This window comes from Paroedura picta, chromosome 7 (genome assembly GCF_049243985.1).
Source record: "Paroedura picta isolate Pp20150507F chromosome 7, Ppicta_v3.0, whole genome shotgun sequence".
Taxonomy (NCBI): Eukaryota; Metazoa; Chordata; class Lepidosauria; order Squamata; family Gekkonidae; genus Paroedura; species Paroedura picta.
In genome coordinates, this window is record NC_135375.1 from 59233741 (window position 1) to 59304347 (window position 70607).

Below are 70607 nucleotides of genomic sequence, written 5' to 3' on the forward strand. Positions count from 1 at the left end.
TGTGAGAATGCTAAGAACGAATGTAATTCAGTGTTTAAGCTAGGATCTAGGAGACCCAGGTTCAAATCTCTACTTTGACATTGAAACTTGCTAGGTAACCTTGGACCAGACACATGTTTGCAACCTACATGTATCTCACCGGTGATGTTATGAGGATACAATGAAGGAAAGAAGAATGATATAATCTGTTCCTGGATAGAGGGTAACTGAAGTAAAAGCAGAAGTCAGGGAGGGGACATATAAAGCACAGACTGGCTGATGAGCTGGTAGGATAGAAGAAAGCAGAGAAAGCAGAGAGGATATGGAAATTACCAGGAGAGGAATAGTGTGGAGAAAGGCTTACAGGGGGAAACAAAGGTCCTTGTGGGTTCCCTACTTGTTATCTCTTAAACATAAACCTAAATTCTTTGAACCTACAAGTGATCATTTTTGACAACTGCCTTTAGAACTATCTTTGGTATAAACTGCATGGAGCTTTTATTCCAACCCCAGATCGATTCAGTCCCTGCCCTCTACACAGAATGCGATTTCCGTTTGGATTTGGGGCGATTTAAATTTTCCTTCTGCAGCAAGAAGGATTGATCAAATTATAAACCTCTGTCCAGTGGCTAATACTCTTATGGCCAATTGGACATTTTTCGCCTCAGTTCATACAGAGCCAAGGATTCCTTCAGTCTAGTCCTGGGTCATTTAAGGCAGGGCCGGATTTACATGAAAAGAGGCCCTAGGCTATTCCAGTTATGTGGCCCTTTCACCTCCCATCTTTAAGTTTGTAAATTACATGAGAGATAATAAAATACATAATACTGTGATATATATCAATATGTTAAATGAAACATGCTGTGATTGGTACTAACCTTTATAAAAAATGTGGAATATAGGCTCCTCTTGATCTTGAGGCCCTAGGCTGAAGCCTAGTTAGCCTATAGGAAAATCCGGCCCTGATTTAAGGCTTCAAAGGTAAAAGCAGGTTCTTGAAATTACCCATCGCAGGTTTTTTCCATGGAAGAATGAATACATAGAGAAAAGAACAGACACACAATGTGCTTGGGCACCCCAGTCCAATAGGGTTTCTTCAGCTATTACTGTGCAAGCAGTAGATCCGTCTCAGGTAGCTAGGATTACAGCTCTACCCATCTTGTAATATCAGCTACCAGCAATAAAAGGAAATGAAGGCAGCTACCCTGGGTAATATTGACAGCTAAATCAGTGCTGGGTGCAGAATTAACTCTTACCACCAAAATAATGAACCCATACAGACACGTAACCTGGTCAGCCTTGGGTTAACAACATAGCAACCGCTAAGGAAAAGCCATATATCTTCTAGACTCATGTCAACCTCATGCAACTGCTCAAGGGAGCAGAAAACCAAAGAATGACAACAGAACCCCTAAAACAATCTCTGTAAACGATTAAATACAGTGAAAGAAAGCTTTGCAAGTTAAGGGGCCACTGTTTATACCATATAAGGGATCATATCCATTAAAACAGTAAAACTATTTCCTTTGGGCATGTTTGCAACAGTCAGTTTTGCAGATCACTGCAAAATGTCATTTCAGGCTGAAGCAAGTTATGATGCAGACCTACCCAAGTAGTGAGGCCAAGTTCCATTAAAGTGAAATGAATGTGGAGAAACTGAAAATGCAGTGTGGGCAGCAGAGAGCTGAAGCTTAAGCTTTCTGTCTCCCCAAACCCTTGAATTATTTGAAAGACCCTGCCAGTACATTTAGTAATAATAGAACATTGGGAAGATAAAAAGCAGTAGCTTTGGAAGGGGAAAAGAAATGTGGGAGAAAGGTTAAGTTCTACTCTCAAGTCCTTCAATGCTGCATTTTAAAGCCCCCACCCCCACTCACACATTAGGGATTTAGTGATGTCCCATTTCTGACACTGGGCTCTGGTACTCAGACTGTAATTTTCCCATTGTCATATGGTAGAGTTCTTTCCAATGGATGTGGTTCTGGATGTCATATCATATTTATGAGTTGTTTGCAGTCAGCATCTGACATTCATGCCATTTTGTTACGATGTCAGTAGGATCCAGCCACTGCTTATTGCTGACTGTCACTTGAATGCTGGTGTTTACTGCACTGCACAGCAATATGAGACAGGGCTGTTTGGTTCCCAGTGGAGAAGAAAGTGCCAGACATTTCAGTTATATGTTGGGGGGCTTATGCCAATGAGACAGAAATTGTTGCCATCTTGGAAAGTAGTCGGGTATTTATATTTCCTTATCCAGGCAATATTCCCCTGGTTTAGTCTGAATTATTGGCTTGCCAGAAGGGGGGAAAAACAGCATAATTTGGTCAGTACTTGGATAGGTATGGTAACATGGAACAGAAGAGGGGTTATGATCAGTTTCCTCTGTTATACCACAAGCAAAATTCAGCTTGCCTCAGGAATTTATGTTTCTAGCCATTTTATACATATTGGTGTATGCACTAAATGACAGGCCTTTGCCAAAACCTGGGGGAAAGGCCCAAAGAAGAAGAGTTGTAAAAATGTGCTCTATGTTTTTTCATTATTATTTTTTTTACTGGTGATAGTGTCCAGTAGGGTAGCGTTTACAAGACATTTTACTCTACATTTTTATTCCTATGGCTTGTCAAACATGATATTTTGGCCATGATAGATGGACCTGAGAGCAGTCACTGACCTATAATTTCAGAAATACGTTGGCAAGTAAAGATCCTTTACCAACAATTATTACCAACAAATATTACCAGTGCCAACAAATAGTTTGGCTGATTTGCATAACAGATGGATCTTTTCTTGAACTATATATTTTCATAGAGTATAAGTGGGGGCATTCCCAGATGTTACTAAGACCCAATCTATTTTGAAGAATAATCATATTATTTTCATGAATGAAGCTGCCATATTTGTTATACATCTTAACTAATGCAATTAATTCAGATGACAAATTAGACAAATCCTTGCCTTAAAGGTCTTACTATAAATTTTACTGGCAAAATGTCTTTGTTTGCTAATTTTATAGTCTGGTTGCTTCATACGGAGCCAAGGATTCCTTCAGTCTGGGCCACTTAGGGCTTCAAATGTAAAATCAGGTTCTTGAAATTATGCCTGAAAACAAACCAAAGATAGATCTTTAAAACTACTATTATTCCTCAAGGCCTTCCCCCCTACCTCCCCTCATAAAGCCTGGTGATGTATTCTGAATTAATTAACATTTCTCATAACTGTCAATAAAGGCAACAAGAACATACAATAACCAAGATGAATATGACCAGAAGAAGGACCATAGTAATCTCAGTAATGGATCATTCCATCCTTGATATAATTTTGCTTAGAGGTGGGATATGAATAATCCAGGCCATTTTAAACCCATTTCTGGCTACAGTTGTTTGCGTATGGTTGTGTTCACAATTATGAGTTGACTAGAAAGAAAGCCCATTTTACCCATGGATAAAATGGGCGCTAGGACGGCATTGGCATGGAGGCGTCTCCCGGCCGGTGGAGCGGCCTGGCTGCATGCGGGACGTGGCGAGGCCACTCCAGTGGCCAGGAGAAGGCGGCACGGGCCCCCTCCATACAGCGGGCGATAGCTTACCAGCTCTGCGGGCCCCTCCATGGGGACATCTCGGCGGGCCCCTCCACAGTGACGGCGATGGCAGTGCTGCTGGCGGTGGTGGGTGGCAGCGCGGGCTGCTTGCAGGGGCATGGGGCAGTGGCGGCGAGGTCCAAGGTGAGTGGCCGTGGACCGATGGTGGCAGAAGCGCGGGCGCGGGGCCGGGAAGCGAGATTGCGCATCAGTGGCCGGGTGTAGTGGCGGTGAGGGCGAAGGGCGCGTTCCTGGTGGCAGTGGCTGGCGGGGCGGGCCGCTCCTGGCCGCGTGGGCCAGCAGCGAGGCTAGAGGTGGTTGAGCATCGGTGGAGTCGGCAGCAGGGGCGCGGCCTCTGGGGCGGCGAGCCGTTGCAGCGGCAGCGAGCTGTTGCAGCTGCAGCTATTGCTGCAGCGGCTGTGTGGTGCGGAGGTGAGGGCGAAGACCGGGTTGGTAGCAGCGGTGGCGAGTGGTGGCAGCAGCAGCGGCAGGGCGCGCGGGCCGGCAGTAGGGGCGCGGGGACCTCTTGGGCATGCGGGGGGAGGCGGCAACGGGCGGCGAGGGGGATTGCGAGGATGTAGGCTCCCCAGGGTGGGAAAGGAGCAGGGACATCACGTCTCCAACGCAGCGTCCCTGCTCCTTACCGAAGATGGAGGAGTGTCGGCCTGGAGGCCGGCAGGCAAGGCCGGGCCAAGCGGTCAATGGGGACCTGCACTTTGTGCGGCTCCCCATTGGCCACTTGGCCCAGGATGGACACTCAGAGGGGCCAATCAGGAGCCGCTTCGCAGCTCCTGATTGGCCCCTCCGAGTTTTTATCCCGGACAGGGCCAGCCCTAACTCCTCCCAGACAGCCCTTACTGCATTATTAAGTCCGTGGCGCACTGCGCCGCGGGCAGGTTTAGAGATAAGCAGGACCAGCAAGAACTTGTGACAGCAATATATGTCACTTTGTTCTATGCTCCTCTCTTTGCACTATTCCCTTTTTTCCCCTGGCAGCCCTCCTCCTCAGTCGCCCCTCTTCTTTCCATCCCATCACACCAACCTTTATGTGCCTCATCCCCCACTCAACTTTCCCCTTTCCCCTTTCCCCATCCCCTTGCAGCCTCTTCCCAGGAAATTGCCAAGGATATGTGGGAGCAATTCAACACAGGTGAGTTGTGGGGTTGCTATCTCCAAGCCTACTCATCTTGTGCAAACAGCACAGTGGCAAATCGGCAAGGCAAAATGTGTGGTGGCTGCTTCTGTTCTCAGCCAAGTTGCAAGTCTTTCAGGCGAGTCCTGTGCTGGTAGTATCTGATGAAGAGAGCTTTGACACTTGAAAGTTCATACCCCAAAAATTTTATCGGTCTCTAAGGTGCTAATCCAACTGTTGCATGGTAGAAAGTCACTCAGTGGCTGCCACCAGGCCAAACTGACTTGCACCAGTTTTGCAGTGGTAGTTAGTCAGGTTGGCAGAATTTAAATAAGCAAAGAGATGGTCAAAATAAGAGTTTTATTTCATGAAGAGAAACAACTTTGTATAGAAGGAAAGAACAGAGAGTTGTGACTAATTGTTATGCTAGCTTTATTAATTCTGTTTGTTATGGAGGTAAGCGAGGAGGAAGTGTGCTCAAAGGAGCTGGAAGTCTCCAAATGAGCCATTCAGGACACTGTAGGAGACTATTTCTTTGTATTAAAGGTAAAGGTATCCCCTGTGCAAGCACCGAGTCATATCTGACCCTTGGGTCCACAACACAGTCCACAACTGTGTTAACCTACGGCAGTCATACATTTTATTTTATTTGTGGTGGTTCACCTTTGTCATGAACCTAGAAAGTACAGGGGGGGAAGCTAGAGCTGGGTTGGCATTTGTGTGAAAGAGGAGGGAGAAGCCAGCACAAATACACTGAAAAAAAAGGGGACTTGAAAGAGATGGCTGCATTACACAAACATGAAAAAGGAAAGGGAGGTCAGCATGGGAATGAGTCAGGTTGACCAGAGCAGGAGACAAACTGAGTTTTCTCCTGAAGAGACAACAATTACAGTGCTGTGGATGAGTAGAATGGCAAGAGACACTCACCCAGCCGCCTTGACAAAAATGGTTGTATATCACTTGCTGCCAGAAAGCTTGACAGAGACAGATGATGGTGACAACACATGGCACTAGAAGGTGCACTTAAGGACAGGGAGACAGCAGGTTGGAAAGAATTCCCTTATGGCTTGCAGTATATCAGCATTATGAGCCCAAGGGAGCTGGAGAAGCAAAGCGGGAATGATTGCCACTGCCAGTACCCCGGAGACTGCAGGCAGGCCCCCATCCTTCCTTTTGCACAAAAACAGGGAAAGAAGAGGCAGCTCAAAAAGAGAGAGAAAGATTGATGAGAAATGCGAAAGAAAGTCTACATAGTGGGAAAATAATGAAAGAGAAATCCTAGAGAGATAGGAGTAAGAGACAAAGAAAGATATTCTTCCCTGTGTCTCAGGGATAGATGTGGATATTGTCAGACATCAGGCTATAGTCAGCGAGTAAAGTCCATGATAAAGGAGCTTCCAAGATCCCAGGCAGAGTAAGGATTCAAAAGAAAGGCTTTATTGAACAGAACAATTACAACAGCTAACGTAGGCCATTAGAGCCTCTTGTGGCGCAGAGTGGTAAGGCAGCCGTCTGAAAGCTTTGCCCATGAGGCTGGGAGTTCAATCCCAGCAGCCGGCTCAAGGTTGACTCAGCCTTCCATCCTTCCGAGGTTGGTAAAATGAGTACCCAGCTTGCTGGGGGGTAAACGGTAATGACTGGGGAAGGCACTGGCAAACCACCCCATATTGAGTCTGCCATGAAAACGCTAGAGGGCGTCACCCCAAGGGTCAGACATGACTCGGTGCTTGCACAGGGGATACCTTTACCTTTACCTTTACCTTTACCTTTACCTTTAATGTAGGCCAAGATTCACTGAGCAATCGCCTTGTCAGAGACAAAGATACAATGCACATTGGGGTGTACTTATAGGGGGGACCAAGTATGGGAGAGGGTGTGAGGGATCAGTTACAAAAGTTCCCAGCCGAGCCAGATGGCCCAGCTTTGACCTAAACGAACACGTCTGTTGAGACTCCAGTGATACTACCAAGGTCACTAAAAGCGAGAAAGATAAGAATGCCCCACTGAGGGCAGCTTTGGTATGCAGAGGCAGTCAGGAACCAACACAAACATTTATAGTTTTATGACACCTGGCCTGGAGGAGACCGGGAGAATGCAATATGAGGAGGGGGCATGAACCAGAGTTCATGACAGATATTTAAACAGCCTTGGAGCAACCAGAGTCAAATGTGTTACACTGGAAGTTCTGCAGGGACTGCTGGCCCAGGCCAGGCTCTCACGGCAGTGAGAATGAGTGGTAGGCTTTCATGGGTGAGATTTGTCATCACCATTGCTGTCAGGATGGTTGCAGCCCAGAGGCCCCTGAGGCTTGTATTGCTGCCAGCACAGGTGGGTTTTACTGGCTCCTGGCCAACAGGGCCCTCCAGCCCACCAACAACTTTCTGCTAAGTTCAAGGCCCGGGATGACAGTACATACTAGGATGCGGCGCTGGCTGCATCGGGAGCAACCGGCCACTTTGGGCGCTGAAGCGTCCAACCCAGCTTGCCTCGGCCACCTCAATCACCAAAGCCTGAGGCAGCACATAGGAGGCCTGCACCACAGCGTGGAAAGGGAACCTCTGAGGTCTGGCACGACATTGCACTGCCTTCTGGATTTTGGTGTGATTGAAGTTTTGGGATATAATTTAATTACAGTGGCTGACCTCTTTTCTCCAAGGTCAGGGACAGAGGGTGCTATCAGGGAACAGAAATTGCCCTAGTGTCCACTCCTTTGTGGGGTGCCCCAGGCTGTGAGTCACTCCCTGATAATAACATTTCCATGTCCCCTCTTGTGCAGCTGGTTTGGGGGGTGGACTGGAGTATGCTAATGACACCCAGCTCTACGTGTTGATGGGCAGCTAGTCAAATACACCCCCAGATTTGTTGGCCAGATACCTGGCAGCTATGACAGAATAAGTCCAGCAGAACCACCTGAAATTAATCCCTTGAAGATGGGGGTTCCGTGGCTGGGGAAGAAAGGACTAAAAGAGGAAGCATGCCTCCCCTGCCTTGATGGAGTGCAATTAACACACACTATCGAGAGTTTGGGGGCGACCCTTGACACCTCCTTATCAATAAAGGAGCAGTTCATAAATGTAGTTCACCAAGTGTCTGCCCCAGGTAAATCTACTGGTGCCTTATCTGACCTAGCCATAGTGTTCCACGCAGCGTTTACCTTCAGACTGGATTACTGTAACTCAGTCTATGCAGGGGTATCCTTGGTTCTGATCCAGGGATTGCAGCTGAAAACAGCAGCATGGGTCCTTATGAGGAACCCATGTAGGGAGCATGTTTGATGTGCCCTCCAACAGCTGCATTGGTTATCAGTGGAGTTCCAGATCAGATTGAAAGTTTTGGTGCTGATCTTTAAGGCCTTATGTGGTCTGGGCCCTGTGTATCTGAGGGACCACCTCTTCCATTATGTTCCCCGAAGAGCAATACACTCTGCAAATACCAAGTTGCTGGTCATCCTTGGCCCCAAAGACATTTGCCTGGTCTCGACCAGAGCCAGAGGAAAGGCCCTGGCTCCAGCATGGTGGGGTGACTTGCCGCTGATATCTGATAGAGCTGACAGACTTTCACAAGGCTGCAATTCTGATTATAGAATCATAGAGTTGGAAGGGGCCATACAGGCCATCTAGTCCAACCCCCTGCTCAACGCAGGATCAGCACAAAGCATCCTAAAGCATCCAAGGTAAGTGTGTATCCAACCTTTGCTTGAAGACTGCCAGTGAGGGGGAGCTCACCACCTCCTTAGGCAGCCTATTCCACCGCTGAACTACTCTGACTGTGAAATTTTTTTTCCTGATATCTAGCCTATATCGTTGTACTTGAAGTTTAAACCCATTACTGCGCGTCCTTTCCTCTGCAGCCAACAGAACCAGGCATTTTGAGCTGTTTCTATTCTAAAAAAGAATTTTAGCAGTGACTGGGTTAGAAAAAGTGTATTAATATAAAGTCTGCATTTCTAAAATATTGTTTGTGGGCCACATACACATCCCTGTTTTGGTTTTGGGGTTTTTTTTTGCAATAATCTCAAATATAAATATTATTGTTCCAACCAGAGGACTGCATTCTATACCACTTACTACAGTCTTTTCCCTACTGTTTATGTGCCTTCCAAAGAAAGCTTTCCCTGCTTAATTTTTATATATCAAACAAAAAAGCAGAGACGTCAATCCTACACCCTAATTCTAAAGAGATGTACTTGAAAGTGAGTCTCATTTATTTCAGTGGAAATTGCTTCCAAGTTTATGTTCAGACCATTACACACAGACAACAGAACAGCAACCAACCTGTTGGCTGATAAAGTCCAACACGTATTTTTTATATGTGCTAGATTGTGGAAATTTGGTTGATGTCGTTTACTTGGATTTTAGTACAGCTTTTGATAAGGTTTCCCATGATGTTCTGATGGATAAATTGAAGGACTGCAATCTGGATTTTCAGATAGTTAGGTAGATAGGGAATTGATTAGAGAACCGCACTCAAAGAGTTGTTGTCAATGGTGTTTCATCAGACTGGAGGGAGGTGAGTAGCGGGGTACCTCAGGGCTCGGGGCTCGGTCCGGTACTTTTTAACATATTTATTAATGATCTAGATGAAGGGGTGGAGGGACTACTCATCAAGTTTGCAGATGACACCAAATTGGGAGGACTGGCAAATACTCCAGAAGATAGAGACAGAGTTCAACGAGATCTGAACACAATGGAAAAATGGGCAAATGAGAACAAGATGCAATTTAATAAAGATAAGTGTAAAGTTCTGCATCTGGGTCAGAAAAATGAAAAGCATACCTACTGAATGGGGGATACGCTTCTAGGTAATACTGTATGTGACTGAGATGTTGGATACACACTTTTCTTGGATGCTTTAGGATGCTTTGTGCTGATCCTGCATTGAGCAGGGGGTTGGACTAGATGGCCTGAGTGGCCCCTTCCAACTCTATGATTCTGTGATTCTGTGATTTATATGCACTGAGGACGTAGAATAATATTGCTGAACATGCACATATCCCACAGCATGAACATCCAGAAACTTAGGAGCACCCAGTTCTTGTGTGTGTGTGTGTGTGTGTGTGTGTGTGTATCCCACCCCCAACAACGGCAGCAGTGGCAGAACACTAGAAGATCAGTCTAGAATGGCATTTCCTAGTTGCCTGGCAACTATTTCTGGCCCCAGATAGTTCTTAAAAGCTGACCTGTCATTGACTTTTTGGACCCAAAGCAGCCGGATTGTCAGTTTATGGTTCATTTGATGCTAATGTTGTATTTGTTTATTTTTTCTTTATGTATAAGCTGCCTCGGGTTCTAGGAGATCAGTTAAATATATTTATGAGAAATAAAAATCAGTTATTCTTAACTGCAAATACTTGGCTTCTTCCAGACTTAAAGCAGGAAATATTTTATATGGGGTTTCACCCCCCCCCCCCGGTACCTTGAAGATTGAAGAAGAAGAATTTGTACCCTTTTTGGCATAGAGGTTGATGTTGCCATGTTATAGTCACTGTTGCTATGGAGCATAAGGAGGAAAGTGAAGGAGGAGGACAAAATGCAGTTATCACTCATACAACTTCCTCACACTGTTTAATAGAAAAAATCTCAGCCATTTTCTTTGATAGGTAGCTTGTTGTCCACTCCGTTTCAAGTATGTGGCTCCACTTCTCATTCATCCATATATACATTCATGTGGTCAAAAGATGTGCAATTTCTATGACAGGATAATAAAAGATAATTAAAGCAGAAAGTGGAATTTTATCAAAGCTAAATATTCTGTGGCTATGACTACTAAAAATATTATTCTTCAAGACAGGACTAGTGTGCCATGTGATCAGGACAAGAGATGAACTGGATTTCACTTTTTCTTGCTACTTAGAATTATAGAATCATAGAATAATAGAGTTGGAAGGGACCACATGGGTCATCTAGTCCAATCCCCTGCACTATGCAGGACACTCGCATCCCTATTGCTCATCTACTGTAACCTGCCACCCATTTGCCTTCACAGAATCAGCCTCTCCATCTAGCCTCTGTTTGAAAATTTCCACAGATGGAGAACCCACCACCTCCCGAGGAAGCCTGTTCCACTGAGAAACCATTCTAACTGTCAGGAACTTCTTCCGGATGTTTAGATGGAATTTCTTTTGAATTAATTTTGTCCCATTCGTCCTGGTCTGTCCCTCTGGGGCAAGAGAGAACAATTCTGCTCCATCCTCCATATGGAACCCTTTTAAATACTTGAAGGTGGTTATCAGATCCCCTCTCAGTCGTCTCCTCTGTAGGCTAAACAGACCAAGCTCCCCCAACTATAGACTATAACATACACACCTATACATATATATACACTAATATCAGAGTCCATCATAACAGAGAAGCAATCTGGGCCACCAGGGCTGGCATCACACCCATGGTGCTGTGGAGTATGGGACCTTCTCTTCAACCCCAGAGGGCAGGATGCCTCAGAGTGCATGATGACCCAGCTAGGGGAGGCTGCTCCCCAGTGGCTAGAGACCTTGGAATGCAGAGGCCCAGCGGAGCAAGCTGAGCCATGAGGAGCAGCATTGCACCCATGGTGTCACAGGCCATGGCTGGCCAGCCTCTTCCTGCTCCCTGGTGTGCAGGAGCCTCAAAGCACATCAGTTCAGCTAGATGAATTGATAAACACCCATGATATCACAATTGTAGGGAAGAAATGAGAAATAAGGTTTGGATCATAGAAGAAGAAGAAGAAGAAGAAGAAGAAGAAGAAGAAGAAGAAGAAGAAGAAGAAGAAGAAGAAGAAGAACAAGAACAAGAAGAAGAACAAGAAGAAGAACAAGAACAAGAACAAGAAGAAGAACAAGAACAAGAAGAAGAACAAGAACAAGAACAAGAACAAGAACAAGAACAAGAACAAGAACAAGAACAAGAACAAGAACAAGAACAAGAACAAGAACAAAAAGAGTTGGTTCTTATATGCCACTTTTCCCTACCTGAAGGGGGCTCAAAGCAGCTTTCAGTCGCCTTCCCATTCCTCTCCCCACAACAGACACCCTGTGGGGTGGTTGAGGCTGAGAGAGCCCTGATATGACTGCTCGGTCAGAACAGTTTTATCAGTACCATGGCAAGCCCAAGATCACCCAGCTGGTTGCATGTGGGGGAGCACAGAATCGAACCTGGTATGCCAGATTAGAAGTCCGCACTCCTAACCACTACAGCAGTGATTCCCAAAGTGGGCACTACCGCCCCCTGGTGGGTGCTGCAGCGATCCAGGGGGGCGGTGATGGGCCACAGGTGCATTTGGGGGTGATGAATAACTGTAAGGGGGAGGTGAAAGCATAAAAGAAAGAAGAGAAGATTTAAAAAAATAATTTCCAGGGGGCACTGAATAATATTTTTTTCTGGAAAGGGGGCGGTAGGCCAGATCAGTTTGGGAACCACTGCACTACAGCAAACTGGCTCTGCCATCTCAGGAAGCAGCAGAATTGAAAAGAACAGGAGATCACAAAATTCCAGGATCTACTAATTGAGTTAGAATGCTTCTGGGAGAAGAAAGTTACCATTATGACAGTTACCTAGAAGTTTCAAGAAACATCTGGACATTTTGGGCATTGAACAAATAGTATGAGCTCAGCTCCAGAAGACAGCTCCTTGGAACAATAAAAATCCTATGAAGATACCTCTGCAATTGCCAGGAATTTGGTTTGATCTTGGACAACAGAACACCATTTACCAGTCAATACATCTATCTGCATACCTGAACAGGCTTAACAAAAGGTAAACTGCTTGTAACAGTAGAATTCTGGGATTGGATCTTCTGTATTATTTAGCCCTAAAACCTAGCCATAGTGGTGTAACCTGGATCAGAGCTGATACTAGAGAATGAGAGTTCTCTTTTCTTTGGGTCATTTTCCTAAGGAGAAATGTCCCCCTACTGCTCCCCCTAGGAAAAAAGCCAAGAGGGAGGGGAGTCATTATTCTTTACCAAGGCTTAAAGCATCTGGGCAAAGGCCAGTATGGAGATGTGTAAGACAGTGGATAGTTTATTCTCTCTTCCCTTATGCTGCAGCTTCAACCTAGATCAGCATTCATACGTCCTCTTTAGGAATTACACACATGGACATTCCAGTCACAGAATTCCAGCACTATATCCCATTCCACACATTTTTGATAACATACTTTCAATGCACTTTAGAAGTAGATTTTCCTGTTCCACATAGGAAAATCCAACTGCAAAAGCACATTAAAAGTACACTAATAAACATGTGTAGGATGTGTGTATTTCTAGTTCGGTTCTAAAGAGCCTTATTTTTGAAAGGGAAAAAAAATCTTTCATTTCTTGGTGTTCCTTACAAAAAATTAATACATTGTTACTGAAATAATATCCGTTTGTTTTGCATTCAGTGGTATCTTCCATAAAGAAAAGCAGAACAGCTGATCACTTTAAACCCTTGAGATGTTTGTGCATTCAGGCTTGGCTTGGGCATTGCTGTGGCTGAACAATCAATATACCCTGTGTAAGCAGCATTTATTTGCTAGCACAGCAAGTTTTAGGATTTGTTGGTGAACCAATAATTAAATACAAAACATTTTCTTCAGAGGAAAATCCTTCATAGAAATTTCCCATAGGATGTTATTGTTGCCCTTGATAAAGAATTTTAATTTTCCTTTCCATTCAAAGCTGGCTTGTGGTACCAAAAATAAATCAATATTTTAGAATTCAGTTGCTGAGCACTCTTAAGACCCATATTGCATCTGGGGCTTTTATTTCAAGTACCAAAATGAGTAAGTAAAGAAATTGTGTGATTCATTTGAAACATAAATATAAGGAGCAAAAATACTGAGGTGGCAGAAAGAGGATTGTTTGTGGTTATTATATGACAAATGAAAAGATGGCACTTGTCCTGGACAAGCTTTGGTTAATCCACCTTGGCAAGATGAAAGGAACATTTACCAATTTTTGAAAAATGTGTTTTCACACATTACAAGTATTGAGATCTCTGAGTTATTATATTATGCACACTATATCATACTGCAAAAGCATTGATGCCAAAAACTTTCTATTTTAAAAGCTGCATTTTGTTCATCTCCACCATCAGTCTTTCCATAATAGCAGACATTCATCTTAGGATGTTAAATTTCTTCTCTACTCAGCTGGATAACTGATGTTACATAAACTCCCTATTCTCTGATACAGAAATTGATGGTTATATAAAGGAGAAAAAGAAAAAGCCTGTTCAGTGCAATAATCTGTTATATAGTTCCATCCTATGCACATTTATTTGGGAGTAATCCTCACTGTGTTTGGTTTGCCTTATTGCCAAGTAAATAAGCTAGATGCAGCCTTAGTTAAGAGCCTCTTGTGGTGCATGGTGGTAAGGCAGCCAACATGCTGTCTGAAGCTCTGACCATGAGTCTGGGAGTTTGATCCCAGCAGCCGGCTCAAGTTTGACTCAGACTTCCATCCTTCCGAGGTTGGCAAAATGAGTGCCCAGCTTGCTGGGGGGTAAAACGGTAATGACTGGGGAAGGGAATGGCAAACCATTTGGGGTGTATTGAGTCTGCCAAGAAAATGCTAGAGGGCGTCACGCCAAGGGTCAGACATAACTCGATACTTGCACAGGGGATACCTTTACCTTTACCTTTAGCCTTAGTTCCACTGAAGGGAAAGGACCATAGTTTGGTGGAAGAGTCCCAGGTTCAGTTTCCGCCAGTTCCAGTCAAAAGGATCAGGTAATATGTGATGTGAACTCATCTGAGAGCCTAGAGAATTGCTACTGGTCAGTGTAGACAGATTAATCTGCTTGCCCTCATATGTATGCTGTAAGGGATGCAATGTAATGTTTCAACATGCATTGGGCTCCTCCTTCTGCTGGTGCCCTCTAGGATGACCAGATGCAAAGCAGATCAGAAGTGCTGTACCTGTAAGAGGTGTATATCAGGAAGAATTACAGGAGATGTCATGCGGGATGAAAAGACAGCTTTTTTATGAAAAGAGAAATTGGGATGGGAAAAGAAATAAGTCACAGAAAGGAACCAAAAATGGATCTTAAAAGAACCTCTGGGAAATAAAAACAGACTTAGGTACATTTGAATGATGAAAAGTAAAGGAGACAGCCCTGTGGAGAAAGCAGACCTCGCACCCAAAATGCTTCCATGGCAAAAGTCTCTGCCTGCCCACTATTTCACAGAGCAGTGATGAGATCCACAAAGGGCAGGTAGCACCTGAATGCAAAAGTGTAGATAAGGTTCGAAGTCTAGGACTAGGACCAAAATACATATAACCGAGGCATATTTCATTCATTTGTATGATAAAGCTGGGCCCATAGGTCTATCAGCTGAAGGTACTGACAGTCTCTCATCTGTTCTCCTGTCACCAATATTCCTCACACCAGGAATACTGATTTCTGGGTTCACAGGATCCACATGGAATGACATGGATGTTGAGGGCTGCAGTGAGAAGAGATGTCATATCACCCTCACATGTCCTTGTTTGCTACAGTTAGTCTCTGATTTGCACAGATGGACTTGGCCTACATTGTCCCCATTTGTCTTATTGGAAATGGCTTATTAAATGCTGCTAGTCTAAGCTGCTAGATGTGGCATTCTTCAGAGTTTGGCTCCCTTGCCAGAGTCTCTGGAAATTGAATCTTGAGGAATGGATTATCTTGTCTCTAGTACACAGAGGGTAATTGAACCTGCTGCTTTGCAAACTGGAGCTGCTCAGGTACACTTTGACCTGTTGAAATTTTATGACAGTTGTTCATTGTAAAATACAGTTCTGGGTTCTACATCAGTGAAAGATTGGCTATTGCAAAGCAACTGAATACAGCATATAGCAAGCAGAACATACACACTAGGGTTGCCAATCTCCAGGTGAGCATTCAAAATGTAAACACACTGTGAAAAGGCTCGTAAAAACATATAACAGCAATTTTTTCCCGAAAGATGGAAGACTACATGTTGTTTTAGGAATACTTTAATCTGCCAGCCAAAGGGAAGTTATTTCAGAAATATGAATCAAGGACTTTGAAAAACCTTGCTGAAGAAGTCCAAGAGGATGGAATGAGTAGATTAAATCTGGACACTAATTTTTCCAAGCTTTTTACTATTTCTTAACTTAAAGCAACTTGTGTAATTTACTACTCTCTGACTTTAATTGTTTACAGCATAAGGTTATGCATCCCAAGACATCATGAAAGAGACTGGGATTTGTGACTTAACCCATTGTCAACAGATGTATGATGTGTGGAAATATGATTTGATATGTACAGTAGGACAACAATAGCATCAAAAGTGTAGAGAAGCTGCTGGTACCTGTCTTTTAAATAACTCCCAGATTTCAAGAGCTCCCATTCTATGGTTCCCTGAACAAAATGACCTCAGCCATTCTCCATTGTTTCTTATGGGATTAAAACCTTCAAAAATTCTTCTGGGCTAACAGTAACCTAACACTCAAGAGCAAGAATAGCAACCACTGTCCAAAAACCTATGAAATCAGACAAAACCAACAAGCTCAAAGAAGCAGTTCAGAACCAGGGAATCCAGCAGAACTCGGAGCCAATGTAGCAGTGCAAGCTCAACAGAACCAATGCCAATCAGATAATCCAAACAGAACAAATTTAAGAAATGGGGACACTTATACAAACCCAACAGAACCAATGCCAATCCACAGAAGTGCAGTAGAACAAACACATGGGGGGGAGGGGGTTTGAGGTGAAACCAAACAGGATCTATGTCAAACCTGAGAATCACAGCAGGTTAAACCTAAGTGGAAAGGATCATGTGCATGCCCAGCAGAACCAATGGCAATCCGCAGAAATCCACAAGAACCAAAGATACTCAGTGAGACATAAGGCACTGACAAAGATATACAAACACACCCTCTAACATCAGTTCTCTTTTATGTGTGATCCACGTTGAGATCTGCCTCCTTCCTCCTTCCCTGCTGTTGCCTGGGAAATATGCAAAAGGCAGGGGAAAACATGTTGTGTATATAAATACATATAGCAACTTTAGCAGAGATTCTCTGGAGTGTATTCGGATCCAGATATACCTCCCCCCCCCCAAAAAAAAGGGGCTTCTCGTGTATATTTTTGATTGGATATAAGTGCACTGATATATTAGCAATGTTATCACCACAAATCAACCACTTTTCTTAAACAAGAGAGTTGTAATTTTGACATGCATATTTAATTTTCATAGGCATATTACTGTTACCGTAGCAACTTTCATGGTGTAGAACCAGCTAAGCGCTGAAACAGCGTAATCTGACATTCAGGGATCAGATTCTTCCTGTTCTGAATGTAACCACTATAAAGAATCTAGGCCGATTTTTTAAAAAATTAGGTTGAAAACTACAAGTATCAGGACCAGAGTCTTCCTTCATTGTTAGGATGCTATGACTTGTTTGAGGAATGGTGATCATCCCATTGAAGGCCCAGGTATATATGGTATCAAAGGAGATGGCATACAAAATATGTTAAAATTTTCAATTTGTTCCAGAAGAATCCCACTTTATATCAGTTGGACTGAAAATGGTATTGCAAAAAAAAATGGAACTGAAAGCTTCCAACAGTGTTTCTTACAGCAACTGCTGTAGCTCCCACTTTAGAAACAGAGCGGAAACGTCTAACTTTGAGATAATTACCTGTCTCTTTTCTGGATCTCAGGAGGAGTTTCTGTTCACTTTGCTGTCAGTGAAAATAGCAGTGTCAGGAGGGTTCTAGTTACCTTGGTTTAGCAGAGCTTTATTTTCAGTTCTGACCTCACCAGAGAGAACTGTAAATAATATCAGCAGTAACCAAAAGGTCTTATTCTTTATGCTTTGTGGGCATCATACTCAACAAAGCTGAGATTCATATAACTGGGGGTGACTGAATTCTTGCCACAGTATTATTTAATCATCATTTGGATCCTGCATACAAATAATGTTATGCATCTGACCACTATTTCCCCCTCAAATGGTCTTTAAAAGCATCAGCCTCTGTTCACTTAGGTGCTCAAAAAGGACTTTAAAGCTAATAAGATAAGAGACATAACCTGAATTTTGAAGAATCATGTTGTTGCAGAATATTCCTAATTATCTTCTAGTATGTCAAGAAAAACTTCAGATTTCCAGTCTTTCACACAGCACTGAGTCACATGACTTGAAATCAGTTCTGAGTTATATTCTTAAGATGCACTTTGATCATGGAAATGATTGCTGCAAACTCCATCTTGGATGTAGGCTGAGCATCATAATTCTGGCCATTTCCTTCATGGTTAATTGATAATTCTCAGGACTGTTTTGCAGTCATGCATTTTGACAAGCTCCTCAAAGACCTAACATTTTCAAGAAAATAAATCCAAAGTGTGTTAAAAGTGTACAAATATTTATATGATATGAAAATAGCCAGCATATAGCAAATTCAAATCTAGAAGTAGAGTACCAGAGAACAGTTTAAATCACTTGTTTAATTTCCTGGGAAATTCCTGCGTATTAGGAAATCCCGAGCCTGTTACAAAGTAAGCCCTGACCTGGATAACTCTTGTACAATAGGCCTGTAAGGCAGGCCAATATTTTTATTTTTCACATTACATGCTGGGGGTCGGGGGTGAGAGCTGAGACTGCAAGGAAGATTTGTCTAAGCCACCCTAGTGAATTCATGGTTGCAGCTCTAGTCTTGGCATTTTAGGGTAAGGCTGATTCTTTTTCAGCTCATATAAATCAAGCTACAAGCTGAACAAGGGCTAGAACCACTCTTTCTAGCTAGATCAGGAACATCTTGCTTATTTTTTTGGACATCTCAATGTTTTCTGGTACTACTGACTATTAAATCTCATTGGACCATTTATGAAATTGATTAGCGATAGAGCGAACCAACACAGGTACCTTTCCCTAATCCTTCCATATAATCTGGCTACAATTCAGGCTAATAAAAGTCACATGTATGACTATTAGCTTGTGGTGGAGTGAAACGCTGTATAAGGATGCTGGAGATATCAGCAGAAAATCTGGATTGTGTCAGCTATAATATTCTGAAGTGGGTCTGTTTTGCATTTTCAGGTCCTCTGTCAGTGACTGGTGGCCACAGGATTAGATGAGGGCTGACAATATAAAGCTAATGGTTGGGAGCTTGAATGTGCCCTAAGGACAGAGCTGCAGATCATTCAGGAAATCCATACTAGGATCTCCTGATTTTAAAAAACTGAAGTACAGCAGTGTAGTATGACCAATTCATTTGCAGTGGCAGGGCTGAAAGAATTCATGTTTAGCCTTTCCTCAACTCCATTCTCCTGGTCTAAATGACATAGACTTCCTGGCTGTTTTGCCACACAAGGTGGGAAAGAACAGGCATTAACACCATTTTCTGTGCTCAATCTGTCAGTTATTTACAAGACATCTATACCTTTTTTTCAGTGTAAGCAGGCATTTTTCTTGTGATTTCACACTTGTATGCAATGACCTGCCAATGGAATGTGCAGATCTCACACGTGATTCTGTCCATTCAGTAGCCCCTTCCTAGTCCTAGAAATACTAATTCATGAATCATGGGACCTGAGCAGAGGTATAGCTGGGAGGTGGGGGGCTGCACTAATGTAGAGGAGGTGAAATCACTCCTTTCTCCTATCAATGGAACTTCATTAACTGAAGAGGCAGCTTTCTGGCCTGTGAAAGAGAACTCATCCTGGATGGGTTACAGATCCCTGGTTATGCTGGACTAGTTAGAGCTGAGAGCTCCAGATTCTTACCTTTCTTTTACTCAGAAGGATATAAAAATGCATTCAAAAACAGAATTTCAAAAATATAGGCATTGCATAGATATAGGTGGTAATGTGCCAACTGACTTTGAAAGATAGCTTCCTCTTGTTCGGGAGCTTGGGGAAGGGATCCAGAATGTGGAGATTGTTTATCCTGCAAGTGCTTTTTTGGCCATCTGGGGGTGAAAATCAACCTTTCTCACTGAAGTTCATTAAGTGGCTTATTTCAAAATGCACTCCTTTCCCACAGAATCACAAATATTCCCTAAATGTACATTGGTTTTCAGTGGATGGGGAGCAAAATCCCAGGCTTTATATTACTGGCCAGGACATTGAGTTACAACTGGAATGGAAAGCTTGTGTTTGTTCTCTTCCAAATCAGTTTTAAAATGTACAAAGACATAGCCTTTCTTTTCTATGCTGAAGAGAGAAAGAAAACAAATGAACTAATATGCTGAGATAAATTAATGGGCCCTTGCTGCCTGACCAAGGGAACATAACTTTCCTTGGCTAGAATTTCACTTATTCTAGTCAAAGACCATACTTCTTGGATCTGCCTTATTTGAGGAATTGTGTGTGTACATGTAGGGAGATTTCAGTCTTTCCAAATATCTGCAAGAAGGTACTAGACAGAAGAAGTGCACAGCCCCCAATTTTCTTTTTACAAGGAAATAAAAAGGCATGAATAGGTAAGTCAGGGGGAAGATTTCACTTTTTTTTTTGTAAGACAGGAGGGGCAGTTATGACAGAAAGTCAAGAGTTCATCATTTTCCTTCCACTCCTTATGAGGTAATCTGCCTGCTTAGAAAACCGGAAGAATTCTGATTGCCATATTAATTTGTGTTGTTATTTTCTTATTATGATGATGCTATTGTCCAAAGATGCTCTTCTGCCGGCAGAACAGAGCTTCAATTGGCAGAGCAGGGAAGAGCGATTTTAATCATTTCCCCCCACCCACAGCAGATCCTCACTTCGCTAACTATGATGTTGCCTGTCAGCATGTCTTTTAATAAACTAGCTTTCTGCCCTGTCCAGTCCCTTAAAGGGAATCTATGTGGACATGCCCTGTAGTAGATTGAATTACGTACTGGCTTATTCCTAGAGTTAGCAACATCAAATTGATTGTTGGTGGGAAAGGGGATTGAGAGTGATCCAATTAAATAAATGCATCTGGATCAGTGCTTGCCAGATCTCCCAAGGACAGAACAATGTCCTCAGCAATATGTGTTAAGCAGGCCCTCACTCAGAAAATCTTAGCTCACAAATTAATTAGTAACACAATATATTTTAATGCCAAATATTCCCTAGTTACATGTTCACATACAATCATTCTGGTTCGTCTTCAAGCGCACAGCTCAGAAAACCTGAAGGGCATTTAAGCTGAATTCCCCCTCTCACTGAACCCCTAAAGTTTGTTCCTGAGGCCAATGGACTCTCAGGTATAGCATAGTGGGAATCTGCAGTGAAAAGCAATGGGAATTGTCATTCCCCACTTTAGAGCTCTTAAATTTCCTTAATGTGTTTAGTTATAGCTGAATGTGTTTACCATCACAATGAATGGGCTCATTACAGTGGCTCTTTTTGCAGCTGCTGCATCTGTCAGAATTTCCTGTGTATGGAATGAAGGGATGCTTGCTTTAAGAAATACTTTGTGTTTGGATTGCTTTTAAGATACATATTTGCTAGGATTTTCAAATCTTTTGCCTAAGATGGTCAACAGGTTTTCATGTTGTTGCACAGAAGGGTAACTCTCAATCTATTTAAGTTACATGACAAAGTATTTATTTCTGCTGTCATCTGTTCCTTATCTGTATTCAAAATGCAAGTATTTCACATAAAGCAAGATTGTCTTGTGGTATTCGCTGCCACAAGAGATATTAGATGTTGCATCCTATTGATTCCACTGTTTGCATTGTGTAATCCACCTCCAGTGAGAAAAGTAGACAGAAATAGCATAAATAAAGTGAGAAGGCTTTAAAAGAGTGGTTTTAAAGTCTTGGTCCACTGATAACGAGCTATTATGTTATGTGGAATCTCCATATTCAGAGTCAGTATAATTCTGAATCCCAGTAGCTTCAGGGGCAAGAACAAGGTTTTAGCTTCTATGTCCTTTTTTACTGACCTTCCTGGATATCTGGTTACCTTCCTGGATATCTATTTGATCATTGGTCTGATCAAGCATGGTTATTCTTGTTCTTAAGTTCATTCTGCATCTGCTCATGCCTGAGTATTTAGTCTCTATTGCGCCCATATGGATTCCCTTGTGGGGTACCACAGGGCGCAGTACTCTCCCCCATGTTTTTTAACATCATGCACCCACTTGGATAGCTGGTCTGGAGCTATGGGCTGAGCTACCATCAATATGCAGATGACACCCAGTTCTAGCTCCTCATGGACAGCCACCTGGACTCCTCCCCCCCCCCCCCGATACATTTGCCAGTCATTTTGAAGCCATTGCTGGGTGGTTGGAGCAGAGCCATCTGAAACAAATTCCCTCCAAGATTGAGGTCCTGTGGCTGAGCAGGAAAGGTGTAGGACAGAAAGTGCATCTTCCCACCTTTGTGGGGGCACAATTTAACATCTCGTCCACAGCAAGGAATTTGGGAGTGATCCTGGATGCCTCTCTTACGATGGTGCAGAATGCAGCTGCTTGGGTCCTCACTGGTTCACCTTGGAGAACACATATCCAGCTAGTGCTGAGGCAGCTGCACTGGTTACCAGTTTTGGCCCAGATCAATTTCAAGGCCTTGGTTCTGACCTTTAAGGCCATTTGCAGCTTGGGCCCAGCCTATCTGAGGGACCGCTGGTCAGTTTATGCCCACCACAGGGCCTTCCACTCTGCGGGTAGTAATTTGTTAGTGGTCCCTGGCCCCAGAGAGATAAACCTGGCCTCGACGCAGGCCAAGACCTTTTCAGTTCTGGCCCCAACCAGGTCAATGGTTGAGGCCAAATCAGTAAGAGCAATGGGCCCCACTCAGAAGAAGAAGGAGGAGGAGGAGGAAGAGGAGGAGGAGTCGGTTCTTATATGCTGCTTTTCTCTACCCGAAGGAGGCTCAAGCAGCTTATAGTTGCCTTCCCTTTCCTCTCCCCAAAACACACACCCTGTGAGGTGGGTGAGGCTGAGAGAGCCCTGATATTACTGCTCAGTCAGAATAACTTTATCAGTGCCGTGGTGAGCCCTAGGTCACCCAGCTGGCTGCATGTGGGGGAGTGCAGAATCAAACCTGGCATGCCAGATTAGAAGTCTGCACTCCTAACCACGTCACCAAACTGGCTCTGCTTAGGGTGTCTTATGGGATTTTATGGAATTATATATATTTTTATGTAACCACCTTGAGTCTTAGGCGGGCTATAAATTTTAATAATAATAATGATAACAATGATGATGATGATGATGATAGTGAAGATTAGATTGCAAATCCCTTGGTGACAGGAGGAAGGAAGGAAGGAAGGAAGGAAGGAAGGAAGGAAGGAAGGAAGGAAGGAAGGAAGGAAGGAAGGAAGGAAGAAAGAAAGAAAGAAAGAAAGAAAGAAAGAAAGAAAGAAAGAAAGAAAGAACCCATAGACAACCAGCTCTCAAAGGGGGAAGTGTGTGAAGAAAACTCCTCAAAGGTCTTAAATCTTCCTGCTTTTCATTGCATCGTCACTGTGGGGCTGAAGAGGAAAGAAGACATGCAGAATCATAACGCAGGAGCCAGGCAGACAAGCACAAGCTAAGCAAAGGCAATCATTTCTAAAGACCATCTCACATCTTGTAGAAACAGAGGTTCTTCTGTTGCCCCCAGTGGCAAGTACATCCCCCCCCCCCTTGTAATACATGAAGGACCTTTACACATCTTAAAACAAGCGTGCTCTACTTGCAGGAACCAAATTTTTCTATAGAAAAGATGCCCCCAGCAAAATTGCAACGAGCTGTCTTTCCCCGTGACAAGGGAAACATTCCTCAGGGTCAAGATTCATCCCTGCCATATCTTCAATTCTGATTCTGTCCAATCAAATTTCTGTTCCAGATTTCCAGAAGCAAGAAAGCTCTGAATGCACGAGCCATGGTCTTGTTCTGCCCTCATGTGGTTAACCTTGGAAAGAAAGGATTAAGTTACCATGGTACATACAATTAAATTGGGTTAAGATGGAGGCCAGCCAAAAAAGGAGATTATACTTTACTATCGTGTACAGAAAAGCAATAAAATTATGTAAGTGGTAAGGGCAATCAAAGTGCATCTGTGCTGCTTGTGCTGGAATAACAGGGCAAGATGGTTTATATGGATTGTTTCAAAGGCTAATAGACTATAGCCAAAGAGCCCACACACCGCTAGAATAATAAAAATAGCAGCACATGCTTTCGCTCACATCACTGCAGGCATAATGAAAACAGAATCTGGCCTCCTCCCTGTTTGGTACCAGCCTTGATTCTTGACCTCCCTGACATCCAGTTTTTAATATATAGCTTCTAAAATCTGCATTTCCTAGTCAGGGGTTAATGGATTTCCACTACAGATGTCTCATTTCTCTTCTCAGTAAACAGGCTTCTAATGAGGTTTTTTTTTTAACTCTTTAAGTACCAGGGTCATTACAAAAGGACAAGTGGGAATCCACAAGGACTTGTGGGATAAATTATTTCCCTCTCCTTCACTATTTCTTCTTTCCCTTCCTTGACAGTTACCTAGCCTCTTCCATTTCCTGCCTCCCACCCACATACTTTGATCTCTCCATCTTCAGTTTCACTCTTCCCTGACCCTGAAGGGTGCTCAGGAAAGCACGCTCTTGCATGGGGCATAGCCAGGCTGGAAACCACAGTGTGTCTCGTCTCACTTGGGGCTTGGCCTTGTAGGACACTGTTGTCTACCCTGTTTCAAACAGGCCAAGTGCTGAACCCTACCTTGCCTAGCACAGAGCTTGGTTAGGCACCCTCTGCCTTGCGCTGGGCTCAGCTGGATGCTGCCTCCTCCCTCGTGTTGTGCAGGCTGGTCTGAGATGGACACTACCCTCTACTTGTCTCATGCCAGGCTTGTCTAGACTCTGCCTTCTACCTTGCATGGGGTTCGGCTGGGTACTGCCTGCCATGGCTTGTGCTCAGCCAGGCTGGGTGATGCCATTGCCTCACACAGGGTTTGGCTGGGCACTAATGTTGGACCGACCCTGTGCAGGCACAGCCAGGTGCCATCACCTCCCCTACCTTGCCCTCTTGTAGAGCCTGGCAGGCTGCGTTTGGTCTTCCCTGCCTTGCCTCAGGCTTGCTGGGCCAAACCTCTCCCGCCTTCCGTGGGGCTTGGGTGAGTTGGACTCAGTTCCTCTGTCTGAGGGCTGGCCGGCTTAGGTGAAGAGAGGAAAGCCATCAGTCCTCCAGGAGGTATCCAGGTGCTTTCAATGTCCATCGCCTAAATTAGGGTGAGAATGTGTAACCAGCCTGAGGTCACCCCACACATTTCCACAGCAGAATGAAACTCTTACCACTATACTACACTGGAATTTTGTGGGTGCTTCAGTTGAAAAGAAGCAGACAGTCCTGGGTGAGGCAAGTAGCATAATAGGAAGTCACTGGTGGTTGCCACCCTGTCTGGCCCCAATCAGTCTTCAAGGCCAAAATATCCATGGAAAAGGCCCTCCCACTGCCTTTTACTGGCAGAAACAAAGCCTGCTGTGGCTGCCTAGCAATAGACACTGAAAATGTGTCTTTTAGTTGCTTTTTTAACGTAATTTTTTTTAGATTTCCAATTTTTCTGTAAACCTGGGATGTTTTTCAGGTTTGTAATAAAAAGATGTCTTGTTCATTCACAAATCCAGTTTACAGATTTAAGCACCTTCAGATTTGGCCATGTTGGCTACAATATACAAGCAGGGACCCACAAAAAACTTGCGGAGAGGGCGGGCATCCTGTTTCCCCTGCCTTTTTACTTCTTGCCAACTTTGCAGAGTGCAGCAACCAGTCCAACCTGCATCCCCACCTCCTCCTTGCAAGTGATGCAGTGGTGACCTCAGGCCTGATGTGCCTCCCATGCTCCACTGCTGGCCCATGCTGTGCCTCTACTGCAGCCAGGCTCATTGCAACCCCCAGACTCTGCCACCAGAGCAGCCAACCAACCACAGTTACCTCAGCCACATAATACACAGACTCCTTTCTGTCAGTGTGGGCCCAATCTGCAGATTTAGATCTTGGCCTCGACTTGACTATTAGATACAGTGATTCACATTTCCAAGTGTCTTTTGGGATGTGTAAGGGAATTGACGCGTTATCCTTTCCTCTAAAGTAGATGATTATCAGGAACTTCTTACTGATCACAGAAGTCACTGTGTGATTTGAGGATAAACATACTACATAATGATCATAAAAGTTACTAGATATCAAAAATCTATGAGTAGTGGCAATTAATAAATATAATAGTAATATCAAATCCAATTTTATTACAGCAATTGCCAGACATAACTTTAGTTAACTATAAAACAGTAAACTTAGAGTAAAAATTAATGGTTAATAAAACAGATAAACCAAGAGATAAAAACTATACAGCAGCTATACTTAGCTGTCTGACCTTAATTAAAATTGCAGTTACTTTGCAACCTGGAAGGTTGTGGGAGTGTAATCTCCCTTAAGGAGCTTTTTAATAAATGTGAGCTTTAGTAGGATAGATTCTTTCACAATTTCCAGATGTTATTCTTATGTTTCAAACCCTGTCCCTAGGTTCCTCTTACCCACTGAACATTGGAACAAGTTTATTGGTTGGTGACGGGGGTGGGGGGCACATCCTGTTAATCCTTTTACATAAGCTAGGATAAGTCAGCAAAAGGGAAGCAGAAATACTGAACTGGGAAGCTTGTGCAGATTTCAAAGATTGTTGAACTGATACAGGAGAGCAAACATAAAAGCCCAGCTGATCAAACCAAAGGCCCATGCAGGGCAGCATTCTTTCCCCAACAGTAGGCAACATGCTTCCAGGAAGCCCACCAGCTGGGTATGAAAGCAAAATTCCTCCAACTGCATGTTTCTGCAAGTGCTACTCAGAGGCTGTCTTTGAAATGATAGTTTCATTTAGGTGTCATGGCTAATGAGTCCTTAGTAGACTAATCCTTTGTGACTGCACTTAATCTGTGTAAGCTAGTGGGTATCAAATCATGGATCAGAACACTGAGGTCAGTTACTGAATTCTGCTTAGTGGATTGCAATTCCCTAGAGATTTCTGTGGTTTTAAAAACACTGTGGTTTTTCTTTTTTGAATGCCCATGTTGTTAATGTGCATGCAAAAAGAGCAAGAGTGCCAATGCTCCTACCTCTTGCATGCATGCCCAGAGGACCAGCAGGATGGTGAAGGGCGATCACTCAGCTATGGAGATTTTTTTTCCCAGTGGTTCTGAACCTTGGCTTGCTCCTCAATATAGTAACCTACAGGTTGTCACACTTATCTTGCCTTGCTACTAAAGTTGGTCTTGGACTCTGTGAGATAATGGGGTCAAATAATGGAACCATAGTTCACTGTCAGAACATCTACTTGGCATAAAGGAGTTCAATCTTTAGTTAAAGGTTCAAGCAGCACATGGAGAGCCACTGCTAGTGAGAGACTCAGAAAACCTTTATTGGCATATAATGCTAGCCAGAGTAGACCAATATGGGTTTGACTCAATATGTTACAGTTCCCTAATAATTCCATATCCCATGTTTCTTTACTATGTTATCCAAACTGGTATATGTGCAGGGCCTGTAACACTCAAAGTGTCCCTGTGTAGGAATCAAACATCTCATCAGGGGAATTCATTTGTTAATGATAGCCTGTCTAGTGTACAGCAGGATCCCAACTTGGGCAACATTTTGAAAAATAAGGAAAGAAATATAGTTCTTAAATAAGATTTTGTTTATTTCCTTAGCAAGATTCAGAGTGAAAAATGGAGCAGCAAGAGCAAAGAGCCAAATATTGCAAAGCAGTGATACAATGTAGCTACCAAACCTTTAAGCAAGAGTATGTACTTATAAATGATTGCCTACTGGGAAAAACCTTGGGGAAGAAATAGAGCTGATGAGAAATCCAGGTAGGCTTCCATGAAATAAAGGGGAACATAAAATATATGAGCCTGGTCCCAGAGAAATGAGATGACAGCAAATCAAGTCCAGGAAAGATGATGGAGAGTAGATCCAGGTGTGAAGAGAACCGGGCGAAGGGGGGGGGGAGGGTGTTCAGGAAAGAAATCAAGGTAGATTGGCTATTGATCTTTCCAGGGAATCTCCTGGTAGCCTCTGCCTTTGAGGACTGGGAGAGAAGAAAGTTTTTCTTTGTTTCACATGTCTGTCCCTCAATCGGCAGCCTTAGAAGGTTCGCAAATGCTTGTTTCACTAAGATTTACAGTAGCAAAACAAGTTTACATGTTAATTTTCTTGTTCATCAACCACTGAACTCTATCCCCATCCACTGTTACACATTGACTCACAACAGTAAGGGCTCATACCAAGGTTTTCTGTTTCCAACCCCTCTTCCCACCTTCTGTCATTTTCCTTATAAACGTATTATTGCCTGTTCATAGTATCTGAAGAACTGAACTCTGACTCACAAAAGCTCAGGCTGGAATAAATGTTAGTCATTAAGATGCCACTGGGTTTCTGTTTTATTTTGCTGTAACAGATTAACCCTAAGCTCCGGAGAGAGGTGAAACCAGTCAGTCAAATTCAAGGCAGCTCCCTGGCACAGAAGCCTACAGCAGCATGGAGCTATGTCCTGTGACCTACTAGGCTTTGCCTCTTTTTCTGGGGCCACTATGATTGATTTTTCCAGGACAATAGCTGATCTCTAATCCACCTCTGAAATGAATCCAGGGACTTCAGAAGGACCAATTACACAAAGCAGGGGGAGCACGTTTGGGACCAGAACTGTCTATCAAGTTGGGGATTCAAGCAAGGAGCATAGGGTTGAATCCAGAAAAGCAATCTTAGACAAGCTGTCAGGGAAGCAGGCTTGGGATGAAGGTACCTCTTGGAGGGCTCATAACCAGCCTGTGCTGAGGCAGCTGCATTGGTTGCCTGTTGCGGACCACATCAGGTTCAAGGTTTTGGTACTAACGTTTTAAGGCTATATGCGGCCTGGGTCCCACATACTTGAGAGACCGCTTACCTTCTTAAGCCCCCCACAGGGCCCTTCACTCAGCAGTGCAAATCTGCTGGAAGTCCCCAACCTGAGGGAAGAGTGCCTGTCCTTCACCATGACCAAGGCCTTTTCAGTCCTGGCCCCTACCTGGTAGGATGAGCTCCTGGGAGAGCTATAGGCTCTGACTGCTTCTTCAGTCTGTTTTATAACATCCACAATCAAGATCATGTTCACATGTTATGCTTAGACAGATTTTTCTGGCACTCCACATACTATAGCCAAGCAAAATACAGCAAGCTTTCCCCAAGGTTTCTTTTTGGCAAAAAAAATACTTCTGAAAAAGGCCTAGTTCACATTGAGAAGAGATGATGGCTCTAAGTTTAGGGCCACGGTTAAAATCTCCCTTTCTTTCATTAAAGTTCCTTTTAGGACTTAATAAAGTCACTGTCACAGACTTAATCCTTCATTTGTTATATGAAAATGTTAACAACCCATTTTCCTAAGCATATGGTGAGGAAGAACATTGTTTCACTAACAGTGCAGACCTATGCACAGCTACTTAAGTCTGAAGCCCAATGAATAGGCGTAGAAAGTAATTTTGCATGGAATTGCACTGTAAATGTTTTGAAGAAACAGAAAAAGAATGTTGAATGCAGTATGACTATCTGTTTAAATTCAATGAAGGAACTGCTACATAAACCAAGCACACACAAAGGAGATCCAACATGCTTGTGTCTTTATTGAACAATACCTGCATAAATTGCATGTTCCACAAGACAAGTTAAGCAGAGGAACTCAATAATAGTGGTTGAACATTTCAAACATTTGTTGACTAGATTTAAGATATGGATTGGATGCAATTCTCTTATCCAACTAACTCTTAACCAGGAGGCCAACCCATCTGACGACCACCAAGGACATGCAGGTGTAAATGGTAGACAGACTGACCACCGTCTGGCCCTTCATTCACCACCATTCGGTATCCCTTTGTCAGGCCCAATTCAGCAGCACATTTCTTACCCACAATCATTAAATGACCAAGAAGCTGAAAAGGAAAAAAACAAAACATTCATACACATGAATATATCAGTGGGAATTGGTCTGTTGCAGAACAAAACAATAATCCAAGACTACGAATTTTATTAAAAACACTAGGAGAAAAGCTCATTTTTAAAAAATAGGCCATGGAAGGCTAGGGGGTGAGGCATGGAGGGCGAAGCAGGTGATTACCCCCCCCCCCCGGGTGCACTCCCCAGGAGGCTGGCTACTGTGCAATGGAGACCCAGAGAGGGGTGAAAAAAGTGGAGTACGGGAGAGGGGTTGTGAGTGAGCATCAGCCAGCGTCCTGGAATTTGTAAAGGTGGTGCGGCAGCTCAGGAATGTTGAGCTCGCAGTGGAGCTGGGGATGGCACAAAGGCGGGAGGGAGCGTCGGAAAATGGAGGAGGGGAGGGAGGGAGCGCACGGTCACAGGGGAGCGTTTTCTGCAGTGGTGCCTGGGAAGGCTGGCTGTTTTCCAGCCCCCCCCCCCCCCCCCGTGGCATAGCAAGGGTGGCGGAGCAACAACAGCACTTCCGATGTGCCGCTGACACATTGGGGAGGGGTGGCCAGCCAGCCCCTTCCTCAGGTCCTGCATTGTGAACCCTCCTTGTCCTGCCTGCACAGTGGGCGGTCATGGCGTGTGCAAGCCGGAGACATGCCCGGCGCTGCAGACACGGTACTCCGTGTGCGCGACGCAGAAGTGGCAGGCTCGGCTCGTGTGGCCGAGGCAGGAAGGAGAAAAGAGAGTCTTCCCCTTGTTGTCAGCATTGTGGTAATGTGCTGGGCCCCCGCGGGGCCCACACCACTGGAGGCAGTGGTTGCCCCTCGGTTGGTGCTGACAAGCAGGCTGGGGACGTCCAAGAGGAACGTGGTAGAGGCCTCGCTCCCTGGGTGGGGTGGCTTGGCAAGTGAAAAGGCTCTCGCAGGCGAAGCGGCAGCATAAAGGCCGTCCCCACAGGACAACGATCTGGGGAACCAGTGCAGGAGAACAGTGGTAGGCGGCAAAGCACCCTCCTCGGCGGGCAGGGACCTTCTGGCCGCGAGGCTGGCAGATTGGCTAGGGGTCAGCTTCTGGAGACGGGTGCTCCAGGGGCCGGCCCAAAGCAAAGCTGGGTTCATCTGGATTGGCCCTCTGTAGCGTGGCCCAGATAGTACCCAGTCAGCAGGCTGCTGACCCGGACAAGACCACCCAGATGGCTGTTTAGCAAATATATAGAGGAACTGTGATAATGATTATTTTGTGTGCAACAATCTTCAACAAAAAGCAGGAAAAGAAAGAAGTCCTTAATTCATTGATACAAATACATAACCTGCATGTGATAGCCAAAGGTAAAGAATGAGACAGAAGTTCTCAGCTCTCTCCAGACCTCATAGAAATGCTCATTAATGAGAAATGTACAAGCACAAGTGAGTAACTTGCACAGCTGATTCACCACTTCAACTAAAATTAATACTTTGCCTATGGTGGGATCTGGGCGTTTCAGATCTTATGCAGTCCTTGAGCTCTAAGACTACAGTTCTTTCAATACTTCTAGGCTCACTAATTCAACACTGAAGGTTTCTAAAGTTCCCAGAATGAAAAAGAACAATTTGTATGAAAATGGAGAAGGTAAACTTATTTTTAAACTTATATTTTAAGAGCTGATTTTCAGAGATGTTTAATTAAAGTTCTTTCAATGTTGCATACTTTTGCATGCATACTATAATATATATATTAACAGGGGTCTCAGATCCCAGTAAACATTAAAAATCAGTTTTACATGCTGGTGATTTGATTGCATTACTTTGAAAATTGGCATTTTGTGTTTTAATATCACAGGCAGAAAAATGTGTGTTCTGTTACAAAAGAGTGACCTGCCTTGCAAAGAAGTATTTTGGTATTTTTGACCTAAGCAATTAAAAAGTGGATAATCGGAAATACACAAAAACAGGACATCTTCATTTGGGTGCTATTGCCCTTTTCAGTAGACAACCCCAGAAAGACTAACTTTGTGCTTGCTGATCTGAGTTACTAGAGCACTGTTTTTCATTCAACTATGTATCTTATAAAACTAGGTTGTAATTAATTTTGAAGTAATACAAAATAATTATGTTTCTTATCTTTAATTCAAATCTGGCAGGCAATAAGAAAAATGCTACCAAGAAGGCCATAATAGCAGCCAGCTTGGTGTAGTGGATAGGAGCACCAACTTTGGCAAGCTGGGCTTGATTCCCCACTCTTCCTCCACATGCAGCCAACTGGTTGACCTTGGGCTCGCCACAGCACTGATAAAGCTGTTCTGACTGAGCAGTAATATCAGCCTCACCTACCTCACAGGGTCTCTGTTGTGGGGAAAGGGAAGGTGATTGTAAGCTGCTTTGAGACTCATTCGTGTAGAGAAAAGTGGCATATAAGAACCAACTCTTCTTCATAATGCATAAATAACTATGTCTTGATTTATTTTCATGCAGTTCTATGCAGTCTTCAGAAAGGGTTAACGTGATATGGAAATGTCAATCTCTAAGAATATATAAGCTTATATAGAATAAGAATATATAAGACGAATCTCTAAGAATATATAAGCTTAAAATCTCCCATGATTACACTGCAGTAATCTTACACTGGAACTAACTCCCTGTAAGCAAAATAGTAGTATGCCCACTGCCACCCTCATTACAGTTTAGATTGCAGCTCTGCTCGCAACACTGCAAAATGTGCAAGCCTGTTCTACTTTGTGCAGTAGCTTTTTTTAAAAAGTTAGCCTCTGTAAACTGGCTGGGCCAAGAGCGGCGGACTATAAATATAAATAATAATAATATATTCCTACAACATTAAGAACCCACTGTGTTCCAGAAAGGCTAGTGAGACAATTGCACTCAAACTGGGAATAATAGGTTTCATTTAACATCTAGCTAATGCTTATAAAAAAACAGCTCATACAAATCCTGTTTTCATACTTACAGCTTCATCAGAATCATCTACTTGAGATATCTGAACAATAGGCTTTTTTGGAATCACTAGGAAATGGGTTGGAGCTTGTGGAGAAACGTCATGGAACGCAAGGCACTGAAGGGAAGAAAAAGTCCTTGTTTTTAACAGCTGCTCTTGAAACACCAAAAATAAAATACCTATAGAAGTTTTTCAACCAATGTTTCCCAAAGATTTTAATTCAAGAACTAGACAATAAAGCCTTGTATAGTTTCCTGCAGCCCTTGAAATGAGCCTGAATTTTTCTCTGATCTAAAGTTACTTCCCCAAAGTTTGAAAACTCCAATACTATAGTGAAAATGAAAGCAAGACTGCTTGATCTAGAGAAAATATGCCTTAAAAACGGGAATGGATTAGCCTATCAACTCTTAAGTACAATACAAAACACAAATGCATGCCCTTAAAACTGGATTCAATAACAAAACAAGACTATAAATTACAGAATATAGTCCACAATTTGACATGACAGAAAAGTAGTTATATGGTTCAAGCTGAAATCCATTGCTAATAGGGCAAGCTTCAGGTCTCTACATCCCATAAGGAAATTTCAACTTTTAATAAGAACAAAGTTAGCAACATAGTTATGATGACATCCTGTTAATCTTCTAAAAATATCTCAAGCTAGAGATCAAATTTCTAGTTTCTCATACTAGGTTATTTATTCTCTGACCTAGCCAGCTTTACCTCTTCAGGCCTTGGAAGATCAGCAGGATCAACCCTGGTTAGTATTTGAATGACGAGATAACAAAGGGTTGCTCTGCAGAGGCAGACAATAGCAAACCATCTCTGTTCATCTCCTGCTTAGAAAATCCTTATGGAGTTGCCAAAAGTCAGCTGAAACTCCAATTTCTAGTTTCTCATACTAGGTTATTTATTGCTACTACAGCTGGCAGAGAGGAGTCAAAACTGCACAATTTTCTGTGATGAGACAAAAACTATTTCACCCTGTCTAGCACAACATCTCCTTCCAAGTGCAATGGGTGCATGATAAATTCATAAAGATCTAAAAGAGCATTCTCAGTCTACACTTTCAGAACAAATTATCCACTTGATTCAATCCATGTTTTTGTATTTGGCAAGATCAAAAATACAACACAGAGAAGACGCAGTACTTAAGAAAACAAATGGGCTTAAGAAACCAGTTTTCACTTGGAGAAATCAGTCATTACGAGGTGCGGAGTACCAAAAATCCAACTGAACATGGATCTATGCAGCTTTTAAAATATATTACTCACTGTGGCTTGGTTTTGTACCATAGGAATTAGTTTTAAGGCCATTTCAGATAATATTTTAATATATTCAAAAGAACACAAATCTTGAGAAAGTACCAACACATGTTGATTCTTCAAGCAGTTGTTGGACAGATAATTATCCTGGATACTTTAGGCTGATCCTGCATTGAGCAGGGAATTAGATAGCCTGTATGGCCCCTTTCAACTCTATGGTTCTATGATTTTATTGCAGAATTCGTTATTGTAACTTGCTGTGAGCCAGCTTGCTGGGAGCAGCAAGTAATAAACCAATCAAACAATCAAAGTTCAGTTTGTGATTCAGCAGGTTTTGGAATTTGCACCAGCACCTCAACTTTTACAAAACAGTTCAATATACTAGTTACAGATCAGGTGAATTTTCATATACTTCTTCATAGAAAAAATGGTTATGTGAACTCCTACAAAAAGAAAACATGAACAAACTTTTATCTTCCCTATCTAGATACCATTTGAATTTCAGCAGGTTTCAAGCATTCTCTAGAAACACTACATATTCCTTGGGAATTCAGCAGTCCTTAGTTAATCAATTATTGATCGATACAACCTATCCTTAAATCAGCATCTTACTCTTTGTATCCTACAATGCATTTGTAGAACACAGGCCATCTTCTGTACAGGCAACAGCGACATAAGTGTTGTGTGATTTCTAAACACCTCTTCCCAGGCTAAAGCCATTTTATGCAAAAAAGCAACTCAGGATTAAGTTTAATGTAAAATTGCCTCATACACCATCTTCTATGAAAAGGAAAGGTTTCCAAGGCCAGCTCCAATGGTTCGAGGTACTCCGGCTGGATACAGTACTCTTTTTAGCTTTACTGACATATCCTTCATGCCACATCTCATTAAACAAAAAATGTTTTCCGCCTACAGCTACTTCAAAAGTAAGTGAACTGAATTTTGTTTAAAAAGTGATGGTGTAGTCATTATACTATACCAGAGCTTTGAGAATCTAATTAATTACTCTTTAAGCTAATTTGTGGTCTCATGGGATTGCCACAAACCAGCTGCAACTTGGTAGCACTTTCTGCCACCATAAGAAAATACTTCTTTCCAAATGTACATGTCACTTGGTGACTTCAACATGCATGTTCAATGATCACAGATCTTGTCCCAAACCAGTCCCTGGCATTTGTACTTCAAAGGTTAGGTGAGAATGAGCTCTGCTCTAACAAAATCCAATGTGGATTTGCATGGCTCATGAAGGACAACTGGAAATCGCTGTGAAGAAAGGTACAATAAAATCAGAGTCCAGTGGCACCTTTAAGACCAACAAAGCTTTATTCAGGGCGTGAGCTTTCGAGTACAAGCACTCTTCCTCAGACTATGATCTTCTTACATGACAGGGAATATATAGCAAGAATCAATTCTGTTACATCAGTAGACTGTGTCACCACCAAATACAGCCAATGATAATCCTTTGTCAAAACAGCCAATCAATCCCCTAGAATTCAGTGTATCAGTTAACTGAAGTGTCCTATCAGACCAGTCTGCTAAACGCTGTTAAGCCTAAACATGGCATGAAAGTCCATAGAACACAGCATTTCCACACAGGTGCTTCGCTTCATGACATCAGAATGGGCTCTTAGCCACCAAGAAGCGCTTCTTTCAAACCTCTTTACTCAACTCGTGGGGCAAAGGGGGGGGGGGCGGTTTTAGCCTTGAACTGAGGAGAGCCGTCAACTCCTGCCCACCGGCCAGAACGGAACCCGCGAAAGAGAGCTGCTGCCGCCGGGCTCCGGGCTCCTGCCTCCCCCCACCCCGGCCTAGGCTGGCCTGCGGGCTCCTCCGGGCGAGGCTCTCTCCCCTGCAGCCCTCCTCACCCGGTCATCCTCGAAGATGATCTTGGCCGGGATCTCTTTGCGGATGATTTTCCCGAATATGGTATCTCCGCCCGGCCGGGCCGCCTGCGCTCTACTGATCTCGTCCGCCATCTCTGCGCCCGGCCTCCCGCCTCCCTCCCTTGCGCCTGCGCCCCGCTGGATACAAGCGGCCTACAGGGCGCGGCGGAAATGAGGCCCTTCTCCCGCCAGTCCCCCACCCCGAGGCGGTGTGGGGACTTCGTTCTTCAAGCCCGCGTGGCAGCCGGGGAAGGGTGGGCAACGGTGGGGAGGAGACCGGAGGTGCCCCGCAAGCGGGCCGACAATTCACCACCGGCGCCCTCGATCCCCTAGGATTCCCTAGGAGGGCCGGACTACTTTACTGAGCCCCACGGGGAGCCAGGGTTTCCCTTCCGAAAGCCCGAGCTTGGCGTTCGAGCGCACGTCTGTCGGGGGAGGGGAGACGGGTGTCAGAGCGCAGCGACGGAAGCTCGACATTTCTTCGCTACCACCGACGAGCCGCTCTAGTCAGAAGGAACTCAGACGGCCGGTCACTGGCCAACAGACCTGCCGCTCTGCCGTGTTCTTCGCTCACTTCCTGCCCCTTTTCCCAGCATTCCGGTCGCTCTCTAGATCTTTCTCTATGGCTAGCCTTTTTGTTTTTTTATCACAAAGGGGCGTTCGGCTATTGGGTCGCGTGGAGCTAGCGGCGCGAGCAGTGGGCGTGGCCGTGTCGCTCGTGGTGGGAGGGCCGCTGTCTCAAGGGCAGTCGCTGCCGCGATGCGGAGTCGAGAGGTGACGGTGCGCTTGCGCGGTAGAGCTTGGTATTGCAGGGAAATGTAGGAAAATCTCAAGTGTAGAGATGGCGTTCAGGACGGATATCTGGGATAAGCTTTCGGGGAGCGATGTTTCAGCCAGTTGCACTTCTGGAAGGTGGTGGAAGCGAGCAGAATTGCTTTCTCTAAGCCCCGTTGCACTCAGGGAGGGCTGGAGAATTAATGGGATTGGTGTCTTACTATGGGGTTGTGGAGTGCTGGGCCGGTTTCTTGAGGGTCTGAGTTCAAATGCTGACTCCCATTAAGGCCTTTCCAAGTAACCTTGGACTAGTTGCTCTCAGATTTTAAAGACTTGTGTGTGACATTCTCTGCTCCTTGGAGGAAGGTCAAAAGAACCATGTTAGTACATGTGAGTTCTTTTTGAAGAGGGGGATTTAAGTATAACTTGTGTGAGTAAGGGCTGTAGTGTTTGGGGGGGGGGAATGGCACCTGTGTCAGGTGGTGAGCATATTTCACGTGGTTGTTGTGGCCCTACCCTTGACTACACTGCTGTAATTATGATTGTTAACTCATTAAGCATAGATAGGACAAATGTGTGGAGTTTCTTTGTATCATAAAACAAGTTTGTGGAAGATGACCTGAAAGTGGATAAGGAAAAGTTAAAGCCAGTTTGGTGTACTGGTTAAGAGGGGCAGCCTCTAATCTGGAGAGCCAGGTTTGATTCCCTGTTCCTCCACTGACTCCCTCCCCCCCCCCCCCCCGAATCTTTAGCCAGATGCCTGGAAGCAGTGACAAAATGGATCAAGCAGAGTCGTCTGAAGCTCAATCCTGCAAATCCTGTGTTTGGGTAGGAAGGGACCATGGGAGGAAGCGCGCCTGCCCATCCTGGATGGTGTGCACCTCCTAGAGACTCACTCCGCCAGGTACCTGGGCGTGATCCTGGATGCTTCCCTTACAATGGAAGCCCAGGTCACGAAGGTAGCATGGCTGGCATTTTACCACCTCCACCAAGCCAAACTACTAGTGCCCTACCTGGAACCAGAGCACCTAGCCACAGTGATCCATGCGATGGTCACCTCCAGACTGGACTTCTGCAACTCGCTCTATGCAAGCCTACCCTTATCCTTGATCCGGAAACTACAACTGGTGCAGAATGCTGCGGCCAGGATTCTCACTAAGACATCATGGAGATCACATATCCAGCCGGTACTTCAAGAACTTGGTTGGCTCTCAGTTGAATTCCGGATTAATCTTAAGGTTTTGGTGATCACCTTTAAGGCCATACGTGGTCTGGGCCCAGTGTATCTGAGAGACCACCTCCCTGCCTATACCTCCAGAAGAGCTCTAAGCTCCGCCACCTCCAACTGGCTACAGATCCCTGGCCCTAAAGAGGCACGTCGGGCCTCAACAAGGGCCAGAGCCTTCTCGGTCCTGGCCCCCACCTGATGGAATGAGCTCCCCGAAGAGATCAGGGCCCTGCCGGAACTTCCACAATTCCGCAGGGCCTGCAAAAAGGAGCTCTTCCACCAGGCATTTGGTGGGGCCGACTGAGCCATAACACCTACAGGTGCCCCCCAGACTGAGGGAACGAACCGACTGAGGGATTGTCAAGTTATTGTTGAAGTGCCGTTCTAATTGTTCCAGTTAATATGTTGTTGTTATTGTTATATTGATTTTTGATATTGATTTTGATAATGTTCTATGTGAATGTTCAAAAATGTTTTATGTAAACTGCCCAGAACCGTAGGGAACGGCGGTATAAAAATATGAATGAATGAATGAATGAATGAATGAATGAATGAATGAATGAATGAATGAATGAATGAATGAATGAATGCAGCCAGCTGGGTGACCTTGGGCTAGTCACAGTCCTGTTAGAGTTGTTCTTACAGAGTAGTTCTGTTAGAGCTCTCAGCTCCTCCTACTTCACAGGGTGTCTGTTGTGGGCAAAGAAGGGAAGGTGAGTTTAAGCTGCTTTGAGGCTCCTTCAGGTAGATATAGATTACCTTTAATGTCACAAAATCCATACAAACACAGATAACCACAAAATAGGTGTCATGGGTACACTGAAACCCAATGTGCGGACTAGCATTTTTGCAAATCCCTTAGGTAGTGAAAAGCGGATTCTACAAACTCTGCGTCTAGATGTTATGACATTATCTGAATTCCAAGAGACTTAAGCATTTGTAGTAGTGGGAGTCCAGTGCTCTCTGAAGAAACTCCTTTGCTTCCTGTTAGCTTCACAATAACCCTGTGAAGTTGGTTAGACCAGAAGAGTGATTGGTCTGAGCTGCATGCAGAGTACTGCTACTCCTAGTCCAATATCCTAGCCAGTACATCAGGTTGATTACAACTTGTTCCACTGGAATTTAAATACATGGAATTCTGGGTTTGGACCTTAGAAATGCATGTTTTCAATTGAGATATGTACCGTATTTGCTGGCGTATAAGACGACTGGGCGTATAAGACGACCCCCCTACATTTCCACTCAAAATATAGAGTTTGTTACATTACACTACAGTACTATGGGCCACTATGGGCAGCTATGTCTATCCCAACTGAAGTGCACCCGGAGTATAGGACGACCCCACCACTTGGAGGCATGTTTTTCAGGGGGGAAAAGTAGTCTTATACGCCAGCAAATACTGTATTCCTCAGATGTTGTTTGTCAAGTCATGGTGAGTCTAAGTTTCTCAGCTTTAATAATAGGAGCAAGTTTTTGTGTGAATTTGGTCAAGATCTGTAATATTGAGATTAACAAAATGCAAGGGCAATAATGCCTTTTTTGATTCTGTACTAAATTTTTAGGTCTTGAAACTTTTCAAATCATTGCACAGGACAAGACAAAATGTTTTCAAAAATGATCCAAGAGCTCTTGAAGGTAAAGATTCTTAGGTTTTTTGCTTTTTTGCTCCTTTCCCAAAGCTTGATCAAGCCCCAATGTGTTTGTAGCCATGTGAAACTTGCCAGAATATTTCTTCCCTTCCAGCTGGAGAGGTGCTGTGTAATACTGGATGGAAAGCAAATATGTACAGGACACCTGTTGAAACATAGAAAATAAGATGGACAAATGGATAAAATCTGAATACCTAGTAGAAATATTAATAATTGATATTCTGTACATTCAAGGTATAAAGCACAGATAAATCATTACTTTTGCTAAAAAAAATGTGGTGTAAAAGTAAGGTGACCAGATTCTAAAATTGGTAAAGCGGGACACCCTTGACCCGGGGGGCGGGTTCTTGATTAAAAATTTGGTCTATATGGAGCAACAAAAATTTGCATAGAACGCAAAAATAGTATTGTAATATATATATTTTAATTTCAACATAAGTACAATTTGCCAGGTGCCCCCAGATGTCCTTCCAAAAGTGGTCACCTTATGGCTTAATTTTAAATAGTTCTCCAGTTCCAAGTGGAGTACTCTAGCTGCTGCACACCCTGGCTCCATCCTGTGAAATTATCCATAGTTCAGTTTTGGTTATATATTTTTGACAAGTTTGAAGCAGAAGTGTGTGTGTGTGTGTGTGCGTGCGTGCGTGCGTGAATATATACATACATATGGTGGAAATGCTGTTTCTCTGACATAGCTTGTCCTTTCCCCAGCACCTTGCAACTTACTGATTTCATGTGAATACTGTTTTAAACTCAATTTGTCCCTGCTGTACATAATAGCTTGTAATGTCCAGATCAACACTGGTTGTGACACCAGTTACTCTATCCTGGAGCTGCCTTGGATGTGTTTGCCTTGGCCTTTTTCATAACTACTTTTTAGTTACGTGATGCAATTTCATCACATTTCATTTAACATTAAACCTGAAAAACTGATAGCTGAGAAGACTGTTTCAGTTTTTTAAAAAGTAAATAATGTACAGGGAAACAAGCTTTATAGTGTGTTACCCCACTCCTAAACATATGTGTGTGGTTCTTCCATTTGAATTTTTCCCAGTAATCAGATAATCCAGTAATCAGATTATTCAAATAATCTACTATAAAGGTTTTCTTCCTTTTTGCAGACTTTACTGAATCTTCTAAGGGCAAAATAAAGAAACATTTTCTCTCTCTCTCTCTCCAGCTGCAAGACTTAAGATAAATGAAGAATTCAAAAATAGTAAAGATGAAACTTCTTCTGCAAAAATAGATGAGGTATTCCTCCTGTGAATTCCTTTTGACCACAAGGCACATATGTACTGTGTTTAACTATCGTAGCTCCATGTTCCCCTTTTTCTCAAGGCAGCTTTGGAGATGCTTAAAATATCAAGTATAGAACTTTGAGAACCCTTGTAAAACTTGTCCTATGAGTGAGAAACCACAGTGATCAAACTGGTTCCAAGTCAATTTTTGAAGCCTTTACAGTAGAAATGGATACTGTGCCTCTTCATCAAGAAGACCAAAGCCTTAAAAAGCTGGACTTTAGGAAACACACTTCACTGTGGTAGTAGTTTCAGGTTCTGCTGGAAGGAGGAAAAGAGTAATGTATGGTGACTGAAGAGCACCCCCTTGCTTTCTCCCAGATGTCCTTCTGTCTTTAGTAGAAGTGGTAGGCTCTGTTTGATAGTGACAGGATTGGTTTGTCTTTAGAAGCTTCCCTTGGCAGCAGCCCTGTGGATGCAAAGACCTCAAAGGGCTTCATTTGCAGCCCCTTGTTTGTTAAGCAGCACTTAAGCCTTCTGCAGTCCATTGCTGTTACTCCCAGATGAAAACTGGAAGCGACAAAGGGTATCCTTATCATTTGCCAAAAAATCTTTGGCAACCCTTCCCCACTTTTTTACCATTGAGAACCCCCTGAAACATTCTTCAGGCTTCTAGAAGCACCAGAAGGTAGGATGAGGTAACATGAGTCCTGCTAGACAGACCAATAGTCCACATAATCCAGCATCCTGTCTCACATAGACCGTTTATGCACTGGAGGTTTCATGCTCTGCTGTAGGCTGGAGTTTTCATCGTGGCAGGTTGCCCCACCTCTACCTGCACCCACACAGGGGAGCATTTGGCCCAGTGTACCTCATCTGCCCCTGATTTGTGCTCCTGCACAGGAGCTAGGGCAGTGAAGTTCCCAGTGCATAAATGGTCACAGTGATCAATAATTTCCTCTGGATGGCAAGCAACAAGACACAGAATGGGTGTGAGAAGAAGAAAAAAATATCTTCATCAACTGTCTCCCCCCCCGCATAATTTTATAAACCTTTACCGTGTCCCCCCTTAGTTGTTGCATTTCTAAACTGAAAAGTCCTAGACTCTTCAACACTTCTTCATAGGGAAGATGCTTCAACCTCCCAGTCTTCTTGGTTGCCTTCCTCTGCTGGTTTTCACCTTTGCAATGTACTTTTTGAGATATGGAGACCAAAACTAAACAGTATTCCCGTTGTGGCTGCATCATAGATATATATATAGAGCTTATACCCAGGAATGACAGCATCCCATTGATTTTCCTCATTCTTTCATTTTGGTATGTAGTTCAGACTCGCCTTACAATTTCAAATTAGTTTATTTCTTCACTACATTCATGAATTGAACAACTGTTGGAACCTAAACTTTTCTCATTTGCTATCTTCAGCTTTTCCTTGTTATCCTTCTTCTTTCTCCTCCTTTACAGCTCTGCCCTCCATCCTATCTAACTGAGGCAATCCTTAACAGTGTTGCTTGTTGGTTGCCTACCATTTCTCAAAAGAGCAGCTGAGACTCACACCCTAGTGTCATGAGATCTCAGTGGCACACTTTTCAGACATTTTTTCTGTGTTACTGTGGTGTTTAGGTTTTTCTAACTCAATTATATTTTGTGTTCGCATTTTTGAAAACCAGGGTAAGTTTTTGCCATGTTCTTCCACCTTCCCCAGGGATGTTTGACCCCCTCTGAAGGATGATTCACTAGCATCATGAAACTTGTATGAGCAAAAGCCATACAAGTTGGGCAGGACTGCATTGAAGGTGGAAGGAGACAAAAGCCATTCCTCTTTTCTCAGCAGAGCTGCTTTCTGTTCACATTCCGCTGCTCCACGAATAATTCTTTGAGAGGTCAAAGTAAAACTGCCAGGGAAATAGGAAAATGTGGAAAAATCTGCATGCGTTCTGCTAATGTGGTTGAATGCAGACCACTGTCATTACATTGTTATAGTTTTTGTGTTGAAGCTTTGGAGCACTGAATGAATGGAGCCATTTTGTCTTCTGTGGGATGGATGTTGGGTTGTCCATATTTCCTACACGATTCTGCAAAATAAACATTCAGTTCATTGTTGGATACAATTTAAGCAGTAGTTTTCTTATTCTTCTATCATTTCCATTCTTAAAGAAACTTCTTGGACTTGGTCCCTGTGAACTACAGTAGGCAGCTGCCTCTGTGGAGCTCACTTCCTCTTGACTAGCATATCCATCTGTGCAATGGTTTCAGTGAGCCCTTGTGCAAACAGAAGAGGAAGCCGGCTCTGCATCTGAGGTTGTCTAGGGTACATGCAACTTGATCATAGGATTTAAGCCTTAAATTTCCAGCAATCAAAAACTTAAAGAATTAGTGATTCTCTTGTGCTTAACACATGTGGAGGAAGTCTCTGAGAATAATCCTGTGCCATTAAATCAATGCTCTTTTTTCTGAACAGCTTTTGAAAATAGGTTCAGATGTAGAAGTTATACTCCGAACTTCAGTAATTCAGGGTGTTCATACAGATTTCAACAAACTACGTAAGTACAGAAGGCTGTAAGGTAGTACTATATGCTTGATGCACAGCATGCTACTTGTAAGATGTTAGGGATTTGTGCATATAAAACCATGCTAATCTGTATTCATAAAACCACATTCTAGATTTTTTCCATTTTGTTTTCAGTGTTCAGTATCTAGATTTTCTTCATATTTCCATTTAGGTATTGACAGTTCGGAAAGCCGATGCTATATAACCCAATTAGTTCTGATAACTTTTGAATAAGATTGGCTATAAACTGCTGATTTCAAAGTATAGAGTATATGGCATAGGAGCCAGTATAATCCTGAAACTCTGTTACATTTACACAAAAGATGCTTAAGTTTTCCTAGTTCACCTGGAAATACTATTCTTTCTAAGCTTATATGTCTATACCTTAAAAACTTATTCAGGTACTGTTTTTGTTACTATTTGAAATTACTATTGATAAGATAATATGCACTTCGTGTAATCTTTTATATGTTCACTAGCAGTAAAGTCCGGTGCTCCCAAGAATGCACCAGGAGCTAGAATTTGGAAGGTCGCCCAGAGCACTCTGGGCCATGCAGGGGCAGGCAGCCTCCCGGCCTCGCACCCATCCAGGACTGGGCTTGGAGGCATCAGCGCCACCGGCATGGCACCACCCCCACTCCTGAGGCGATAGGGAGGCAGCGTGGAAGCCTCCGAAGGCCCTGGCCCCACATGGGGCTGGGGAGGACAGCGACCCCACCTGGCAGCCTAATGGTGGCAGTGTCCCCAATGCCACCCCAGGCCTATCCTCGAGGCTGTCCTCCCTGCCCTCCCTCTCTCCCCACTGTGCCCGCCCCTCCCCCCCCGCACAGCCCCAAGGCCAGGGCTCGCTCTCCCCAACTCCCGCCTGCTAGCTGGCCACCCACACAGCCACCCAAGCCCATTGCTCACAGGCATCTGCAGGACACAGGCAGGCGGACGGGCAGATGGTAGCGAGGCATCACATTGCAGGGTCCCCCTCCCTCCCAGGCTTTCCTCCCTGGCTCCCCGCGGTGCCTCCCCCCCTCCTGCGGCGCTGAGTCTGGGACTCACTAACCCCCTTCCAGCTTCCACCTGCCAGGTGCCTCGCTGCTGCCCATGTGGAAGCTGCCCTTGTTTAGCTATCAGAATGAATGGCAGGTTTTAAAAGGCACATGCCTTTTAAAAATAACCATTTGAAGAGTTTATATTAGATGAACTGTTGCTTCTTTAGGAATCTAGTGATTAAGAAATGGAGTAATCAAGAAATTACTATGGGGCATGTGAAGTCAAATACTCTGTAAAAAAAAAAAGCAAAGAAGCTGGCTTGATTTGATCAACAGAAGAGACTAATATAAATAAAGCTGCCTTCTGCAGCATCCAACATTCATAGAATATCTGGATGTGTTTACTTTTCAGTCTGCCATAGTGGAGAAATGGCATGATTGGAAAAACCTTGCTTTTTGAGAAAGAAGTTCTAGTGCGGTGCTCTTAGCATTTCTCTTCACATTCTTCCCTTAATCGTTTCATTTCCATTTCTCTTACTTACGATGCCCATAAGTAATTGTACTTATCTCTGTACCCCAAGATTGTTTCCCATGAAGGTTTTAATGCCGGAAAGCCTTTGAAAAGCTATTATGGGTAGGGGTATGTGTACATATGTGGTAACCTCTTCCCAAGCAGTTAAGTCAGGTGTTTTGACATGACTGGGATGGCTGTGGAAGAATCAAGCACAACTATTTTCAGGCCATTTAACCTGTTAATAGCCTGTTTTAAATGACCCGGACAGCTATCCTGTGGGATCAGAAAGCTTTCTCTTTATTTTCGCAATGAAATAGTCTAGGAGTCATTAGGAGCACGTTTATAGCAGTGTGCTAGCATCTGTGCTGGCTCCTTATTGTCCCTTGGGCACCATTCAAGGTAGCCTTTTAACCAGTGAAGCTCGAAATGGCTAAACCACATACTTAAGAAACCACCCTCTCATTACTCTTATCTGTATCAAGTAATTGTGGAAAGGGCATGTAGATAAGTTGTATTAAAGGCACACCCTTCAGTGGAGTATTACAAGGGTAAGCTACACCGTGTCACAGAAATGTGCAAGCCAAAAGTGTCCAGCATGGGGGCAACTAGATTCCCGTTCAGTTGTAATGTTTCCTGAAATGCCATGTTAAGCTAAATTTTACCTCATGGTCTTGCAAGGGTAAAAACATTGAGGATAGTTGCCAGGATAGCAGTTTTTGCAGACAGGCTAGTCAGTACAACTCATCTGGTAGCCTTGAAAAGCAGAGCGCTCAGCTAGGTCCCAAGTGAGTCAGGTTGTCAGAATTACAATGGAAAGAAGGACTGCTGAGAAACTGCTCAGTCATACAAAATTCATCTAACTGGTTGTCTTCCACAAAATCTATGTAATACAGAGAAGTAAAACTCTAGAATTAGGCACAAAGATGTAAAATGAAGGTACTTGTTCACTAGTTTTAAAGATTTGTCTTCCACCTTTCTCAAATAAAAAATGGTGCCATTTTTTGCTACTACTTGCAATAGTAGTAGGCTGCTGACATTTTGCCCTTATCTCATGACATTCCAGCGATGTAAAGAGTAGTGACTTCTTTCCATTGAATAGAAAATGTTGGAAAACTAGGGGTACAGTGGTGGCTGCTTTAGGTAGTTGATTTTAGGCAGAATTAGATTTGGGTTCCCTTTATTGATAAAATAGGGGGGGAAATTAAAATCATGTAAAATCTTGTTTGTTCTTTTCTTCCAGTGCTGATACCAAGAAAAGAGCTGCTACTAGACAACATTCCTTTCCGCGACACACCAACACAAAAGTCATGAATTTGGGGGATTAAAGTTAGTTTTTCCTGTCATATGATTTCTTTTATTGCAGACAGAAAACCTGGATAGCTTGCACTTCTCAGATGTTGTTAGCTAAACAGAGCTGGTTCTGGCTAGTATTTGGATGGGAGACCTCTGTGGGATACCTGGGTCCTGACATGGAGTCAGGCGATGGGAAACACCTCTGAATGTATCTTATCTTGAAAGGTCACTATATGTCATCTGTGACTTGATGGCACTTTCCACCACCAAACAAAGATCTATTTCCTGTAACATCACTGTAAACAAAACCTTTTAAAACATTATTTTTTTGTATTTGTGGTTGGGCTAAATGCAAAAATAAAATTCAGTATTATTGATGGACTCAAACAGTACTGTGTTATTCTCTGGCTGGGTTTGTGAAAATGTCTTTTGAACTTATCAGAACATTTATGAAGCTCGTTCCATAACTTTAAACTTTTCATATAAAAAATCTTGTGCTGCAAATCTGCAGTATTGATTCCTGCCCCCCCCACACACACACATACACACACTTTTCAAGATGTAAAGCTTATATTTGGGGGGCTTAATGTTATAACTGAGCTCAAGTTATTGAGAAAAGATGGTACAAAATCAAAGCAAACAGTCAATCTTCCCAGTTTTTCTTATTGTTGGTATACATTAAAAGGTTTGAAGTTGTTTGATCAATACCAGGTTTATAAATATTGTTTTAAGCATTTATGCTTGCAGAAAAAGGAGTATTGTTTTTGTCAAAAGTAAGCAAGATGGCTCCTTTTTCTCCTCGTCATCTTTGAAGCTAAATTTAAGGAAAGAACTATATATTAAATGCAGTTCCATAATTCTTCTTTTAAGACTTTTTGGAAGAATACAGTTGTTGACTACACTATCTGAAACTGAAAACTGGTGAGAAGCAGGTGCGGATGAAGAGACTCATTAACCCTCTCCCCCCTTTTTTGGCAGGAAACTATCTCCCTGCCCTCACCTACAAGCTATTTTAATGGAGAAAATATATAAATTACTGTATATTTCACCTTATAGTACCAAAAACACATTTGAAGACAGGAGCAGGGTGAATTCAGTGAGTTAAAAAAAAATTCTCCCCTCCCCTGATCCTATCAGCAACTGAACTTGTGTGTTTCAGGCCACTGATCCATCCAACTCAGTGTTGACTTTCCAGGATCGCACACTACTAGAGATGCTACAGAGTGAACCTTGAGACCGCAGCCCCATCAAGAAATGAACTGCAGGACTATATGTACTATGTGATTCTGTTCTTAGGCTTTATAGGGATGATTATCAAAAATGCCCCCAAACAACCAGTTTGAGTTACCCTTTCTCCATGACCGGGAGAAACAGGATCACCCAGGAAGGATTAAATGGCTGGCAGGTATTTAACCTGTCAATTTCACTTAGATGTTGGGGTGAGGGGGAAGAGCAAAACTGTTAGGTTTAATGCACCCTTTCTCAAATGTTCTACCGTTGAGAAACCCCTGAAACATTTTTTCAGGCTTCAAGAAACCCCAGAAAGGGAGCGATCATGCAGAACATGATTGGGAAGCATTAGCTGTGTATATACCTACCTGGAGCCCCTCTCCCTTTCCCACCCCCTCCAGGCCCCGCATTAGCCATTTTGGGAAAGGTGGAGGGCTGACCACATCAATAAATGTTTAAATATATAAAAAATTAACTCCCACCTATTCAGGCAATCCTTCAGTGCCTTCAAGCCCCAGTGTTGAGAAAGCCTAGTTTAGTGACTCATTTAAACCTGAGCAGACCTGTCCACTGTTAGGCTTAAATGGCTATGAGCAGTTTTCACTGGTTGGTTTCACTTCTTCAGTGAAATGCTTGCCAGCCAATTAAGCCTGTAGAGAAGAATCTGATAATGGTTATGTGATTAACCAGTTTATTCAAAGCACTCAGTTGCTCGGTACTCACCTTATTTTTGTGTTTTCTTCCTCAGTAACTCAATATTCGCTGTTAACAAAAATTAAAGTTTCTACTTTGTATATAATACATTGACATATTTCCATTTAAGTACAATTTCATGTAACTATAATCATTCATTACGAATGCAGCCTACCTTGGTTTCAGAAAAGGAAATTCTCAGTATCAAGCTTTCAATGTTTTCTGTCTGAATATAAATAAAATTCATTTTTAAAATATCAAACTGATCTATTATGTACCATCCCTCTTAATTTTAAATAAAACTTACCTAATAATATCAATCAAACCTAAAAAGTGTTTGTTTTTAAACAGACATTGGGGGTTCTGTGACTATAGTCTATGCAGGTCCCAATAAATCCAGATTAGGGTTGCATGCTCCGGTGTGCTTCAGTGAGCACAGAAGCCCGGGGCGGCCAGTGGTGCAGAGAGGAGGGGCGGCAGCAGTGCACCAGCTGGAGCCTGCATGCAGACGCAGAGCCCTGCGTTTGCGTGCAGGCCCTGGCTGGTGCATTGGCACTGCCTCTCCATGCTGCAGCCCTGGCCGCCTCGGGCTTCGATGCTCATGAAAGCACACCAGATTGTGCAACCCTAAATTGCTCCATAATTTAAACCACCCCAGCATGATTCAGCATTTCTCTCAGTTCCACCCATTAAAGAGACAGCGTACCAATCAATCCCATTAGCCCGTTCATTAAAAGCAAGAGTAATCCAGACTGTTATTAAGTTCCTTCAGTATCATGGTTGCCATCAAAAAAATCAACTCTGCTTTGTGGCATAAAAGCCTTAACATCTGTTTTTTTCCAACTCCATGTCTGTAAGATGTTGAAGCCCACAAAAAGTACAGTCATCTATAGAATGCTTTTTTTTCAAATGTTTTAAAAGAGGGGAGTTCTGTACCTGATGTTTTAATATGGAAATGTGTTCCAGAATCCAAAGCACGACTAGAAATTCCAATATACAGTAGATGACATAAACATTTTATACAGTACACTACATTGGATGTGTTACAGTTGATAAATCTCTTTACAGATAATGTCATTTCCTTAGTGGGATGTACAAATTTCTTAAGTTTAATCACGTGCTTACGAGCTATAAAAGAATTACATTTAAACGATCCCATCAGTAAAGTAGTTTGTAGCTTCTGCGATCTGGGTGGGGTTTTCAGCTCATTTATGTTCCTAACTGTTTCCAAGCACATAAAGGTTTATTCTCACAACTTTTAATGTGGGATATTATATGCTGGTGTTTAAGGATTATTTTTCTAGTGTTATATGCATATGACTAATCCAAAGTGCACATGGGTTCCTGTACTATGACAATGATTCTCTGGTCAATTTATTTACCCTGTGTATTTCCTGTTTAATTATCTGGACCAGGTAATTCCGTTCCTTTAATGAAGCCCCCAGTACATCAGCTGTCCTATGAAAATAGATTCCTCTCCCTCAGCCATGCATGTCATCCTTCTCTGCACATGTTCCAACTTGTCAGTATCCTCCTTTAACTGTGGCACCCAGAACTGGACACAATATTCCAAATATTCCAGCGAGAAATACAATGGCATTATAACTTTCTCATGCTTTAGATTCTATGTTCCTAGCAGTGCAGCCTAATATCACACTAGCCTCCTTAGTTGCCATATCGCACTGTTGGTTTGGGGACTCCAAACCAGGTCAGGTTTGTGCCGAGTTTTGCCTTATGAATCAGTTTGTGCCCATCTCTAACACCATGGATTGAGAATTGGGATATTTTTCTTCTCATTGTCTACTGCTTCTTTGCTAATAGCTTCCAGAAGGCAGTTTAACTGAGAATATGAAATGTATCCAAAAACATCTTATACAAACAAGTGAATAGTATATATCTGGTTAGCAAGAGCTTTTGGGGCCTAGTTTGTATATTGTTCATTTCTCTAAAGCTGAATATTTTAATTGGATTAATGCCATCATTTGACAATAATTACTATGCTACTCATGGTTTGTGTTTTAAGGTTGTTGCTGCTATAATATTTGGGTGGTGTTAGTTTTATATTGTTGTATTCCTTTTGCATGTAAATTGCCTTGGAGACCATTGATGAGGTATAAGCTTTTAAAATAATGAATTCAGGATTACTAACCCACAGTATATGTTTAAAAAATGCTTTGCATACTTAATGTACAGTTAGTGCATAAATAATCCTATACTTAATAGCTTTTGATAGCATTTAGCTCTAAATATTTAATTGATAAGATTGATTACATTTACTAAACCTGAGGTTTTTTCCATACATAAGATCTTTTGATTTAACTTTTAGTATCCACAAAAATCACTGGCCAAGCTATTTGAAATATTGTACTGCTGCCTACAGCAGATGGTGCTCCTCCATGCTATATTAAGGAAGCAAGCTCTGAAATGAGTTTGGCACAAAGAATAATGATCTCATTAAGCTATATGCTATGTGTGTTGGAAGAGAATCCTATTTTGCTAATGGAGTTTACTTCCAAGTAAGTGTACATAGCCTAGGAGGCTTAATTCCATAATACTATAAATACTGTACTATAAATGAAGTAAATAATCATGATCTTTTATGAGGGAATATAATTTATATTATGTAATTAAAATAATGGTATTAACAGAAGCATTATTCTTGTGTTTTAGCTGCTTAACATTTTTGGCATAGGTATAAATGCAAAACGTGTTGCACCATTCTAGGAAAGAGGAGTAGTAATCATGCAGAGAAGTTTGGTTTATAGAGGCCTGAATCTAGAATTTTCAGTGCTCGTAAGCGGTGAGGTCAAAAAGAGAACAGTCCTACTCTATTTTCTTCACGGTTGAGGAATGAGGAGAAATCCTTGCTTACCACAATGTCCGTGTGATTAGAGCCCCTGCCTTTCTATTATTCATTGTTCTTAATATTTGTAAAACAGCCTTGGGGGTGGAGAGAGTCCTGACTGTCCGAGTTGGAATAGGGCCAATCAGGGTGCAGCCAACAAAGCATTAAAGTCACCCATTATGTTAATAACATCCTACTAGAGTACTTGTTTTAAAGTATCTTAAATGGCAGTATAGAAGTCTTCAGTTTCCACCTCTGTTGCATCAGTTGTCGGAGTGTATACTTGGACAACTGTGATATTCAAAGTCTCATGATTCAGTCATTGATTGTTGAAAAATTTTCCACTGCTCAAGAAAATTTTTTGCTTGAAATTAAAGCCACACAATGTTCTTTCTTATGGAGTTGTGTCATGAACAAGAAACCATCATCTGTCCAATGTAATTCACTGATCCTAAGGAGGTCAATGTTCTATATCTCTTTTGATTATATCTCTTTTGACGATTTCCCATTTTCCTTGAGTCAGTCCTCTAACATTCCAAGTTGCTATTCAGTGCATCTTTGTAAAGCATAGACCCTTGCTTTTATCATCAGTAGCATCAGCACCTGGGGCTCCTGCTGGATTTGCCCCAGGCACATCATAAAATCCAGGGCTTCTTGCTGTAGGTCCTTGCTCCTCCCCAGTCAGTTGTTGGGTGCCTAATGGCCTGAGAGGCTCATCACTGGGCAACATGTAATAATCGTTAGAGAGCTTTATCATAGGATTATCTTAGCAAGGGAGTGGCGGGTAATAAATCAATAATAATAATAATAATAATCTTGGCAAAAAATTTTTTACAAGGTAGGTTCCCAGGTCTTTCCTTAACCCTCTTCATTTACCCAGGCTTGGGTCTGGCATGCTCAGGTGTGCATGGCTGGGTTTTATATATAATGCATCAGCGCAACCAGCAACATGGGGCACGTGTAACCAATACATATCGATTTTAAAAGTCTAATGCCAATAGAAAGAACTGAAGCATAGCATAACTATTAACATGATGCATTAAGTGGTACAAAAAATACACCATAGGATCCTTCTTTCAATATGCTCTACCCAGATGTATAGACCACAATCATTTATCCAAGTAAGTTTATGAACCATTGTGTACAGTGCAGTCCTATTACCTCTGCAGAAAAGCCCTCTTGAACAATTCAGTTTTGGGTTTTTTCTTATTGCTGGATTTCAGCATTTATTGAGTTTATATAAAAAAGTAAAAATATGGAAAAAAAACCAGAAAGAAAGGTTATACAATTAGAATACAGTGAATACCCTACTATCTTATTAATACAGATAACTAGCTGGCTAAATCCTGTGTAAAATACCCCTTCATATTCTTCTGCTGGTCTACCATTCACTAAGTTAGTAAGCGACCATAGCGGCGAGGATGGTGATGGCAAGAAGATGGAGGCAAGAAGACATTCAAAAAATGATGGACTGGATTGAAAAATTGGGAGATCTGGTAAAAATGGCAAGGCTTGAACAATTCAGTTTGCATTGCATTTTGAATTGCTGTCCAACAAAAATATAAAGGATTCTACACACAGCGAGAAAAATGCACGTATGTTACAGGTTAATTCAAAATGTCTGGGAAATGTGCATAAATACCAGCATTGTTTACAGACAGTGTGATGTATATCTTTACAATGGTATTTCGTATAGAGATTTCATATTTAGAAATATTTGGCCAGTTTTCAGCTTTCAAGCCAGGAAAGGGCAGTATTTCATACACTGCCCAATTGTTTGTTTGTTTACACTTGCATACTGCCTTCCCTGTTTCCTACTTGAGTAAAAAAATCAACAGTCCGATGTTTTTGGATCATTTTAAACACAAGCAGCAATAGCAATAAAAGCAAGCTTACCGATTATTAAAATACCTAGAATAAAGTTTTAACCTGGCACCAAAAGAAAGACAAACACAGCACCAGGCAGAAAGGTTAATGGAATGATGTTCCACAGAGGAGATGTTTCAATGGAAAAGGCTGTGTCCTTGTGGCTGCCCACTTCATTTATAAATGTGGCAGAAAATGAAGCAGGGCCTAAGACTCTTAAAGCTCAGAGGTCTGGGAACAAGTGCTAGCCTGGTTCCAGTCAGCATAGAGTTTCAAAGTTCAGTACCTGCCCCTTGAATCAAGCCCAGAACAAAAGGGTGCTCTTTGAGCACAAGTAACTTACTTGCCCATAATAATAATTATGTTGTACTATAACTGTGACTCACCCTTCTATAAGTAAAGGTAAAGGTTTGACCCTTGGGGTGATGCCTCTAGCGTTTTCATGGCAGACAATATGGGGTGGTTTGCCAGTGCCTTCCCCAGTCATGACCGTTTACCCTCCAGCAAGCTGGGTACTCATTTTACCGACCTCGGAAGGATGGAAGGCTGAGTCAACCTTGAGCCGGCTGCTGGGATCGAACTCTCAGCCTCATGGGCAGACAACTTCAGACAGCATTTCTGCCACTTACCACTCTGCGCCACAAGAGGTTCTTTTATATATTCTGTATTCCTCTATATTCTGTTATTTTATCAGCTTCTTTGAGGGTTTTTTTTAATCAGCCCAATTCATTAGGAGCAGAACAGAGACTGGTTTGATCACTGGGGTTGTTAATGGCTTTACCTTATCCATGTGTTTGCAAAAGGAGTGCCTAGAATAATTGTTGCATCAGTTCATGGTATCAATAAAATTTAAACACTTTTATCCTTTGAAATCCGTTGCCAAATATATGGGGCTTTTTGCACGGCTTGCTATGGTGGCTTTTTGAAACAGTTATGTTTAACCAACAATCCAAAAAGGTCTGCAGCATGCCTCAGCTATAGGCCTTCTGCAGTACTTTAGCCACTACTTTGGGAGCATGCTGTGTGGTTCAGGTTGTATGCTTGCTCCTTTTTCACTATTGTCTGCTGTTGTCCACAGAGACACAGATGCCAGGGACGGAGCCCCGCGAGTCTCCAGCAGCAGAGGATGTGGAGAGCGATTCGGGGGCATCTACAAACCTTGGTAAGTATTTGTGACAATCATGGGGGGGGGGTGTGCTGTGTAAACTGCTTTGTGCTTTTCTGTTTGTGCAGGGGGCAGCAGCCCTGCTAGGAGAAAGAAGAGAGTCCCTCTACGTTGCTGGTGTAGGTTTTGAAGCTTGCTTTGCCACCATTCGGTCCTAAATCATGTTTTTTTCTTTTTTGCAGATTTCATACCCGGCACGCAGGAGGAGGAAGAGCGTGGGGTGCCTGGACCTCCTGCCCAACGCAGGCGGCTAGATATTCAAGAGGGTGAGCATGCATGAACTGTTCCCTTCTAACCATAACTGCAGGACAATGTCACAAACCACTAACCATGTGCTCCCTAGGCATTGTTGAGAGTCTTGCTGTGAAAATACGCAAACAAACACTAACCATGTGCTCCCTAGCCATTGTTCAGAGTCTTGCGGTGAAAACAGGCAAACAAAAAAGCCCACCATGGGCACCATGGTCGGTGTTGGTTGTATCAATGTTACTAACAGTTCTGTTTCTCATTTTTACCAACAGAGGTTCTTTTGGAAGATGAGGAACCACGCCCGGGTCCTGCCAGCCCACCACCTAGAGGCGCGCTCCCGGCAGAGGAGAGGCTCATGAGGGAATGCGCCAGGCTCAGGCGCGTCTCCCTCTTGACAAACGTGGGACAGAGCCTCCTGGAACACTGCCAGGAGGAGACACGGCATGCTGCAGCCGCCGACCAAGCCATGCTCGCCCTCCAGGCCCAGGAGGGGAAAAAATTGAGGGCACTCATCAGGGATTCTAACCAATCCCTACGGGAAAGCGTGGAGGAGGTTAGACAAATTCGCAGACTGATGGAGAGGGCGGTCGTGGTCATGGAGACGGCCAACCCTCCACAAATAACCGTCCACGTCCCCCCCCCACCCACACCAACACCACCACCTCCAGCACCCACCCCACCAACCCCGTCTCAGAATGCCTCCACACAAACAAGAAGGAGGACTGTTCTCGGTAAGAGAATAATAAAACCGGCGGACAAGTTCTCCCCCTCCTAGTTTGGGCCAGTTTTTCTTCGTAAGTTTATCTGTGTTTGTTGTTGTTTGAAAAATAAAGTTTATATTTTTGACTCCACGACATTCCTTGCCCGGGAGTGACTGAGGTTGTAGTAGCTCTGCACGTCTGTCCTTGGCCGCTTATAGGGAGTCATGAGCCTCCCTCGGCATCTATAAACCGTCCGGAGAAGTCCACAGTTCCTTGCAGGAGAACAGAACAAAAGTCCTTCCTGTTCCCGTACTCCTTTATGCTTCCCCCGGGTGCACGGATAGGGATGTGGCTTCCATCGACGGCCGCAAAACAATGCGGGAATCCAAGCCTGGCAAACCCGTCCATACTCTGGAATAAGGGAAAGAAAAGAATATAAACCATGGCATGTCAGCGTGGGGTGCATCGCGTATTCGTTGCTCACCTGTCAAACAAGAAAAAAAATTTAAAGGGCAAAGGGGATAGAATGACACTCACCGCTCCAAGCCGGTCTCCGAGGCACACCACTTTGCTGTACAATTCAGCCTCCATGGCGAGGCAGAACTCCAGCAGGATCTCGCCAACCGTTGTGACTCCTAATCTGAATTGCTGGGCTACTGTCCTGAAGTACTGCGGGGTGGCCAAGTACCACAAGGCCGCTGCCACCCTTTTTTCCACTGGAACAGGGCGCCGCATGCCAGTCACTTGCCTTTCCATGCGGCCACGGAGAGCCTCCACGAGTTCAAAAAATGTTCCCCTCGACATTCTGAAGTTGGCAATCCAGTGGTCATCATCCCAGCGAGACCACACAAAATTTTCCCACCAGTCAGAGGATCTTTCGTCGACCCAGAACTGTCTGGGGAACCGGACCTCTGCCAGAGCTTGACAGCGTTTCTTAGCCGCCATGGTTGCCCTTAGAGAACGTCTTCTACTGGTGGTCGTCATTCTGGCCATACGTTGTCGGTAGTCCTCGATAGCAGCCCTCCTCTGCGACACGGTGGTATGGATACGCTGGACTACCGCAAGCATTTGAGCCAACAATTGATAAATAATCCTCTCCATTGCAACGTTAACCTGTGCTGCAGCCAGTAGGCTATGCAAACAAAAGAGTGAGGCCGACCACGTGTCTGCCTAGGTGCATATAAGCAGGTAATCTGTGGGCGTGTACTGTGGGCGGGGATTAACCAATCAAACATATCAATGCATCAACCTCTGGTTCATAGAAAACAATAGAAAACCCGTTCCGACGGCGCCAATGATTTGACGATGATGCGTTACTACGGGGTTTTCGGTTTTTTTTAAAAAAAAAGGGGAACCCCACCAATTTCGGCTTCTGGGTTGAGGTCAAAGGTGTCCCTGCAGTTTGATTGACGGGCACGGAAGGCCAGAAGCGCTAAAAAGGGACCTCCTTTGTAGCGATAAGACGGAGATCGGAAGCCTGTGGGTTACGAAAGTGACGAGAAGTGAAAGTGCCAAATTCCGCAAAAACCGCAGCTGTGCGTTACGGGCACAGCTAGTTACATTTCGCTAGTTAAAGTAGCGATTTCACAAACAGCAACCAAATAGCCACTTTGAGCTCTGTGCGAAATGGCCCTATGTTTTCTTCTAGCACTTAATGTGTGTACTGAGGGACCAATGAAAATACATTCTATTTTTCTTAATAATCAGGGTTCCCAAGCCCTGAATAATGAAAAATTAAGCTTCCTTTTATGTTGGCTCAAAGTCAAATGTTGCTGCACTTCTAAAGCATTGCTTCTGGGTGTCAACTTTTATTCCTGCTAACTTTCTTCCCTCTGACCAATGTTACACTGATGTCACTCACTGTACTTATTGCATCATATTAGATCTGTAAATAAGGCCCTTTAATTTCTAGTACTGGCAGTTCCTTATGCTTCCTTTGTAAAAGGGAAAAAAATATTGACACTGGAAAACTAAAAATAAAGCCAACCAACCTTTGCAGGAAGAGCAGAATCCTTGCATTTCCTTGTATGAGGCAACTTTTTCCAAAAGATTTCCTATTGCTTACCATAAAAACAGCATTTGACTCAGTTATGATGAATGAAAAAAAAATTGCATAGTCCTGAGAACGATTAAATGCTGATGTAGACTTATGCTGGGAAAGTATGACAAAGGTTGTTTTTTTAAATAACTCAATCACTGGAAGAATCCCCTTGCAAGTTTTCCTTCAGAAAACTAATGGGAGTTTTAAATACACAACTGTGTTCCTATTTATTGTGTGCTCAGAAGAATCGCTGGGGATCATTGCCTGTGTACTTGGCATAAGCCTTTGTTTCATATGCTTGTGATCTTTATTCCATTTTAGACAAAACACTTCAATTACATATGTGAAGTATGGAATGAAAGCATTTAATTTGACTTCCTGGGGTCTTGATGATCTTGCCTACCAAGTTGCTGCTGACCCTGTTGGGGTGGGGGGTTCTTTTCTTGGTTCCTTTATATGGGATATGTTTTTGAATTTTATGATAATGATCTACCTCCATCAATTTAGCAAATCTAATTAGTTTTTTCTCACAATATGTCATCTGCATCTTAAGAGAGCTATAGCCTTAAAGAAGACAATACCCAGACTCTTGAAATGGGAAAACAACCAAAGCAATGCTCTGAAGTTTAATGTGTGATGCCTCTGAAACAGAACAATGTAGTAATTAACACTGGAATTTTATACCCTTCTATATCCATTGAAATCAATAGACTTAGAAGGGTGTAACACTGCTTAGAACTGTACAGTCTATTCAGAAGCTTCTACAATCTTATGCAATTCCTTTCCAGATTGACTTGTTTGTCCCCATACAGGTGCCCTTTATCTTTTCACATCCAGAAATGATTACAATAGGAATTGTTGTAGACATGAATTTGTAGCATATATGTGTGTGTGTACACACATACACACAGAAAATATCCATCAAGATAAATAATTTAAAATTTGCTAAAATATATGAGCATAAAACCATGTAACTGTGTACAAATATCTCATTCTCTGAGAGGGATTAGCAATACAGACTTCACAGTACTAGCGCACCCCAACGGGACACAAGCATCACACTAGTTCTTCCAATGTAAGCTATACCCACCTCTAATACTAATTTAGAATTGAATGCAAGTACCAACTGTACAGGACTAGAACAATTTCTAGTTCAAAATGTCCACTAAAAGCAGATTAGAAAGTAAATTGTAAACTAAAGGCAGCTTCTATGGACCCTAGCTAGAAAGCATCCAGCATATAATCAGAAGGGTAAATGTGCAAACGTAAGATGGCTAGGAGTCATTGGGGCACTGCTATGGCATTCTCTGTGTGCATTTCTTTCCTGGCTAAGTTTATTTAGCTTTGTACGATCTCTTTTTCAGTTACAAGCATGATGTCTCTGTCTTTAATAGGCATTCTCCTCAGTGTTAAATTTGCACAGCAATCAAGCAATAGAGTGTCCTAAATTTGGGCTACATGTTTTGTTTGTTTGTTTTTAAAGAAATGAGCAATGGATTTTTCATTTGTCTTATAATGATGGCGATGCTGCTTTGGTTTTGAAATCTTGTCCAAGGGGAGAATATTTTTGTTTGCTTCTTATTGCCCCAACCTGTAGCCTGAGAGTTTATGGTTTGAATGTTGCATGAAAAGAGAGCAAGACGAAGCATTGCACTATGGCAGAGGATGTCTGCAACAAAAGTCTTCAGACATAAAGTGGCACAGCTTCAAGAGCTGATTGCTGGTCTGCTTAAGATGACAGCACACATCCATGTGATTACAATCAGCAGATAATTTTAATCTCCTGAGCTATAGCTATGGAAAATAAAGGAAATCATAAATGGTCACCAGCATAAATGGCTAAGCACCAAAGTCTTTTATATTGTTCTTCTTTAGAAAAAAATTTCAATGCAAAGAGGCAAATAGTTTGTATCTGAAATTGGTACCACAGTCCAAAGGGAGCATGTAGCAGGCTCTTGTTAAAGAGATAATGAATGTGAGCCTCTGGAGTCATTGCTTCAAAAATGGGCAGTTGACCAAAGCAAACAGAGTGCTGACATTAACAGAAATACAAAACAAATGAGAACATGAATGAGGATGACAACATTAACATTCAGAGAACAGGAAAACAAGACCAAGAGAAAACACAGAAAGTATTATCATGGTGCTTCTCTTTTATATTCAGAGGGCAACTGTCCACTCCACAATGTGCATATTCCTCTGGTGGTTATTCTCCAATCTACCCTATTCCCTTTCCTATCAGTGGGGTCTTACATGTGTGAAGGTAGTTTATTGTACTTGAAATAATGGCACTGGGAAGCCTGATTACAGTATAATAAGAAATCAAAGTCCCTAAAGAGCAAACCTTAGAACAGTGGTTTCCAAACTGTAGGCCAAGATATACTAGTGTTCTTCAAAAATAATTGAATTATAAAAAACTAGGTTCCCATGCTAGAAACCTCAACAAATTTGTAGATCATAATGTAGAAGTTTCAGTCAGTATTTATCACTATTCCTTTGGGCCAATTTTAAGCCACAATCTCCCCCACAAACACCCCCCCCACACACTTTATCAAGAGTTTGGCAATCTGTTCTACACAGTTAGACATAACCAAAGCTGTGGACTAAGAGGAGATCTTTGAAAGACTGAGTAATGAATTTTAACCATTTATCAGGAATAGAACAAAGAGAAATTAAATGGTTCACTAAGTGCAAAATATATCTATTCAAATTGGTACACACAATGTACTTAACGTTTTGAACAAGGAAAGCAGGATTGAATGGGTATCTCAAATAGACTGTCTCTTGAATTTAGGTGGGGAATTAGTGAGTAGGAGACAGCAAGGGGTGGGGGAAAACAAATGGGATCACCATTTATGAGGATGGTTTTTTAGAAAACTCACACAGAGACCAGATTGAAACTATATGAAAGTGTTCTTTATTGAAAAGCAAATATTACAACTAAAACCCACTTTCAGGCAGTTAAACCCACACAAGAGGAAAAGACAGAGATGAGAGGATAATAATTCTGACAAAAGAAAAGTTATAGCTCCTTTCCATGATGTGGAGAAATCTGGGTAGAAGAGACAGCAGGATGTCCAGTGTACTGGCTATATGTACAGATCCAAGAGCACACATAGAGAGAATGTGCTCTATTGTATCTCTTAAATACCCAAATTTGTGTCCAGAGGCCAAGGCTGGGCTGCTAACTTCTAAAACAAAGGATTTGATTCGATTACCAGTATGAAGAAATGTAAACAATAGGCTGGTTCTGGCATGGTTTGGATTAAAAAAACAAAAACCCCTCTGACTGTATTACCAGTGAAGACACCAATAATTTGTCTAGGTGAGTTCCCCAGTTAAAGACAAAAAGTTGCATTTTTACCTGAATAGGAGCCGTAATGTAAATTTAGTTTGCAGGAATGCAAATAGAAACTTGATGATCCAGATCCAGTGATTAAGGATGGAAAATGTCTGAGAAAACTAATTAAAGGAGGACCACAGTTGTGGTGAAAAGAGAAGCGTACTTGAGGTGATCAAGAGTTTAGCAAAGCCCTGGGTACCATTTGCCTGTCAATAGATGTTACTAATCTGGAGAAAGAGAAAAGTCAATGAAAAGCCCCCTTCATTGGTCTAATGATGTAATCAATATGATCCAGGGATCTGTCATCCAGCTTGACTAGACAATGTACCTTTTGTATGCTGCAAATATACAAACATGGCTGGGTCAGTTTCTGGGGGTAAAACTGATCTATATTTGTACATTTCTAGCCTAGTAGTGTTGTTTTGGTGAGGTACTGGCAAGCAAACCTCCCTTCTGACTGAGAAGTGGTTTGGCCACTAACAGAATATGGAAAGCAACTTTGTAATTTGGCTGAGACAATGCTTTGGTTCTATTAGGAATTACTGAAGAAAGTTAACCAGTATTTAATATCATCTGAATTATCTTAAATTCCTTTCTACATAAATGTTTGACCAACTATTTGGAGTAGTTTAACAGGATAAACTAAGGATTGCAGAAAGGACGCGACTTAAGAGGAATAAGAGTTCAGCATGGAGTTCCAGATTTCAGTGGGCCATGACTGTGTTGGATGGAATCACAGCTCAGCTTCAAAACATACAGTTAGGAAGACTGAGCTCCATTTTAAGTCATTTGGCAAAATTTGATCGCATACTGACAAAGTTGAATCCCAGATTGTATGTTATCAGTATCTGTACTTTTCTGGCAATAATAAGGTCTTTAGAGTCTTTTGGTGCCCATTGGTAGCAGAAGAAAAAATTGAGTCTGGTTTATGATTAAGAAATACTTTTTAAAAGGACAACAGTAGAAGTCGAATCCTTAAGAACATAAGCCAGGGGTAGTCAAACTGCGACCCTCCAGATGTCCATGGACTACAATTCCCATGAATTCGCGTTCGCTGGCAGGGGCTCATGGGAATTGTAGTCCATGGACATCTGGAGGGCCGCAGTTTGACTATCCCTGACATAAGCCATCAGGCCAATGGTCCATCCAGTGTGATAAGAGTGGCTAGAGTGTCAAAAGGGCACCTGGAAAACCCAGAGAAAAATCCTAAGTAGGGCCTATTCTGCACAAAATAGATAATGCACTTTCAATGCACTTTAGAAGTAGATTTTCCTGTGCACAGGAAAATCCAGCTGCCAAAGCAATTTGAAAGTGCATTATGCTATGTGTGAGGAATGGGCCTAGATCTTTTCAGAACCCTATCCAAGTCTTTTCAACTGGATTTAGTCTCAGGAAAATATTCTTAGGATTGTACTGCCAGGTTCAATCTACATTCTTCCATGGAAGGTCACTGGGTGATCTCGGGCTAGTCGCTCAGAGACAATCCTAACTCACAATGTTTATTTATTTATTTTACATTTATATACAGCCTTCCCCTGAAACTCAGGGCAGTTTACATAGAACTTAGCAGAATAGGAACAATACAGAAAAACAGTGGCCATAGACAAAAATAGTAAACAGTAGATAACAATAAAACAGTAATATAGTAGAACAGTAGTAAACAGTAATTCAACCTATGGCCACATGGTTGGATGGTTCAGGTGATGATTTACATGGGAGGGAGGCTCAAGTCCCCAGAGAAAGGTGGTGGTTTTAGTCGATCTCAACCAAATGCCTGGCAAAGGAGCTCCCTTTTGCAGGCACTGCAGAATTGTTCTAGTTCTACAAGGGCCCTGATCTCCTCTGGGAGCTAGTGGGGGCCAGGACAGAGAAAGCTATGGCCCTGTTTGAGGTCAAGTGAGCTTCCTTGGGGCCAGGGATCACTAGGGAGTTGGAGGTAGCAGATCATAAAGCTCTTTGAGAGATGGACGCAGACAGGCGTTCCCTCAGAGACACTGGGATATGTTAACTTGAAGATAAAATGGAAAAGGGAAGAATGCTGTAAGCCTCTTCTGGCCATCATTAGAAAGAACAGTGGGATAAATATATACAGTAAATGAACAAAAAATCATATATTTTGAACATAAAATAAGCCATGTTGGATCTGGAGAGCCAGTTTAGTGTAGTGGTTAGGAGTGCGGACTTCTAATCTGGCATGCCGGGTTCGATTCTGCACTCCCCCACATGCAACCAGCTGGGTGACCTTGGGCTCGCCACGGCACTGATAAAACTGTTCTGACTGAGCATTGATATCAGCGCTCTCTCAGCCTCACCCACCCCACAGGGTGTCTGTTGTGGGGAGAGGAATGGGAAGGCGACTGTAAGCCGCTTTGAGCCTCCTTCGGGTAGGGAAAAAGCGGCATATAAGAACCAACTCTTCTTCTTCTGGTTACTCTGATCCAGCTGTCATAAGGAGGTCTGCTCTCTGAAGATAGTATGATGAAGTAGGTAATGTTGGAGTAGGATCTGAAAGATCTAGGTTTTGAATCCCCTCTTTGCAATACTGACTTTTTAGGGGATCTTGGGTCAATGTCAAGGAGAGCTTTTAATTCCACCCTCCATGCATCACAGCCGGCCCTTGCCTTCATGCTGTGTGCGTATGCAAATAACTAGAGTTTGCAACCAATGGAGGATTTGTCAAAGAAGAGGGAAAGTATGGAGAAACCAGCAATAACAAAAACAATATTGAGGTAGAGCTCAGGCATCAATAGAAATCAGCTGATAGGGTTCAAATTCCTGTGGAGAGGCAGGATTGGGTCACCTCAGGCAAAAATTGTGTTAATGACTTATGAAGAATTGAGGGCAAAATACCAAGGGGCAATGCCATTTCAAGAGTTTGAGATTCCTGGGTTTAGTGAACCATTCCTAGTAAAATTCATCCATCCACCTATCCATTGACCCATCTCTTTCTAACAGAAACAGAAGCATTTATGTAACCATGAAATTAATTAATTAATTAATTCTTTTAGCATTAAATAGTAAGTGCATTACACCCCTTTACTTGCCCACCCAACCACTCTTTATAGCTCTTCTAAAGAAAAGAGAATAATTTATTCTTATGTTGTTGAAAAAAGATGTCAGTGTGAATCACTCTAGGAAAGCAGGGGAAAGTAGTAGAAATTGGAGCCTACAACTGAGACTTGCAGACTTAACTCTGTGCTACAAAAATTAAAGGTATATCAGGTAACCTAGTCACCAATAGAGACTTGCAAAGTAATTCTGCAATGCACTGATATTCTAGGAATGCACATATACCTTCTAAGAATAGTTCACAGGAAGAATATATAATTTTATTAAGCACATGATCTTGATCCATGTATTATCCAGACAGCCCGTTTGGTATAGTGATTAAGAGGAGTGGCCTCTAATTTGGAGGACCAGATTTGATTATCCACTCCTTCACATGCAGCCAGCTGGGTGACATTGGGCAAGTCACGGTCCTCTCAGAGCTCTCTCAGCCTCACCTACCTCATAGGGTGTTTGTTATGGGGAAAGAAGAGGTAGATGATTGCAAACCTCTTTGAGGCTTCTTTGGGTAGTAAAAGTGGAGTCCAAATAGCAGCTCTTCTCTTATTCATCCTGGATTCTTTATATAATAAGAACTTAGAAATATCTTCATGATTGAATTTATGTGGTTTCACAATATCTAAAATAAAGAACCTCATCTGCTGTATGCTTCTGTTGAGTGAAATGTAATATTAGTGAAATTTCTTCTTTAGCATGTCTAATTTTTGATCTGTGCCCATAAATTCTAACCCTCGGACATGTTGTTTTTCCAACATAGATTTATTACATAATAATAGAGAGAGAACAAATTTAATGTTACAGTTGGAAAAATGAATAATGGATTTCTGAAAGTTTTTAATTTATTTATTGGATTCATTGCCCACGACTCCCAGTGAATGGGCTCATGGGGGTTACAAAAATAGGTTAAACCCAATTAATAAGCACAACAATATAATGGCAGCATGGTGGTAAAAATAACCCCATTCTTTAGTGGTATGCCCACCTAGAGGGTGATGGTGATGCGATAACTGATTGCCACCAAAGATGTCAAAGAACTGGTAGCGAGTGTATTCCTTGAGAGGGGGGAACCAGATCTATGCTCTGAGAAAAAACTGGCCTCATCCATAGACCTGAATGGCATTAGGAATTCTGTTTTCTGATGTCTTATTCGTCTCTATAAATAGATTACTCTTTGGAATAGCTACAGCTCATTCTTTACCTTTTATAATAACTTCATTAGGACATCTGTTCACTAGTCGATTCTCCAATTGATTAGCTGCTTCTGCAAAGTCTGGTTGTAAATTCAAATTCCTTTTCAATCTAAGGAATTTCCCAAATGGCATTTAGGATGGTAAGAATAGTGTAATAACATAATCATTTTGACTCATTTTTTTAAAATATGCTCATCAACTTGTTACTGGCTCCTTTAAAAATGTAAGTATCCAAAACAATAATGGAGTCCTCATAAATCCTTAACACTATTTTGCTCCCTTATATTTGGGAAACAGACTCCTGGGAGGAGATTGTCCGGGGCCCTGTCCATCCAGGTCCACCCTGATTGGCCCTCCCCCTCCAGCTCCCACCCTCCCTCCTTGCCTGCTAGAAGCCTTGTGGCTGCGGCGTCCATTTCCACCCACGAGGAGAGAGGCAGCAACAGGGCTTTGTGGTCCGCAAGTATGCTCCTGCTGGGAGGGAGCCGGGGGGGGGGGACGGAGTTTGCAGCCTTCCTGTGGGCTGCAAAGCCCTGTCACTGGAGGCTTTCCACTCCCTTTAGCCACGGCCACCGTCTCATACTCTCCTGCCTGCCGCCCCTTTCAAAGCCCATTTTTAAAATGGGCTTTGATAGTAGTTTTTGTGTTTGTTTGTTTGTTGGATTTCTATCCCACCACTCATGGCAGGTTACAACAATAAAACCTACAATAAAACCCCCAATAAATTACAACAACTACAGTAAAAAAAAACAAATAAAATTACAAATCGAATACCACACAGTTTCCATGATATCCAAGAGGGCGGACTAATACCAAACTCACCCACTCTCCACCAGGGGGCAGGGGTTATTGATCAATATCCTGCGTGAGATTGACACATGGGGGTCCAGCTCTTCCTAGCGTGCCGGCCTCAACCATAAACCTGTTTGGCAATGAAACCATTCATGTCAGGGCTGACACTATTAAGACATTCAAAAAAGTCATGTATAGACATAGGCTCTGTATATAAAATAAAAATATAATCAATAAAGCATTTATATAATGCCATGTACAGATGAAAGGATTAGTGGCAACAATAATATATTTGTGTTTTTCCATTGTCCACCCCATGCCATTATTTGTGGGCAACTCATCAACCCACTTTCTTCTAAATAGCATGGAGTTGATAATGAGACTAAGATCATCTTCTTACTAGGTAACAAAAACTCTCTAGTAATTAAATCAGTTTTCAAGTTTATACAGCTAACTATGAGGACTCAAAATTGTTGAACGATTAATACTATATGGTGTTTTTTGTCTTTTTTTGAAGGCCAATAAAGGTCTTCTCAATCTGATTCTGATAATGAAATATCGAGCTGGGTGTTAGCTTGGGGAGCCAGCTTGGTGTAGTGGTTAGGAGTGTGGACTTCTAATCTAGTGAGCCAGGTTTGATTCCCCGCTCCCACACATGCAGCCAGCTGGGTGATCTTGGGCTCTCCACTGCACTGATAAAGCTGTTCTGACCAAGCAGTGATATCTTGGCTCTCTCAGCCTCTCACAGGGTGTCTGTTGTGGGGAGAGGAAAAGGAAGGTGATTGTAAGCTGCTTTGAGACTCCTTCAGATAGAGAAAAAAATGAATATAAGAACCAAGTCTTCTTCTTCATTTCATATTAATGACAACCAATACCACAAATCCAGACAATTTCATTTCAGCTCCAGACATTTCTGGTTTCGAAATTGTGAATGTATTGATCCTATTCCAATATTCTGACAGTTTGTTTTGAAAGTTTTAGTACTGGTTGTTTTTCTCAGTCTCCTAATTAATAGAAATTATATCAATAGAAACTATTTCCACCAATGTTCTCCAGAAAGGATACCCCAGGGTAGCCTGAAGTCATCAGGTCTTGGAAGTTAAGCAGTAGGGTCAGCACCAAGAAATACCAGAGTTGTAACACAGAGCCAGACAATGGCAAACCACCTCTGAATGTCTGTTGCCTTAAAACCCTTTGGAATTGCCATAAATCAGCTGTGACTTAAAGGGGGGGGGGGAGTTCTCCAGCAAAGCAGGATAGCATTTCCCTGTACTGACATTACCTTACAGCCAACTAAGCAACTCCCTGGAGTGCGAGCATTCCAGAGCCATCTGCCTCATCTATGTAAATACCTTGAGGAAAGATTTGTGACCTGCACTTTTGGTGGATGTTCATAGAATCATCCAGCAGCAACTGGCTTGGCAGCATCTTGTATATCCTGGATGATATGAATGAGACCCATGTAATTTGTTAACTATCTGAGGCACAGAAACCATTCTAAAAGGGGAAAGGTATAGGAATTAAGAATGAACTTTTTATCATTCACTGTGCTACTATTGTGCTGTTCAGCATACAGTTAGAAGCAGGGGTTCAAAATGTCAATTCATCTATGGCAACACCAAGCCTTGAACTGGCTATAGTATTTTCCTTTTATGAGATGGAATTTTTTATCATGCGTTCAGGAAGTCAATGATGTTCTCCATCGTTTTTCATATTTTCTGGCAACTGATCTTTCCCAGGATCTGTCCGAGGTAGAAACTGGGATCCAGCCTAGCTGGCTGACAATTAGCTTAAAATATACTGATGTAAAACCGATAGAGAAAAACAACAAGAGGAAATAGAGAAGGTTATAATTGCTTCCTGCGAATGTGCCTGCCTTTTGTTTTTCATTAAATTGATCCAAGAGATTGGCCGATGAACGATTAAAAAAGATGAAGCTGAATCAGTCTGTTAGATTGAGCTCAGAATGGGAGAAAACTAGCTCAAGATCACCCTGTGAATTTCAAGGCTGAGTGGGAATTTAAACTGGGTCCCCCAGGCATAGCACACTATCACACTGAATCTAATTTCTATCAAGAACAGGAAAGAATTATAGCTAAAGGCAGCAGGGTCTTAAACTTTATGCTTCTTTGGTAGCATAGAAAACTGCCTTTGGTTGCAGTTAGTCCTCTAACTGAAGAAAAGTTTGTTGGAAGGACATTCTATACATTACTGGAAGAATCCTGAAACTTTTCCCCTTCATTTATTTATCAGCCTATAATGTGTGACAGCCATTTTGTCTCACCTTACTTATTCTTGAAATGAAGGGCTTGCAAAGCGTCAGATCAGAGAAGGGCAGCAGTTGCTCCAATAGGTCTTTCTTTCTCAATGAACACTGGCCTCTCATAATCAGAATTATGTCACTTCCTTCTCTTTGGCCTACAAATGGTTCTTCCTTATGTAGGCTTCCTAAAGGACCTATGTGGCAGGACTTGGTGTCTCTCAGGTGACCTACAGTACTGAACCCATAACCAGTTGGGAAAGGTCTAGAATCCATTGGTCCCATTCTCCTAAGCATATGCAGGATGCTCCAATCAGTTCTGTCCCTACCTCAGTTTAAATAGGGATGAATGCACAGGATAGAAAACTTGGTCACCTTAGTCTTAAACACTATGAGTAGTGGGGGTATACTGACCATCAGATATACTGAGCCCCAGATGAATAAAAGAAATTAAGGATACTATTTGATGCCACTGTAGCCAAATATTTTAACATGAGCAGCATGTAAATTAATCCCTGGTCAAACCAGAGGGTATAAATGGACATTTTTCACAGTGAAAGTAGTGGTACTATAGGGTACCAATCAATACTAGGCCCAGTTTTTTTCAACTTGTTCTTTAAGGATTTAAGTAGTGAAGTATCTAAGTATGCAGATGACACTAAGTTGCTCAGGGTGGTGAGAACCAGGGAGGACTGTGAAGTGTTCCGGAAGGAAACATAAATCTGGTTGGGTGAGTCAGTGTCAGCATAACAAATGAAGTTCAACATGAGCAAGTGAAACATAATGCACATTGGAACCAAAAATTCTAAATACAAATATACATTGATGGGGTCCAGACTGGTGGTAACTAATCAAAAGAGAGATCTTGGAGTCAGGGTAGAGAACTCACTGAGGCTGTCAACTCAGTGTGGGACTGCAATAGTAATAAAAAAGGCAAATGCTATGTTGGGGATTATTAGGATTCAGACTGAAAACAAATCATAGAATCATAGAATCATAGAATTGGAAGGGGCCATACAGGCCATCTAGTCCAACCCCCTGCTCAACGCAGGATTAGCCCTAAGCATCCTAAAGCATCCAAGAAAAGTGTGAATCCAACCTTTGCTTGAAGACTGCCAGTGAGGGGGAGCTCACCACCTCCTTTGGCAGCCTATTCCACTGCTGAACTACTCTGACTGTGAAAATATTTTTCCTGATATCTAGCCTATATTGTTGTACTTGAAGTTTAAACCCATTACTGCGTGTCCTCTCCTCTGCAGCCAACAGAAACAGCATCCTACCCTCCTCCATGTGACAACCTTTCAAATACTTAAAGAGGGCTATCATGTCCCCTCTCAACCTCCTTTTCTCCAGGCTGAACATTCCCAAATCCCTCAACCTATCTTCATAGGGCTTGGTCCCTTGGCCCCAGATCTTTCTCGTCGCTCTCCTCTGTACCCTTTCAATTTTATCTACGTCCTTCTTGAAGTGAGGCCTCCAGAACTGCACACAGTGCTCCAAGTGTGGTCTGACCAGTGCCGTATACAATGGGACTATGACATCTTGTGATTTTGATGCGATGCCTCTGTTGATACAGCCCAAAATGGCATTTGCCTTTTTTACCGCTGCATCACACTGCCTGCTCATGTTTAGTTTACAATCCACAAGTACCCCAAGGTCTCGTTCATACACAGTGTTACCTAGAAGCGTATCCCCCATCCAGTAGGCATGCTTTTCATTTTTCTGACCCAGATGCAGAACTTTACACTTATCTTTATTAAATTGCATCTTGTTCTCATTTGCCCATTTTTCCATTGTGTTCAGATCTCGTTGAACTCTGTCTCTATCTTCCGGAGTATTTGCCAGTCCTCCCAATTTGGTGTCATCTGCAAACTTGATGAGTAGTCCCTCCACCCCCTCATCTAGATCATTAATAAATATGTTAAAAAGTACCGGGCCGAGCACCGAGCCCTGAGGTACCCCGCTACTCACCTCTCTCCAGTCTGATGAAACACCATTGACAACAACTCTTTGAGTGCGGTTCTCTAACCAATTCCCTATCCACCTGACTATCTGAAAATCCAGATTGCAGTCCTTCAATTTATCCATCAGAACATCATGGGGAACCTTGTCAAAAGCTTTACTAAAATCCAAGTAAATGACATCAACCGAATTTCCCCGATCCAGCAAACCTGTTACTTGGTCAAAAAAGGAAACCAGGTTGGTCTGGCAGGACCTGTTGGAGACAAATCCATGCTGACTTCCTTGGATCACCAAATTGTCCTCCAGATGTTTGCAGATCGCTCCCTTTAATATCTGCTCCATTATCTTCCCCACAACAGAGGTCAGACTCACTGGTCTGTAGTTTCCCGGGTCATCCTTCCTCCCTTTTTTGAAGATCAGAATAACATTTGCTCTCTTCCAGTCCTCAGACTGGATGGACCACTGACATGATACAACATGGATTCTCTTAGTTTCTAAACTTTTCTAAACTTATGATACACAGAGGCATATAAGCTTATCAAGTTGTACTTCATTGTACTTCAGGACTAGGGTTGTGCAAATCAGATGCCGAAGCAGCCATTCCTGCCTGTAGCAGCCAGTGCTGCACCATGGGGTGGGGGAGGCATGGGCGCCAGCACACCAGTCGACGCACACATGCAGGTGCAGAGCTCTGCGTCTGTTTGTGTCCATCGATCGCTGTGCTGGCATCCGCGCCTCCCTCCCCCCACATGGCATGGCACGGCGCTGGCTGCTACGGGTGGGAACAACCGCTTTGGCAGCCGAATCTCACAACCCTATTCAGGACTCACTGAAACAACTCTGTAGTATAGCCTTGTAAATGTGCTTCAGTTAAGATAATAGAGTATTGTAGCGTCTTAAAGCCTAAAGAATGGTAGCATAGATCGGTAAAATGAGTACCCAGCTTGCTGGGGGGTAAATGGTAATAACTGGGGAAGGCACTGGCAAAACACCCCATATTGAGTCTGCCATGAAAACGCTGGCGTCACCCCAAGGGTCAGACATGACTCGGTGCTTGCTCAGGGGATACCTTTACCTTTAATCTTTATGGATATTGGGAAGTTCATTTTGCAAAGTGGATTTCAGTTCATGACAGTTTATGTCTAAAGAGACTAACTGGGCTTTTGTTAATTTACTGTACATATTTATATCCATAATTATTTCCAATAATGTCCAGAAGTGCCTTTGGACTCACATTTTGTTCTATTGCAGAAATATGGTCCTCCTGTGGTGCATTTCAACAAGAACTGTTGCAACCATTTTATAAAACACAGTTAAGTAGTAGTGTATTTCAGGCTTCTCCATATTAGTGGGAAGGAATCTGCCTGAGGGGATAACATACTGTTCTATTTTTTTTTTTTT

General features: G+C 42.7%; 3 protein-coding genes across 6 annotated transcripts; 2 read left to right on the top strand and 1 right to left on the bottom strand.

Moving 5' to 3' along the window:
* Positions 1 to 29177: 29177 nt before the first annotated feature.
* Positions 29178 to 35965, bottom strand: HINT1 (histidine triad nucleotide binding protein 1). The gene is made up of 3 exons (XM_077344477.1): positions 35557 to 35965; positions 32439 to 32543; positions 29178 to 29503 (listed from the first exon to the last, which is right to left on the bottom strand). Exons 1-3 carry the CDS (start codon positions 35665 to 35667, stop codon positions 29339 to 29341), a joined length of 381 nt encoding a protein of 126 aa, XP_077200592.1. The 5' UTR covers positions 35668 to 35965; the 3' UTR covers positions 29178 to 29338.
* Positions 35966 to 36187: 222 nt separating this feature from the next.
* LYRM7 (LYR motif containing 7) lies at positions 36188 to 46190 on the top strand. Of its 4 annotated transcripts, none has more exons than XM_077344473.1 (5): positions 36188 to 36354; positions 39139 to 39211; positions 40406 to 40476; positions 42924 to 43005; positions 45751 to 46190. In XM_077344473.1, the coding sequence occupies exons 1-5, from the start codon at positions 36334 to 36336 to the stop codon at positions 45819 to 45821; spliced, it is 318 nt and encodes a 105-aa protein (XP_077200588.1). In that variant the 5' UTR covers positions 36188 to 36333; the 3' UTR covers positions 45822 to 46190. The 4 variants fall into 4 exon arrangements, with proteins under 4 accessions (XP_077200588.1, XP_077200590.1, XP_077200587.1 ...); XM_077344475.1 differs by having other exon boundaries at positions 36188 to 36348; XM_077344472.1 differs by lacking the exon at positions 36188 to 36354 and adding an exon at positions 36500 to 37535.
* A 6072-nt stretch (positions 46191 to 52262) lies between these two features.
* Positions 52263 to 56828, top strand: LOC143840973 (uncharacterized). The gene is made up of 3 exons (XM_077344478.1): positions 52263 to 53599; positions 53785 to 53868; positions 54124 to 56828. Exons 1-3 carry the CDS (start codon positions 53524 to 53526, stop codon positions 54624 to 54626), a joined length of 663 nt encoding a protein of 220 aa, XP_077200593.1. The 5' UTR covers positions 52263 to 53523; the 3' UTR covers positions 54627 to 56828.
* The last annotated feature ends 13779 nt before the right edge of the window (positions 56829 to 70607 follow it).

Bases quoted from the DNA above. Each gene is read 5' to 3' on its own strand.
- HINT1 (XM_077344477.1), bottom strand. From the start codon at position 35,667: ATGGCGGACGAGATCAGTAGAGCGCAGGCGGCCCGGCCGGGCGGAGAT. The intron at 32,544-35,556 runs GTGAGGAGGGCT...TCTTCCCTTCAG, and splicing joins TCATCTTCGAGGATGACCGG to TGCCTTGCGTTCCATGACGT. The intron at 29,504-32,438 runs GTAAGTATGAAA...TTTCCTTTTCAG, and splicing joins TAGATGATTCTGATGAAGCT to CTTCTTGGTCATTTAATGAT.
- LYRM7 (XM_077344472.1), top strand. From the start codon at position 37,287: ATGGAAGCCCAGGTCACGAAGGTAGCATGGCTGGCATTTTACCACCTC. The intron at 40,477-42,923 runs GTATTCCTCCTG...TTTTCTGAACAG, and splicing joins CTTCTGCAAAAATAGATGAG to CTTTTGAAAATAGGTTCAGA. The intron at 43,006-45,750 runs GTAAGTACAGAA...CTTTTCTTCCAG, and splicing joins TACAGATTTCAACAAACTAC to TGCTGATACCAAGAAAAGAG.
- LOC143840973 (XM_077344478.1), top strand. From the start codon at position 53,524: ATGCCAGGGACGGAGCCCCGCGAGTCTCCAGCAGCAGAGGATGTGGAG. The intron at 53,600-53,784 runs GTAAGTATTTGT...TCTTTTTTGCAG, and splicing joins GGGGGCATCTACAAACCTTG to ATTTCATACCCGGCACGCAG. The intron at 53,869-54,123 runs GTGAGCATGCAT...TTTTACCAACAG, and splicing joins GCGGCTAGATATTCAAGAGG to AGGTTCTTTTGGAAGATGAG.